We start from the raw sequence: 71086 nt of genomic DNA, 5'->3' as shown, positions 1-71086 counted from the left end.
ACATAGATGTTATACAGTGCAGTGCATCATTTCCCTATTTGTGCTGAATGTGAATTACTGTGCCAGGAGAATAATGTCCCAGATCCCTCATACCTTCAAGTGCAGATGTGCATCAGTTTGAGTTGAAATATAATGCGTTAAATCATCTGTATGTGTTATCTCAGGGATTAATTTGACCCATTCACCCTTCACCAGCTCCAAAGACAGAAAAGCCAGATGGGCCAGGGGTGCTGGATGGGACTTGTCTGGGCAAGGAGGCACGGATGGATTGATCCTCACCACCCCGAGCCCCCTCCTGGCAGGTCCCTGGAGAAGCGCTCGTACTCATGGCACAGCCTTAACAGGGCTGAGATTTTCCAACTCCCATCTGACTTCAGATGTCTTCACTTTGGGGTCCTTATCTAAACCTCGGCATCCAGATCCCAGAGACGGTTTAGGCAAGTTGTAGGCAGCAGAGGCCAAAACTTGGCTCAAAAAAAAATCACGCAGCTGCTGCTGAGCTGTGGGGATGCCTGACTTGCCTGTGTCCACCTCCGGCAGTGCATGTGGTCCTGCTTCCAGAGGTGCCTGGGCAGTGGGGGCTGCAGCTCCTGCCCTGCCCCAGCTCGCAGGCTCACAGGCAGCCAAAATCTCCCAAGCCCGACCCACCTCATCTGTGTATGCAGACACGTAGCAACAAGGCTGAGCTAGAGCAGGAACTGTCACCCCTCTTTTGCATGACCTGAAGGTTTCCCTTCTTGGCCCCAAAGGGTTCAAATTCTCATCTTTTAGAGCCAGAAGGGTACCAGGCTGGGTGGTTTGTCCAGCCTTCCCCTGGGTGAAGCTGTGCCGCCAGGCAGCACAACAGGCGCAGCTCCCACGCCAGCCGTGGATTTTGCATTGAATGAAAATATGAATAGCACCGGCACTCACGTCCTGAATGCAAAAATCCTTCTTCCCCGTTGCGTGCCCCTACCAGCAGGTGACAGCATCTGGGTCCCCCGTACACTTGCCATTTCTTTCTGCCCACGTGGTGATCATGAAGGTGCTCTCCGAGAGACAGGAGATGAAATCTCTTTCTTATGTGGAAAAAGGTCCGAAATTTATGACTGCTCAGGGTGAATGTTTGAACCAAGCAGACCATTAAATGAAAGGTAAACACCAGCACTCTGCTTTTACTAAAATAGAAAGAGGGGAAAAAAGAAAAGAAAAAAGAAAAGAAAAAAAGAAAAGAAAAAAAAGAAAAAAAAAGAAGGAAAAAAAGGTAGTCCTTACAGTTCCCTGGAAAAAAATTAATTATGAGCATGTACTCTACGGAGAAGATTTTAGGCTCAGGGTGCTGAGTGGCTGGCAGTGCATGACATGACTGAGACAGGCGCTGCAGACGTGACATCCCCGTACCCAGCAGGACTGCTTGGAGGAGGGGAGGAAAGGCAAGATCCCTAATTTAGAGTGGACCCTGCTAGTAAGATTATGGGTGAAGTGAGTAAGAAAGGAAAGGAGAGCATGGGGCCTGGGGCCGGGAGCAGCTCTAGGTTTTGCAACCTGCAGGAGATGGAGAAGAGAGGAGGCTTCTCAGGATTTTGGGACAGGAGTTAGCACTTCAGACTTCCTCAAATGCTTCTGCGTGCAGAGAAAGCTCTGTATAAACACTGTGCCCTTTCCAGTAGGGATTTTTGCCAGAATCCTCTGCTAAAGGCTGGCTTAATCTAGGACTGCAACTCCCAGCAGTCTCTGAATTTTATTTTTTTTTTCTCTCTGGCAGCTAGAAGACAAGGAGACATTAACCCACTCTGCTCGTGGAGCGCCCACCGCTGATCCTTACCAGCACACCTAGATGCAAAAAGGGATTTTTTCTCCCCCATCGGCTTGTTCTCCTATGCCTGTCCCCCCCAAACCACCACTTCTTCTCCGACTGCATCGTTAAAAAGAAGTTATAGATGAAACCGAGGGTACTTGTCCATAAAAGTTCCCTCCATTCTTAAAGGGCCAGACGAGCTCAGAATAGGGGCAATGTGACGCATTTGTTTTAAAGCTTGCCAGCAGAGAGAAAACAGGATCTGACATCCTCAGAGTAACATCTTTGGATGTCTAAGTATTGAATGTACTAGAAGAATAGGCAGGTGACATAGGGGAATCATGAAGACCTCTGTTAGTTAATTGCTTGGAGATCTCGTGCAATTAAAGGCAGCAACTCAAACGTGCCTTGTTTATTTTTGACAGCTATTAGCATTTGCAAAGTCACAGAAAATATTAAGGTCATAGGAGAGATAATGAAAGCACAGAGGCCTAATATGATTTTCTTCGAGGTTGTCATGAATTGCTTATGAAGCTGCACCGGCCCATCCGATAGAGAACAGCAGATGTTTACTGTATCTCAGTACACACAGATGTGGTTCTGCTCATCAGGTACATTTAAAATCTAGAAGGACCTGGCACTCTCCACAGGGATTCAGTATGAAGTATCTGCAGGTTCTTAATTTCTAATTTGTAGAAATATTTTTAAAATGTAAGAGAATATAGTTATAATGATACAGCTAAAATGAACAAAATTATGGCAACTATTTAATGCTGAATTAAGGTAGAGGCTTATCAAATATCTTAATTTGCCTAATGGAAAAGCTGCTGTTTTCTGCCTGCTGGAGGATGTCATGCCTTTGCTAGACACAAGGTCTCACCAACCCATGCTCCAATAATTGCAACTTCAGTCACCGTCACTGAAAGGTGGCAGATGGCCCATCTCCCAGTAAAGATACGACATTGGGTAACAGCGGAAATGCCCATATAGCTAAAAACTAATTATTTTACAAAATATCTTACAAGGTATCACATCCTGCAGCGGTCAGCACTGAAGTGTTAACATTTATGGTTTGAACCTGGATTGGATTCTGCTGTATTTCAGGAGTCCCCTGCACTGCTGTGCCCGTGCTGAACTCTGTCATGGCCCTGGGGTCCCTCAGCTGTCCCCAGGCAGGTGGCCATGCCCAGGGCTGTCCTGCTCCCTGGCTGGGGTGGTGGGACAGGTCCTGCCTGCCAGCTCCTGCTCTGCTGCCCCTGGGGAGATCCTGTGGTCCTGGCCCCCAGGGAGCACCCAGCCTCCATGGTACCCTGGAAATGACTGCATATTGACTGTGAAATTTTATTGTAGTATTTAGTCTTCTAAAGAATAAAAAAGAATTACAGGTGGCAAAATAAATGAGCTGGGAGTGTTTTCCAATGCGGTATCCTGATCTTATTTATGCGTGTGTTTGCTGGCTGAATTTTTGAATTACAGTGAAAAAAATAAACCCCACAATTTGCAGCGGTTCTTGGTTACTTGTGCAAATTAGCCTGTTTCTAGAAAAGTCGTTACTATGACAAAAGAATGCATAAAGGCAAACTGAGCTGACTTTGTCCTAACAAACTGCGCAGAACTGAGAAATCTACGGAAGTAATGGCTGGCTGAGGATGCTTGGGCTTGACCTCTGCTCTGGCAGCACTTAACGTGGCTGGTGCCGAGAGAGGCTGGGGAGCTGGGGCTTGGCTTCTCCCCTCCCTGCCCTGGGCTCTGCTAAGCCCAGGGACCTTCTAACCATCCCACCAGCAGTCATCCCGTGTGTCTGGCTCTCAGACCGCTGAGAAATGTAGCAGTGGCACAGATATTCCCAAACCAGCAGTGTGGCAGATGCTTGCAAGCAAGGTTTGTTATAGCCGGGTGCGCTTCCTAGCCATTTCTCAGAAAACAGCAAGTACCTTACAAATTCAAACAAGGTGCTCACAGGGTGATGCAGTTCGAGAGCGACGCGTACGCAGTTCATTAGATGTTAAGTTCAGGGACTCTTTTGCACTGAGTTAGAGAAAAGCGTGATTCTCTTGCCCTCCATTTTCCTCAGCCTGTCCTCTATACTTTTGCTTATACTGAAACTGTAAAGCAGTCACATAAAAATCCTCCCAGTCCCTTCTTGGTAGTCACCTCTTCCATTACCAATGAAGTATAACCTGACCAAGAAAGTCACATAAAAAGCAGCAATGCCTCCTACCAAATAGTTCAGATTTGTGTATGTCCCAAGACACTTATTTCTGTCGCTCCTGCAGCACTTGATTACAGCTTGCAACGTGCTGGGTTCTCTCTCTCAAAACCTCCTGTGCCTTATATTCTATACCGGGACCTCCATGGGGCACAGTCTGTCATGTATGTTATTTATGACATTTGTACAGAGCCCAGTACAGTGGAGCATGTGCGTTGCCAGTTGTTCCTGAAAAAAATGGTAAATAAAATGTTACGCTCTCTTAGAAATCAAATGGGAAACAAAGCATCACTATGCCACTGCGTAGATCGCTGGTACTGTGTGCAGAAAGGTGTGGAAACAGGCAAAAGGGTGGATCTGAAGTCTGGACTAGCTCTTATGAGGGTTTGGACTGAGCGAGGTCTGTAGGAGTTATGGCCAGCATGGCAAAAGCAAACAAGGAACGTTTTTTTTTTTACTGTTTCTCATAACACAGATCATATGATAGAAGGGACAATTAATACCATGATCAGATAGCAGATTGCCCCAAGCAGCATATGAGAACATTGTGGAGATCTAAAGGGCAAAGGGATTCAAAAGGGAATTTGATGAATTCATAGGAAATAGACCCAGGGACAGCTGATAAACGTGATGGCCCAGATGCGACCTCTGGTACCCTGTGCTGGGCATTGCCAGAAGCGGGAAAGGCTCAGCAGAGGCGGGATCCTGCCCTGCTCCTTACGCTTTTTCCATCAGTGCTGGAAATCAGCAGATGTAATGGATGTTGTAGCTCCTGTGTATAGGCTGCAGTGAATAACAATTGCCGAAAGTCCACTTATAATTAAAAATAGCAGTGAGAATGTGAAGTAGATTTTTCTTCTCGCCAAGCTCTGGAGGGATGCTTCTTTGCAGAATCTGCCACGGGAAGCTTCATGTAGCGGCAAGTGCTGTGACACCTAGGCGATTGCTATAAGCAAAGCCTCTGAAATCTGTCGCCACTTGGGAGTAACGCTGAACATTTTGAAATCCTCCTCTGTGACACATAACTGTTGCCTACACCACCAAAGAAATTTTTCGCTTTCTTTTGTGTGTGAATTTTCATAGAAATTGTAAGTTGTTTCTTAGACAGATGGAGTGCTTGAGTCAGTCTTTCTATCTTTTTTTTTTTTTTTAAATAGCAAAAAGGGATTTGTTGGGGTTTTCAGGAAGAAGGAGGAATAATTTTTGTAGCTCTTCCATGAAATCTCCTATATTGCTGATTAAACGGATCAGATTCACGCCCGATATAAGACCAGCAGAACTGCCCATTCTAGATCAAGAAGTGTATTTCTGACTCTAGCTGTGAGGACAGTTGTTTAGAATTTAGCTATTGCATTTAAAAAAATCTGTATAATACCATACACAAATGCGGTTTATAAATAGACACATTTGGGGAAGTGTCTTTATTCCTCATTTATCCAGGGCATATGGAATCGTGTGATGATAAACTCAGCACATGCACATTCAGGATCTCTGCTTCGGCTGAATGTTTGCCTGATTCAGCATAGCATGCTTTAATAATGTAATTCAATTCTTCCTCATTTTTAATGTTATTTCAGCCCGTTAATATAATTTGGTGAGCTATTATAGTTGTTACAGCTGCTAGTTTTGCCCTTAATACTGATTTCACTTATGACCTCAGTCAGAACTAGATTTAAAGTTTGAGATGATGTAAGTGAATAAGGATTATTAGATTTATTCATATGGCAGTTTAAATAAGAAACTGCCTGGCTTAGAATAAACGGTAAATGAAAAATGCATGTGATTTATAGACCTGTCCATTTTAAAGATTTATACATAGAGTAGGATGATTAAGTAAGAGACAGACCTGATTATATGAAATATGTAATTTTTGTAATGCAATATTGGAAGCAAGCTGCTAAACAGCACCAGCATAACAATGATTGCCCAAACAGCTTTTATTACAATATTACTGTACAGCTGGTATGCAGTCATGTAAACACAAGCAGCAGGCCTCCGACCATTTCTTTTGCTTGACAACTGGTAGATGGTGTTATGTTCCCAGGAAAAGCATCTTCCACCTCTCAATCACTGCGCTACCACCTCCCCGCCAAAAGCAGGCTGTGGGACTGGAGTGGCCTCCAAGGCTTTGTCCCTCCCATTTCAGAGCACAGTCTTCTATGTGTGTCTGCTTTCCTGGGAATGTGAATTCAAGCTCTCCCAAGGCTGCAGGCCAGGGTTACTGACCTACTTCCATTAAACTCTCCTGTATCAGAAATACATAGAGATTTCTGACACCTGGCAGAAGCAATCGTGCCTCTCCCTCAGGACCTAAGAATGTCCGGATGCATCATCACAGAAACAATGGGATCAGCAAAAAGCCTTCCACTCTTCTGCTACATACCAAAAAGAACAAGCTCTTCCTTTGCTCTCCATCAAGCTTGAAGATAAAAAAAAAAAAAAAAAGTATTTCCTCTCATGGGTTTTAGCGCTGGAAGAAGCTGTTGTAATTATTCTCCCTACCTGTGTAACGCAAGCCGCAGACCTTCAATCAGCAGTTCCAGCTGATTGATTAGTTCAGGACTGGATGAAGTCCTAATGCTCATCATTAATACAGTAAAAAGCCTTTGTGAATAACACAGGTGCTTTAACACCCCTCGCGTCAGAGCGATACGACACCCAGTTGTGTCTCCTTGGGCACTGTCTGATTGCATAAGAATAAATAAAGTAATACTACTTGTGGTTATTGTGGCATTTTTGTGCATACAGATGTGGAGATTTGAGGACCACATGGGAAACATACATACACTGCGTGTAGGGATACTAGGCTATGCCATTCTACATGAATTAATACACTTTTTATGAGAAAGCTTAATAAATGTGTTCCAAACCAGGGGGTCTTCCATAACATAATTTGCATGAAATAGAATTGACCCAGAAAATTTTAATCTAAATCCCAATCTGATTTGTATAAAGTAATTTAATTTCCTCCCTAGTAGTTATATGGATTTTATCAATTATACCAATTAAATTGTCAAGCAGATTTATTGACCAGTCATCTACAAGACACTTTCTTTGATGTACTATTCTGGTATCATCAACTGGTCGTGCATGTCTAGCCTTAGTTTTTGGTGTCATTATGTGCAGCTGAATACTCAAAAGAGAGGGTTCTAATAAATGAGTAGTGTGATCCAAATTTTGAAATGAGGATGGAAAGCTCCTTTTTTTGAATTGCAGACACAAAATTACAGGTAATGGCAGATGCAATCAATTTAGATGCTTAACCAGCCTATGTGAAAAACACACATTTGATTTCTGACCTCAGAGCTGGACCTCAGTTAGACATCTCCATGCTAATGTCTATTATCTAAACGTAATCATTCTTGCAAAAATGCACATCCAGTTAATTTTAAATATAAAAACTGAGGCATAAAATTAAAGGTTGGTTTTGAACTTGGCAACCTATGTTTTTCAGTATGTTGGACTTTCTCTATTTCCTGGGTTCTAGACAAGTGGCAAATCTTCCTGAAATAAACTTATTATCCTTCTTTAATAATTTCATTATTAAAATAAATTTTAATTTGTCAGAACAGATTACTAGAATCAGACATCTTGCTTCAATTAAGTGAGTCACAGTGCAACTTCTGATTTCTTCATTATCTTTTCCTAATTTCCTTCTACAAGTTTGCCAAGAAAATGGGAATCATACTAGAAAAAGAGTCAAGAATTTACAGATCTTTGCAGTCAAGGAAAAGCCAGAAGTATGTAGTTGCTAAATAAGGGGATTGCTGTGGAGCAGATTCAAAAGTCTAAAGAAAAAAAGAAAACGCAAATCATGAACTTGATGCCCACAGGAGTGTTTTGGTCCCCATTTGGTTACTGCAGCTAGACAAGGCACCATTAGAGCTTCAGAGAATATGCACCATAGCCCATAGCATGTAGAATATTCTTCTAAAACTAAGGGTTTTAAAAAAATATTAGGCACCCAGCATGAATAAGAGAAGACAGAGTTGTCTAGCATCAATAAAACTAAGCCCTGCGGTGTTGGTTGCAGGGAAACACGAATCTGGTAATTGGTATTATCTCCTATTACAACTAAACCTAAGGGTTTGCTTTTCACCGTTGACATAGGAAGTCTGAATTTTTGGTTCATGTCACTGTAATGCTTAAACTCTAGTCTTAAAATATTTTGAGAAGTTTGTAAAAAGCAATAAATGGCATGAGATGGTAAACAGAGCTGACATGTGAAAGACAAAGACCTTTTGGAAAGAAAATAACTTGTTGAAGCATTGTAGAGCCACTTGGACTATTTCAGAAATACTTGGCTACACGCATAATCTCAGTATTTTTGGTAAGCGTGACTGTGAATGTATGCTTTAGCCAACAGCTCGGTATCACTCTAGTAAATTATGTAATGAAAGATATTTCATGGTGAATATGAAAGATAAATACCAGCTAGCTATGTCAGCGCCAAGTACAGATCAAATACAGCTCCTTTGCTGACTGATGGCTCAGGACTCCTCTGTCACACTTACCCTTTCCCATTCCACATCCATGATCCCTCCTTTCCTTCTTCGAAATCTCCAACATTTCTTCAGCCTTTATGTACATTTGAAAAATAAAGAATAAGGGAACCAAAAGATTAACATACAAGCGAACAGTGTGGGAGAAATTTCTTCTGGTTGCTGACTGTTGTGAAAACAATCTGTTAGAGTCCAGAACAGAAAATACAGCTCCAGCCGGGACTGTGCTGAAGGCAATAGCCCAGATGTTGAGCTGCAGTAAAGCCACGCTAAGCGGGTTAGGAAATAGGAGGAAAGGTTGATCCCAGACACATGGTTTCCTTTCACAGCACTTCAGCCACCAGTCTGGGCTCCAATGTAGAGCAGCTGTTCTACTCATGAGGCACCTGAAGGTGATGCTGATGGGTGGAAGTCTGCAGGGCGGTGAGAAGTCACACTTGTGCCTGAACAGAAGAGAGCCATTGTAACACATACATTCCATATGATGCTCTCCACTTTGCCGTCTGCTTTGCGTAGCTGGAGCAGCACAAAGCTGCGGAAGGAGAAGGCACCTTTGGGCCTGCACTAGAGCACGATGCAGACATGATATTGTGGAATTATTGATTGTTTTAATCCCATCTAGGAGCCCTTTATATATTTCAGGCTGCAGAAACTTGAAGTAAGTTGCAGACAGGCAGTGACTACTACTCCCTTGTTCCTGAGTCAGACATCTCACCTGGAGCAAGGCAGCAATGTTTGTACTGGTTTGTTTTGTGATGCTTTCCCAATAAAGTTCAGGGGCAGAGAGCCAAAGCACACATGCCAAAACGCAGGGAGTAACCGAGCTCTGGTCGTGCAGAAATCCAGGTGCTGCAGCAGGGACAACATCATCAAAAGTGTCATTAACCTAGCTGGAGGGTGCCCTGCCAGAAAAATAATACTTTTCATTATGAAGATAACACTGTAACACCCTGAATCTTAGGGAATATTATTTTTTAGTTACAGCTGATAGATTTCTGGCCTTCGGTGCCTAATCTAGCTGTAATTATCCAAGGCTGTGATTTAAGGAGACAGTATCTCATTCCTTTCTTCTCATCTACAAGTAGCTTTAAAAAATATGTATTTTTAAAAATGGAGTCAAGAACATCCTGGTATCATCTGAATGACCCGAGGAGCAGATGTGGCAGAGAAGAACGAACTATTATTAAATGAACTCTTTCATCAGGTGGGTCAGCGTCTGACACCGTGGGAGGAGGGAAGTGAGGTCAGGAGGAATGTCCGTATCTTGGCCATCAGACCCTACTCCAGAAAAAGACTGACAGATCTCATTTGGTCCCAAACAAAGCGGCGTGAGGGATACGAGTTGGCAGCAGTTCACGTCTCCTGCTCTGCCGGCTCATTTTGTCCACAAACTGGTGATGCTGCCTTGTGGTCTGCGGAGCCAGCAGCACCCTGGGAGGGGTTACCCTCCAGGAAACCTCCAGGTTTGAAACGGTGTCAAGTTTTTGCTCACATTTCCATACTTTAAAGTCTTTAAAAAAGGGTTTTTAGAAGTGCTAAGAAAGTGGTGGTCCAATTTAATTGGGGGATTTAAAATCAGTTTTATACTCAGGAATAACTTTTACTCTATTAATTCTGTGCATTCAATACACACCGAGACAGAAGAGAGTGCTTCAGCCAGCATAGCATTTGCACATAAATGAGGGAGCAGCCTCTGTCACTAACAGACCCTGTGTGCTTTGTTGGCTCTTCAAATATTATTGTTATTGCTATTATTTTCATCCTTGTTGGCATTTTACCAACAGCAACCATATTAAGGGATTTAAAAGAAATATGAAATAAGGGGGTTTAGCTTTTTATTTAAGCATGCATAGCTGCTGCCTTGCTCATCACTTGGAGGAATTAGTGCAGAAGATATTTTGTAAAAGGTTTTCAATCTGGCAATGGTGAACTGTTTTGTCTAAGTCATTCCAGCCATAAAGGATGCCACAGGAGAAGACCGATACTGATGCTAAAAACATCAACAAACCAGAAAAAAGAGATGCTACCCTAATGGTGTCCAGGTAAACATAGCATTAGCAACGCCTCTCTTTGCAAACAGCTTCCAAGAGAAAAGGCAGTATGATGCAAACACAGCTTCAACATATATTTGGTCTAATCACGGTGAAGATCCAGCCATTGCAAAGGCGGCAGCTGTTGTACTAATTTACATCAATACGACATTTTCCACCATTTCCACCCTTTCCCTGGAAGCATCCCAAAGCCAAACAAGTTGGGTACAGTGCATTGCTGGCACATAACGATCTGGTATTAGGGATCCCTGAGTCATATAGATTTAAGATATCAAACAGGAAAAAGACACAGAAAGAGATTTAGGAACCTTTAAAATGTTTTAAAGATACAGTTATGAAAAATTGTAAGCACCAATAGGCACTGAAGTAAGTTTCAAAAATTGCTCAAGCAACTAGCAATAATATAAATGCACTTTGAATAAGAAACCTCAGAGCTGAAATCTTTTTTCCATAAAAAACAGCTTCTGACAGGTGCGGATTCCTAAATGCCTAAGAATCAATCTTTTGACCTGGCACAGGCCTAAGATAAACTCCCACGTTCCAGCTGAAATCTCCAACCTAACCTAAATTCCTAAAATTGCTAAATCATTTAAGACTGAAGTAAGTTTCAGAGCTACGTAACTCGTCTTGTTCCAGCAAATCTACCTGAGTCAAAACATATTTGTCATTTAGCCGTGAACTCCATTGCTGGCTGGATACTGTCTTTCTAAATGCCGTGGCTGCAAAATACATTGCAATCTCCCCTTTCACCTTGCACTATCTTGCCTTTCTATCCTGAGTTACTACAGTCTCAGTGACAAATTGTTCCTGGCATACTGCTGCATCAATAAGGAGAAAGAAACCAAATATAAGAAGAGATTTGTTTCTTCCAAGGGCTTTCAATATGCAGCAAATACATCTTGAAAGTACCAAGTGCTCTGTCTTTCCTATTTTCCTCTACTTTGGCAGTTAGTGGCCAACAGCAGCACAGCACTTCAGGGTTTCTAGATTATCAAGACATTGACTGCCTCCAAAAAGACAAGACCTCTTTATCACATTATATTTCCTTGGATCCCACAGATGCCACTACCATGGAAATTACTACTTTGACTGAAAAAGAAATGGAAATGTAGTAATTTCTACTGATAAGTGCTAACCAGGTGTAGCAAGCAACGGCTTTTTTCCTCTTCCCTTCCCAGCTCCCAAACAAAGCCAACTCATTCTTCCTACCTCTATCAAGTAATTTTATTTTCTGCATTTCAGTATATTTTGTTCTGGTTGAGATTGTTTAAAGGGCTTGCTTATTGGATTTTTTTTTTTATCTTCTTTTCTTTGGATTTCAGCTGGTGTCCCTGCTGGGGGTTGTTTTGTTGTTGTTGCCTTTTGGCTTTGAATGTTGGGATTTTTTTTTTTTTTTTTTACTATGGAAGGATCAATCACTTCTCATTTATCACCCTCTCCAGGAAGAAGGCAAGTGTTCCTCAGGTCACAACTGTTATTTCCACTAGCCCTGCGCTCCAAGTGTGTCTCTGTACATGCGTGCTGTCTCCTGCTCTGGCACATGCTGCCGTGACTGTGTCGGCAGGAGGAATTCCTGCTGAGCCGCGGCCTCAGCTGGTCCCCAGCTACCGTCTGAAGATGGAAGAAAGCATTAAGGCACAGATTCAAATTAAGCACGTAGGTGCCTAACACCCATCTGCATGGGGCTGCCACCAGCTGTCCTTGCACTGAGATCCATCAACGTAACGAAAAGATGCTCACAGAAGAACAAAGGGTGGATTTTCCTGAGCTAAGGCTGCTGGGCCAAATGGCCTCCCTCGTGGAGGATGGAGAGAGAGCTGGATCCTATCCAGGCACATCTCAAAGACGACAATGCTGGACCTTGAAGGTCTGCTGTTTTTCTGAACTGTATGTCAAGGAGGGAAAATGATACCTTCCTGGTTTTAAAAGGAATTGGCATTTATTTTATTTTCTCCAGATGGTAGAGAGACATACACTAAGTAGGTGGGCAAGGGTATCGGTCAACAGAGAAAACCTGGGCCCACCACTTTCCTGTGGGAGCCTGCTGTGCATACGCAGAGTGCCAGCAAGAGGGAGGCAGTTCGGGTATGGGTTTGGAGAAGGAGAGTCGGCACCTTGTTTAAGTTGTCAGGATGAATCCAGGGGGTGAGTTGCAGAAAGCAAGTGAGTTGCAGCTTCACATCACTTCTCCTTGCACGCTTAGCTAGCTGAATCTGTGGATGGGTGGCTTGATGTCCAGAGGACGAATATTTTTACTTTTACAGTATCTCGAACGTATGGTCTTTCTGTGGTGAGAAACAGTTGACTTCCCATCCCTGAGTGTATATACATCTGTATATATCCCTTGCAAGGGGATGTACTGGGAGACGAGGCATGAAAGCATGTACGCGTTACAGACCTGTTTAGGAGGATTTAATGAGCCACTCTCCCATGATCTGCGTCCAGCTCTATAAACTGCAGCCTCAGCAGCGCTCGGGCAGCTATTTCAGAGCCCTGCCAAAGGATTTGCAGTAAGAGCTTAATAGGATACATAATCCATCCAGGTATTTATATGGTGATTTCACGGGTATAGTATCTGTGTATCTGACATAAAGGAGAGCTGGTTCGAGCCATGTGATAAAAGTGTGACATGTAGAAAAGTGGGTCCCGGGTGTGTGCTCAGCTTGTGCCATTTGATTCAGAATATGCCAGATCTGGCCACTGCAGATTCATTCTCTTTTTCTCCTTTCTGCCCACACAAACCTTTAAGGAATTATTTATTTTTCAAAGCACTGAGCAAAAATTTGACCAAAATTAACAGACGAATTTTTTTTTCTGTTTGTTTTATAGCTAACACTGCTAGGACTGATAACTGAAGCTCCTCATGCACAGAAGGATTCACAAGAGAGTGGTTAAAACCAGTACCAGCTGCAGGATCCCTTATGCCACAAGAAGGATGCAAGTAAAATTAGAACAGGGGCACCCATTAGGAAAGTAATAAAAATGTTGCTACTTGGTCACAGTCAGGGTGACAAACTAATGGGATGGTGAGAAACCAGGCAGATAATAAAGTAGGAAAATCATTATGGTCTAAAACGAGGTGACAAATTCTTGACATTTGTATATTTGTGACTGACAGTACCTGTCTGCTCCGAATAACAGTCTGAACTTAAACACTCGCATCATTGTAGATAGCTGCTGCAAGCATTTCTAGTCCATCTCTTAGCCTCCACCATAAATGCTAGAGGGCCTGTCCCTCTTTTCCAATGCTGGCACGAAGCACAAAGGCGTGCTGGGGAGCAATGCACTCATCTAACACAGCAGAATCAATACCAAGTAATTGAGTAACCTGTTTATTAAAGCTGATGTTAATGCTTCTCTGAGAGAAGATTATCTATGAATTGCTTACCTTGATTGAAAGTATGTTTCACAAGAAGTAGGTTTATAAATTGAAATAATCAGAAAGGATGCATAAAATGTCACCTGCAAGAAACTTTGCAGATGTGTTATTAAACAAAATAAATTATTATCAGAATTTAGCAATAAGGAAAAAACCCCAAACAGCTATTTCCTAGATTCACTGGATGTAAGACTAGCAGAGTACTTGAAACTATCAAGAGACTTCTCTGGAATAAATTACTACAGATGCACTTAGGAGCTGTAAACAGCCGAGATGTAATCTAAGCTCACCTGCAGCTTCATACACGTACGCGCGTGCACTCTGTTCCCTAGGAATTCAGACCAGGGGTCTGGTAAAAACACTGTGGCACTTACCCAGGCTGCACGCCCAGCTTTCCCTTCTGTGCAGACGAGGCTGGGGGACCATGTGCCATGGGGACCAACTCTCCTTTCCATTTGAGTAACTCAGGAGAAACTCTGAGAAGTCACCCTATTGCAAATTGAGGTAAGAAAGGAGGAGGAGGCCTCCATTTTTCCATCATAACATTTTTCACAGACTCAGATCAAGCCTTTAGTTACGATTAGGGCAGTTGGTTGTCTCTTCGCCCTGATCAATGAGCTGCCAGAGCAGAGTGAGCTGATATAAACTGTCAAATTTGCTGTTGTGCTGAACTTGATTAAGAGGTTTGGGGAGATCTCTTGTTTAAGGGGTTCATGCTAAAAGAATTGTTCGTGCCACAACATCATCTACGTAGTGGTCTTTGCATTGATTTATTAGTAAACGTGCACAGAAATAATTCTGACTTTGCAGATCAGGATGAGGGGCCAACGGCCTTTGTAGGCAGACAGAGCATCTGACATGCAAAGCAGACACAGCGTTGACTGGGAGAGGGCACACGAGCTCTCTGACACCAACGCCTTCTCTGTGGGACACTGCTAACTGAGCACACCCTTATTCGTACGTGTTTGAGGGCAGGATTTTAAATTCCTGAATACTGGGAGCCAGAGACCTGAACAGCATTCCTAAATCTACCACCATAAAAAATCTCATCTGAGTGAAGGTTACCTCCAATTTAAGGTGACTGGTCCAGCCTGACAGAGATTTCAGTCCCTCTCTAGCGGCCCGTGTGCGCTGCTGAGGGTCTTAAGGACCACGACTCAAAACTCTGTTCAGATGAAATCTGACAGCCAAAGGCAACTGCAACAGCACGGAGCTTCTGTACCCGGCTAACCATTTAAAACCCACCATCTCGTTAAAGGAAAAGGCAAAGTGATTAAATGGACCTGTTAGTTTAATGTACATCCTTGCAGTGGCCTAAAGTGGCCACAAAGAGGCTCTTGTCTCCCTTGAGGAGTGGGATGTGCTGGGCCAGGCAGGAGAGCGCCCTGTGCTGTCACACAACCGCTGTGCTTCAGGGAGCACTGGAGATGCGCTGGGCATCGTCACTGCAGAGTTAAAGGAAACATAACACTGGGCTCCAGCCCTGAGATCTGTCCAAACATCCCCCAGGGTCTTCTCCCAGGGCATATCCACCAACGCCTTCAAAACACATGCTCCTTGTCTTCTCCATCTCTTGCAGGAAATTCTATAGGCTATATTAAATTGTCATATATTTCCTAATCATTAGAAGAGTTGATTTAAAAGCTTAAAAATTATTTGCAAATTTTTTGACCATGCTGGAAAAAAAAAAAGAAAGTTAACATCAGTGAATAATATGGAATATAAGGACTTCTTGTGGTGGATGTCTGTCCTGCCATTTGTGCCATGAATCATAATGTGAAGTCTCCTACACTTAGCTTAGGACACTTCCCCCCCCCAACAGCAAAATAAACATTGTTACCTTCAGTTATGCTTCCAGTTAAAAAGCTAGAGATCTCTGGCACGGAAAAAAAAAGCTGACAATGGAAGACCCTAGCAGATTCCGGTTCATTTGGATTTTTGAAAGAAAGCTGTTATTTTATGGTAATTCGAGAAACATGATGCAAGAAAACACTAGTAACACACCCGTTGCATAGTATCACGCTGTACACAATGAAAAAAGGGAAATGTTATCCGTGATAACAGAAAAAATGAGAAACTGCACCCATTACACACAGAGTTATCACTGAAGAAGTGACACTTTCAGGGTCTGCCCAAACAGCCTTACGCCTTGAAAATGCCACAACAAGTCTGAAACACTCAGATAAGTTGAAGTGATGAGAAATGATAAAAGGCCTTTTCCGAGGACAGAGAGAACAAAACAGCTGGAAAAGGTATCTCTAGGATGTGGGAGAGTAAGTTCGGGTAGCGCTAAGTAGATGTGTTGTGGAAAATGCAGTTCCATAGGTGGGAAAGCAAAGGCATTGGATAGGTATTAAGACATCCGGTTGATTGTAATTAAAACCTGTACCTGTATATATATTTTTTTATTATTTGGGGATTCTAAAAAACGGGGGGTGGGGTGGTGTATTTACTATCAGAGGCAGGTGGCAATGTCTTTGCATTTTTATATTCTTCTATTTTTATCCACACACACACACACACACCCGCCCGCCCGCTACCGCACTTTCGAACTCGTCTCCTTTATTTCCAGCTCGCTCGAGCAACCGAGGGCTGTTTCTCCCCCCGGGCACGCAGGAAGCCCCCAGGACACAGGTAGGGCGCCCGGCCCCGCGGAGCAGCGCTTGGCTGGGCGGCGGCGGGGTGCGGGGGTGCGGGGATGCCGGGGTGCGGGGGTGCCGGGGTGCGGGGGTGCCCGCGTCCCGCGTCCCCGTCCCGCCCCCGCGCCGGGGGAAGGTCCGGTGCGGCGGCAGGGGGGTGTGTGCGGAGCCGGGGCGGAGGGCCGGGTTTGCGCCCGGCTGCGGGAGCCGGGGCGGCGGTCCGTTTCCCCCCACGCACAGGCACCCCACGAGGAGCGTCGGCTGTGGGGACGGTGGGCCTGCCGCCGGGCAGCCACGGGTCACCGACCCCATGAGCCTCCTCGGGCTCCGCTGGCAGCCAGACCTGCCCTGCCGGGTGCCCGCCTCGGCCCCGGGGAGAGCGGCGTGGCCCGGCGCTGCCCTCCCCGCCCGGCGGAGCCGCCCCCCGCCCCGCCGCGGGAGGAGGATGGGGCGCCGGCGGCCCCGCGCGGAGGCGGCTGCCCCATGGCGGAGGTAAGGGCGCCGGCGGCAGCGGGACGGCCCCGGGGGCGGGGGGAGGCCCGGGACGTCCCGGCCGGGCACCGGCAGCGGCGCGGTGGGCTGCGGATCTGCTCCGCCGCGTCGGCCGGGCGAGGAGCGGGTGCGCCCCCGGGGGGACGACCTGGGGGTGTAGGAGGGGGGCGAGCCGTGGGGACGCGAAGGGGAACGTTTTTCTGAGCCAGACCCCCCCCTCAAAAGATTGAGGGGAGACACCTCCATGAGCCTGCGGGTGGTGGCAGGGCTGGCCCGTGCGCTCCCTCCCCTCCCGCCGCGGGTTCCCGTCCCCCCGGGGAGTCACGGGCAGCGGGGCGCGAAAGCAAAGCAAGCGGCACATCCGTGCTGTCCAGTAACGCCGGGCAGCCTTTTGCTGACGGAGCAACCGGTGGTGGCTCTCCAGGCGTCCGAGCGGAGTGAACCCTTCAGAGCTGCCTTGGCCAGGGCACACGCGTGACCCCAGCGCCGCTCGTCACCTGCGAGGCAGGGTTGCGAGGCCAGGACTGTCACTTCTGCGTGGCATTTCCTCCGGAATCGCCTCAGTTTTCTTGGTGCGGGCACGCAGGCAGCTCAAGAATGTCATGTGGCTGCAGAAATGCAGCTTCTCCGCGGTGCATCGCGATGAGGAGCAGAGCTGCACCCCTCACCTTGGGGAAGGGCACGCATATGTCGTAGTCTGGAACACTTGTCAGGAACATTTCTTACATCGTGGGAGTTTTGCTGTGCCAGGGCTATCCTCCAACCTCCTTGGATCCGCCTATATTATCAGTGTGGCGTCTTGAACAATACACTCGGGCAATAAGTGCCCAGCAGCGATGGCCGAGTTCCCTATTTCGGTCGTGGAAAATGCAGTCCTTACTGCACTTCTGTCTGCGTGCACCCGCTCAGACCCTCATCCTGCGGAAGAGCTGTGCGCGTCTGTAAGTTGAAGATTAGCTGAGCCATTCAGCTGCAGGGACTGCTTTTCTGAGTTAGGTCGCTAGTGGGCATAGAGTTTCATTTTTCCTGACTGGTTTATGATCTGAGACTTGTGTGACACAGTGTGCGCATACAAAAGATGCAGTAGTGCCAAGATGGTGGGTTTGTGGCTCAGATGTTCAGTACGTTTTGAAATATCAACTTGAACCACCAACATTTTTCAAGTTGGTTTTGAACCATTATGAATAGCCGGTTCTTATTACAAATTAACAGACCAGCATCAACCGACAATTATTAAATTTGTCTTGTGCAATAGGTTTTCTTTTTCACTTCTTTCTTTTCTTCTTAATTTTTTGTTTGTTTGTTTTCTATTTCTCCATGTATTAGCTTGCTTATTTTTGTAAAGTAGTTGCAAAACTAGTTTCAACGCGCTAACTGTAAGGGATCACTCCTTTCTCTGGAGAGAAAATGATTCATTTCTTTGCTAAATGTAAGTCTGGGCCTGTCTCTTAAGCACATTTGATTTAAGTAAAAGAATGATTGGAGCAAGATAAGGCAGTGTTCTTGACCTAAAATGAGAAAACCCCCATGTCCCTTCCACCAGACTTCTTCTGAAGAACATGAAACACAGAGGAAAAAGTTGATCTTTGTTTTAAAGGTGACCTCTGTAGGTTTGAATAAGTCTACTTGTGCTGTCAAAATGTTATTGTAACAGTATAATGGATGTCAGAGCTGTTTAGCTGATTTATAACCTTCATTTTTCCTTTTGTAAAAATAGACCTGAGTTATTTTTAGCATTTCTCTTATCCACGCTAGATCAGGACGAGGAGTCTGTGTAAACAGATGAAAGTGATTGTTTTGTTCTGCTCGGTATTGTGCAATTGTGTGGCATTCTGAAAAGTTAGCAGCTGGATTCATCCACCCCTGGATTAATTTCATTCATTGGGCTTCAGTCCCTGCTGAGAGCATTGCTGGCAACATGTTGTTGATCCTCGTCCTTAGGGAACGGGTATTTAAAACCACTCTGGAAGACAACTGCTGATGAAAAAGAAAATTAATTCAGTGGCAGAAGCATGCCATTGGAGCATACTAAACTGTGTGCGGTTGCTTGGCCTATTTTTCTGTTCTGTGCTGAGATGAGATGTCGTGCCATGTTAGCACAGCCCGAGCACTTCGTCTTTGACGATGAGTAAAGCAAACAGGTGGGTTCCTGCATTCAGTTTGCTGCCCGACAGAGTGGGATCAGCCCTAACCTTTGTATTCACTATGTTCCCAGCAAGCTATTTCATTCAGTCCGTTCCTGTAATCAAACGTAAGTTTGATGATGAAATGTAAACCCCGCAATATTTTGTTGCTCTTCTGAAATACACCTTTTATTGGAGAAAATAATCATATGATCTCAGAGTCTTGCTACCTGTTTTCTTAGATGGATGTGTGTAACAGGAACAGGGATAAAGAGTGTTTGTACAACAGCAGAGACTACATTTGGAAAAAGTTTTGTTCGGAACCCTATCCGTAAGTCACTGTCCTGCGTTACCTACAGCAGGTCATAGCGGGTGGTTGGTAGATGATGTGCTGCTATGGATTAGGACATTAGTTCAATGCCTCTGCACTGGTCAGCTATAGAATCAAAGCTTGTAGGTGTGGTTCTCATGGATGTTTAAGATTTAGATTAAGGTACCGGGGTTCCTGGCCAAGAACCATGAGTTACATCTTCAGAGGAAAAGAAAAGAAAAAAGCATTAAACTTTTGCTTTGAATAGCCAGGAAAACATGCATCAGTTCATGCAAGGAAATGGAATAATTTCTGAGTAATGAATGCTGATTCAGGTCCTGTAATTTGTAGAATACCCCAGACCAAGATTTTAGACTCCAGTGGGCATGTTTGCTAAGGAAATAGATAAAAAGCATGAGTGAACCTTGTCTTTTTTTGGGGGTGATTATTTCTCATGCTACTTTTTTTCCAGATGCAACAGTGTTTGTGCACCACGTAGTCTTCCTCTTCACAGTTTGCCTAAGAAACCAGATTGCAGTCTGTTTTTTGTAAGAAAGAATTTATAATGGGAACACCACTTGCTCCTTAAATGCTGACAATATATTCAGCACCTATTTGAATGCCGACATCCGCTATTGAAAACATGGGTGCCAAACCTTTTTTTGTCCTACTCAAACCTACTCATACAGGTTGGTCCCACTGAGTAGACCATAAGTGAGTAGGTCATGTTGATTTACTCACACAGGTAAAGTTAGACGTCTGCTTATTTTTTCCCAACGTGCTTGTAAATTATTGTTGGATTGCTCTAGGAACGTGTTTTATGGAAAATGCTAAATTGAGATGCTGTGTAGCCGTGTAAATTTTGAAGTTTTAGGCATAGAAAAAGCACTCACTGTAAACCTGCCCTGACAACACTTCTGTTGAACCACAAGTCCATATGCAAAACGAATGAGACCTGTTTTCCAGAGCACCCTAAAAACTGTGTGTGGGGAAACGTGAGGCCTCAGTGCTGCAAGATGTGGCATCAGTCCTGTGCGTATGGCAGTAGTATTCACAAATACACAGAAAGTCTCAAGAAGCTTGTAATACAATAGTGTCTTAGCTGATGATCTTGCAAGAGTTAAGAGCTGCCCTGCTTGATTCAGTGGTTTTCTTTTCCGTTTCTCTCTGTGTATCGCTATTTCTATGTGTGTATGTATGTGTGTGTATATATATGTATACATTTGAAGAAAGGGAGTATAAAAATTGGATGGGTTCTTTGTCATGAAATATACATGGAGAATTATTTAGATCAGCAGGAATGGACTACATACCTCTTCAGTTTTTTACCTGTGGCCTGAATCTTACAGTAAAAATGTTCTCACCTTCCAAATCGCCCAAACCCCCAAGCACTGATGCTGCCCACGCCAGCAGAAGAGGCAGTACCTGAACGAGGGCAGCAGTTGCCGCACTGGGTCATCGCGCCGTACCTGGGACACACTCCAGCTCAGGGTGGGGTAGAGGAGGAAGGCTCTGCTCCCACCCAAAACAAGTAGGTTCGTTATATCTGGATGTATTACATTCTCCACAACAGATTTTGAAGCCTTTCCCAAGAGCTGAGTTCCTGTGCTCGATTGAAGCACACCTGCTCTAGTTAATAATTAACAGCATAGCATTGCTGTTGTTTATGAATTACAAAAGTTAACGAAGAAGATGCACAGTGGATAATTTGTATTGTTTGTACTTTAGTCTCTATGTTCATGTTTAGAGGGGCCAGTTTGGGTCAGGTTATATGAAACCTCATACAAGCACAGTTCTTTGAATGCTGTCAGAGTTTCACAGTATTAAAGCACAGGATGGGGTGAATCCACCCCAGACTTTGGGCACCATTTGAAGTATTTACACTGAGTGAGGATAGTTTGAGTTATGGATTTTTTTTTTCTTGGTAAGTGTCAAAAGTTTGGTAAAGTGAAGGTAAATAGAAACCAGGTAAGCTTTTTTTTCTGAAGGCTTTTCTCCAGTCTGTTTGAGAGCAGTCTCACTGAAGCTGTCTGCTTACCTTACAGAATATTTTTCAAATTTTTTTTTTTTTTTTTTTTGTTTTGAACTCTCTGGTCACTAGGACATCGCAGTATTGCTGTGGAGAGACATCTGCAAATAGATAAACAGGCTAGGTCCCTGCTCGTGGATTACTCTTACCTGCTAGCCAGAGCTTACCTAGGTTTAATATGAGGGTGTGTGAAGGACTGTGTGGTGTTTCAGAGAGAGGTGGGCTCAGAGAACAACCACAAACATTTGAGGTACGTGTTGTCTTGAAAGACCGTGATTTTGATTTTTGTTACAGTGTGCTGTGGGAGGCACAAGGGTTTTGAACAAGCCAAGTGAAATGAAAGGAGTCAGTGGTGTGGGGCTGACTGACCTGCACCAGCGTTTTCCTGCATTTTCCCAGGTGTAGGGTGTGCAGGAGAAGTGTTCGCCGGAGGAGATGAGAGGAATATCAGGCATAAGGGACAAAGAGTGAGAGTACGGTAAATGTGGAAAATAGAAGAGGAATTACATACAGGGAAGGTGAAGATACTCAAATCCCAGAGGAGCTAAAATATCAGGCTGGATTTTAATAGCGCTCCCTGTTCCAAGCTGTGACTTGGCAGGCGTTCGGTATTGCCATGAGGCCGGTGGCTTGAGAAAGTTGGGAGCTGGATGCCTGAGGAAGTGTCTTGGCCTGGGAGGGCTTAAAGGGAAGACATCAGAAAAATGGAACTGAGTTGTGGACAAAGGTTTACCAGAAAGGGTGGTCCCTGGATTCTTGTATGTTTATTCAGTGAATCATTTAGTGACTACATCATACCAACGAGGATATACGAGCAATCTAGCCTGGGTAAAGGAAGGGAGAGAGAGAAAGAAGTTGCTTAGGGACAGCAGAGCCTTAGAAAGAGCTCTTTCTTTTTTATATGCTCACTCTGAAAGAGTGACTGAATAAATTTAATAACCTACGTCAGATTTATTGTGAGAGATGTTGCATCCTGTAGGATGAAATTAGTTTCTGGTGCAAAACACCAGCACAGGACCAAATGGCTAGAGTGTAAAACTGTTTGGTTTATGTTTTAGAAGCAGTTTAAAAGCTTAATTTTGAAGGGCATATCAAGCCATCTTTGGCATGAAAACGGATGTCTTAATTGAAATTAGTGACAAGTACTATTTGTGTCTGCGTCTTCAACTCGTACCCGTCTCTGCCTCCATTTGGCGTTAATTCTGTATATGTGCTGAACATGTAGAGTGCACACAGTACGTGCATTTTGTGATAGCCGACATAGCAGAGCCATGCTATGTAGAGCTCTAGCGCTTTTGTTTCTGAAATGCGTGTGGTTAGAGAGGTGCTAACAACTCGCTGGAACAAGCAGTAGTGCCTTGAACGGTGTGCATTTGGTTGCAGCCCAGACAGTATTAGTAGGATTTGGTGGAGATGTGTCGTTTGGTATCTGACAGGTGCCACGCTTGGAGTCACAGTTATGCACCATTTGATTTACTCAATTGCGTTGCTTGCTTAGCATGGTTTAGTGTGATTTTTAAGCCCAGCCATGCGTGACACAAGTTATTTTGATATTTGGTGTTTCTAATCTCCATTCCACCCTCCATGCTTTCTAAACCCTGACTGTATTTCAAACGATAAAGTGTTCTTCCGTTCCTGTGTTTTCCAGGATATTTTAGGGATGATTATGAATATAGAGAAACAGCAAGAAACATTTTGCTTTTTAGCTGAGATTAAGCAGATATAAATTGGTAAGATTAATCATCATAGCATATTTAAAGTACACAGGCAAAGAGCAACATCAGTAACCTTAGAGCTATATGAAACCAGTTATGCATCATTATATTTCATTATTAACCGTATGTAATCCTACATAGTACAGAGAAACTATTGGTTATATTACTAGAAGCTGTATTTCTGTTGCCTAACTTGTACTGGTGTGGGACAATTTTCTGGAAGTGTTACTTAATTATTTAAAATGTGGCAAAGATCACCAGGCATGTGCCACGTCTTTTCGGCTGGTAGCAAGGAGAGGGCCAGTTCTGCAGAGAAGTGCAGTTAATAAAGGAGAAGGGACCCAAGTTCACAGAAAAGCATCTCAAAGGTTAATGACAGTAATGGAGCAATTTATAGCTTGACAACTGAAATAAAGAAAATGTGATGTGGAGGAATTAGCAGACAGCACATGAACGGGATACATGAGTAATCAGCGCAAAAGATTATGTCCTTTTGCAAATAATGGTGGTCATATACCTTTATTCCGGCTGGGATATTTGTAGAGGTAACTGAGAGTCTGAGTGCAGTGAAACAGAGCTTTGCAGGGGCAGGTACCCCCTGCCTCTTGGTGCTGCCCGTACCCCCCCGCAAACTGCCCTGTCTGCTCTGCTCTGCTCTGCTGCGGCTCCGGAGGTAGCTCAGGTATTTCCGGGCGCTTGTAGCCCTGAGCTGTGTAGTTTTAGCCCTGTTTGCCAACTGCGTGCTGATCGATGGCTGAAAACAGTTTGCTCATGCTTTCTACTGCTCCTAGAGAGGGGTCTTGTTCACCCATCCGGTGCATTCGTATTTTGATATCTTCACAGGTTCTGCTCCCTACACCTTGTTTTATAGACAGCTAATAATACATTGGTGTGGGAAACAATGGGAGGAGATACGTGGAGGGATAGTTTGATGTACTGTGCACCCGATTTATGCTCAGATCAATACTCCGATGTACTTAATTGGAAACGGAAGGCTTTATTTTTAATGTAGTAAGAAAACCTGCCAGAGCAGGCAGCATCCTTCCAATTAAACACAGGCCAGGCCAACTGCAAAATCGTACTTTCTCTCACGTCCACAGTGATTCTTGGACCACCTTACATAGCATATTTGACATGAATTACTATTTTTCATATTCCAGAGACTGACAAACTGAAGCTGATAGTTGACCTGTGGTAAGCTGTACCTTAGGGAAAGGGCAGATGCACAGTTAGAGCCCAGCCCTTCAGCGTACAAGGCTGATGGATGATTTAGTAAATCAGACGTAGTCTTAGATGATGTTCTCTAGCCCAACCAAAACTAGTAAATGGCAGAAGCAAGATTAGAATTTGAGATACTTGGATATTATTTTTTTTGGTGGGTTTTTTAGTGTAAATCTTCTGCCTTCTGCTTGCACAGAAGTTCTTCCAAATGCAATTCAAAGGTTGTCGTCAGGTAGGGTTGCAGTTTACAGTTTATAAACACCCTGCTGTGGGAGGTGTGAACTTCCACACCCTCCAGTGGTAGAAGTGGAAAGCCTGCCACAATAAATGGGTTTAGTGGTAATAGCAGGTCTTCTACAATCAGCAAGAATCAGCCTTTCTCTCTGTACGGAGACCACCCACCTGTGATCCTGATCTAGCTCTTGGGCTCGTGGCGGTATTACTATAACTCAAGCAGTGATTCTTCTGCTACCGTTAATGCAAAATAAGGAACAGGACAGAAACACTAAGTGTGGCAGTGCAGTAGTAAGTAGTATTTACACCTAATCCCTTTTGTCATTAGATGTATATTCAGACTGCAAAATTAAGCTGTCTTTACAGAAATGCCTTATTCAAAACCGTGATACGGCTGTTTCTGGGGGAGGCACCCCTCCTATTCTCCCCATAGCAATAGTCCAGCAATCAATCCCACGTGATGCACGGGCATGCAAAGAAGAGTTCAGTTGTGGAGCAGTATTTTCTGGCTGTCCTTCATCATTGGGAAAGACTAACAAGCTGGAGGGAAGTGTAATGTCAGAGAGTAAATCTTTAACAGCATAATCCAGGGGATTTTTGTTAAAAGCCAAAACTGAGAAATTAAAGGGAAAAGGTTCTGGTTGTTTTACATGATTTTCACATAGAGTGTTTCACTGAAATCATCCCGTACGTAGAAACTGGTGCTGTGAACAATCTTACATGCGCTGTATCTGTACCACCGCTGTTGCGAAAAGCTGGTCACAGGGCCGTGCTTCTTCAGAAACTGCCCTGGTAGTGGTGAAAAGAGGTTTTTTAAAAGAATGGATAACTTATTCCAGTTATTATCAGTGTGAGCAGGCAAGAGAATATTTTAATATCATCTGCTGGAGGAAGAAATGGTGGTAGTTAGACTAACCTTCAAAGCCACATGGTGCAGCATTATTAAGCTCATTGAGATGATACCTTCCCTTTGGCAAACTACAGTGAACGGTCATGATTGCAAGTGTGAGACCCTGCCTCCCTCCCATCCCCACCGGCACCTCCGTTCACATCAGCAGGAGCTTTGTGCGAAGATCTGAGGGAGACTCTGACCTCCGTGCTGTTCTTAAGCCAAAGGGTGGTTAGGACAAAATAGCATGTAATCCTGCTGTGCAGTTGGTGGCTCTCAGCCTGGAAACTAAGGGTACCAAGACGCTGACTATGCGTTAGCGGAGAAAGTGGTCGAAGACATTATTATTTTTTAAGAGGTCCATAAAAATCAATGCAGACTTCAGATAAATCCTAAAATTAATGGTCAGAAGTATTCCCCATCTCCTTAGTAGTCAACAGCTCTATATTGATAGGAAGAGACCTAAAAATTCAGTTGTCTTTGATGTCCTGGGGAAACCGAAGCCACGACAGTCTTCACAAATTTCTATGAGCTTCAGGAGCATTGAGTTTCCCTTCAGGAAGGAGCCATCCCACCAGGCACTCCAGAAATTCAGTTCTGCTCACGATCGTGCCGGGAAGGACCATCTCCATCGTAGACTTCAGCAGGCTGGCATCGCCTGCAGGCAGACTTCCACCATAAGCAAGCTGAACTGGGAGGGTTTGGAATGATCTGCAGGGCACACCGTGGGCTCTTCACAAAGTCATCGCAGGCTTTTCTTTTCCCTGGCAGCAGAATAGCTTTGAACCCGTGGTAATTCTAATAGGAACCATTGAGTTGTCACCCGTATACTTTCTGTATCCAAAACCTGTGCTCACAGGTGGTTTTTTGAGGCATCACACTATAGGTATTACATTTCTAACTGTTTCCTGCATTTGCCTCTTCGTCAGCCGGTAGAGTAATGAATTTGCTGTGTTATTCAGGAGCCGAATACTCTGCCTCAGCAGCAGCAGCTTCCCAGGCCACTCAGCTCAAGAGGAGCTGCTCAAGGTCTTTAACAGCGATTGTCCTTGACTTCTTACCTGCTTTTGATGATGATGAATTTTATTAATTAGGATGATAATAGATCATATTCATCAGACAAGTTGGTTGTTTGTAAAATTAAAGACTAGCCCTGGTCTTGCAAACATGTAATTATGGGACTATCTCATACCGTGAGTAGCTCCATTGAACTCATTTAAGTGTTTCAAGTAGTTACTCAGTGTCCCGTACACCAAATTCCCTCTCCTGCTGTGTTACTACATAGAGGAAGACTGTATTTTTGTGTGTTTAGAAAATAAATTTGTTTTCTCATATTTGGCAATAATAAGTCATCTGGTCATTTCCAACTGGAGCTGACATACTATATTGGAATAGAATTTTTAATAGCTAGAAATTGTGTTGGGCATCATTGAAGAAAAGTACCTCTCACATCAGAGTGACAGATGATTGCCCTGTATATCTATTTGTTGTTAGAAATGGCTGTTTATAAAATGAAAGCTTCCTTCCAATCCTTGAAAAGAAAATATAGAAAAATGGAAAGCCAACAAACAAAATAAGTTAAAAATAAAATTAATTTTAATAATTTAAAAAGAAATTTTAATAGATTAATACAAATGAAATTAATATTACTTTATTTTCAAAATATATTTAATTTTACTCTGGAGTCCTATTTTTAAACCTTCTTACATTTAATTTTTAATGGTTTTTTTGTATGAAGCAATAATACAAAAAATCTCTTAACACATTTTGATGACTATTACAACTGAAGTTTTTATATAGTTTATGCTGTCATATAAAACCTGTAAAGTAGATTTGTTGTGATTTTTAGAACAGAACACTAATTTGTTAGGTTTGCTGCTGTTGAGAGCTTGTCTTTTCTGCTCCTGCCATAGCATTTGGCTGGGGATATATGGAACTAATGCAGTGTGGCCACTTGGTTTTCTGGCTGCCATTCCACCGAGTTTCACATTTTAGTAACTCAGACTTGCCCTATAAAAACTGAAATATCAAAGTTTTTAAAAATATAAATATGCAAAGTCCTTAGTAGTGATTCCTTCTTACCCTAGCAATACACCAGCCTTGTAATAAAAATTTAAAAAGTCTGCTGATATGACTGTAGATAAAAGGTAACTTGAAAAATACTTCTGGGACCACTAAATCAGAACAATTTAATTTCTGGAGATTAAAAAAAAAAACATCGTTTGGATAAATGGGAACTGAGTAATAACTAAATGGAAGTGATGGGGAAACAGAGCTGTTATTACAATACATGTTAATGTGATTGTTTTCCTGAAAGAAAAAGCGAGGGATTTTGCTCACTGGTCAGGTATAATTGCCCATTTTAAGATTCCATCACTGAGTATATATCTGACTTGGATACATTGTTGTAAAATGACATCCAAAAGACACTGAAATCCCAAACTTTCAAAAAAAAAAAATAAAAATCACAACATCTTGTGTGTGTTGTAGAAGATTTTGTTTCCTGTATTTATGAATGCCCATTTCTACCACAGATGGGTTCAGTGCCCGGGCACCGAAAGAGGAGGCGATGTCCGCGCTCCTGAACTGACGTTGGTCTCGCTCTGCTCCCAAAGTCTACACAGAGTCAGTTCATCCACATGAACAAAGTGTTCAGTGTATATTTTATTTGAAATGCTATAGCTGTAGGGGAAAAAAAGGTGCATTTTAAAGCATATTGCTTAATAGAACTGTTTTATTTGTGTCTTCAGGATGTTGACCTGAAAGCATGTCAGGAAGCTTTGGATGACTGCTCTCCACACCAAGGAGGTGATCAGCTGGAACTGCAAGAGGAGGAGGAAGACGTAAATCAAGTAAATGAAGAAAAAAATGGAAGAAGGGAAAACTGAATAGGAAGTGAGGGAGGGTATAGGTCTTATCACTGAGATGGAGAGTAGTGAAAGAAACGGAGTGAATGGTTTTAAAGGGAATATTTGATTTCCCCTTTTCAGTTGGGAGCGTCCTTTGCAAGGGCAGGAAAGGAACAGTGACTTCAGGTGATACATTGTGAATGATGCCCTTGTACACCTTCTCAGAAATTGCCCGCCCCCCCAGTATATTTTATGTAGTTGAAATGTTCTAAAATTTACAGAAATCACTTGCAACTAAACATTTTTCAATTTGGTTTTATTTTCTCCATCGTGAAGCTGTTGTGTTTGTGGGCAAGGATATTTTTGATCTGCAAACACTTGAGATGTGGATACTAAATTATACTGCTTTCACCATTCATGTAAAGGTTGATACTCAGATGTAGAATTACATTTGGGAAACTGGATTGTTCAGACCTTAACATGCATATTGTAACTAGAAGGCAGAGAAATAATCTTATTGATGTTAAACTGAAAGGGGTGCACTTTGGCTTTTGTTCTCTCTGAGAGCTCTCTACGAGAGCTATGATGAAAAGAGCATTCAATCTTCTTGAGAGCTGAGAACATCAGATCTGGGTTTCTTGCCAGATCTGGGTTTCTTGTTCGCCGCTGTCCTGGCAGCTAGGCTTTGAAAAAATTCTTGATTTTTCCACAACGGTGGGTAGGTGCAGCCTCAGAGAGGAGGAGAGCGTAGTTCTGCTGTTGTGGGGCAAAGCGGGGATGCTCCTGCCACGGAGTTATTCTGCTCGTTCTAGCAACGTGACATCTCCCATCAGGATGAAGACTTGATGGCAGGGTCAGCAGCAGTATTTCACAGAGCTGTGCTCTATTTCCTCTCGGATTTTGATGTAAAATATCTGTGCTTTTATGAAGTCTTTTTGTTTCTTCTGTCACAGAGCAACCACAACCATGTAGATTCCCTTCTCTCCTTAGAGGGCTATTTACAGCTTTTGTCATCGCAGATGGAAAACATGCTAGAGGTAAATGAGAAAACACATGTATTGCTAATAGATTGGAAAACAGTGATTACTGGATAATGACTTACTCTTTTATCTGAAAAAAACCCCCCAACCCAAACCAGGGAATATATCAGCAAATCAATGTAGTAAAACTTACCTGAAGATGTTAAAGATGCTAGTATCCACCTTTCAGAGCAGCTGTCGTTGGCTCTACTTGAAAAACTTTCCCCAGTAACTTGTCTGGGATATGAAAACTACAAAGTCCTGTCTTTCCTGTGACCTAGTGTTCAAAGTTGGATGGAGCCACTGGACAACTTAATTAGTTCAACTAATAAACCCCTTTCTGAAACCTAATGCCAGTTGGTCTTTATATAGCAGTTCTTGGTGTGTTTTGCTAGAGCAACACTGAGTTATTAAGCACTAGCAGCTCTTAAGCATTTGCAGCCAAAGATGAAAGTTGCCATAAATATTGGGCCAAGGATACTGCTCTCAGGAACGGACCCATCTTTGCTGCAAATCAGTCAGTCAGCATAAGTGGCAAAACCATTTTGTTTTCTTTTTTTATCTTCTGGACTTCTGATATTATTGGTTACTTTCTGGGTTACTTTCTGCCCGTCTTCACAAATAAAATAAGTTGTTATCTTAATTGGAGTCTCCCTCGTCTCCCACAGAGCATGGCTGCAATCATTAACCATGAAGCTGCTCCCTACATTCCTTTTTTGCAATACTCCAAGGACATCTTACCTACGCTTCCCATTGTAGGAGCCTTACAGGGTCATTAGAGTTTTCCATATAACTTCATGTTTATGTCTGGAGCACCTAGTTTTGGGACTCTCTAGGTTGGATAGTGCCTCCCCCCCCCAGCACATTAATTAGCCTCCTCCTCTGTTCAGCTTTGGTAACAGATTGCACATTGACAAGGTTCAGAAGTTCATCAGTTTAGTTTTCTCTGTTCTTTTCATAATTTGAAAGGAACTTGGCTGTAGCCTTTATGTAGCTATAACAATACACAGTTGCATATTTTATTTAAGACTATTAATGCACTGCCATCTTGTGACAATCTATCTGTTGAAAATGGATTGCTTGTTTTTTTTCCAGGTACCAAGTCTTTACAGTGTGGGAGATTTTTTTAATAGTTAACTTGCTAAGAATATTTCAAGGGCTTAATTGAAAATACCAGCTCTACCTCTCAGACTACAGATAGTCTAGTACAAGGTAACTTCCTAGGATAAATAAGGCAAGACTCTCTTCTGTTACCTGAGCTCCCAGTAAGCGTAGCAGAGAATTTAAGACATTCTAGTCTTTATGGTTCATCATTCCTTCCCTGTGGAAAGTGCTTTTACAGTGTTTGTTTAATGAACTGCAGTCAGGAAAGTCCTTTCCTGCATCACAGTAGGGATGCTCAGCCATGGAGGAATCATATCAGATATGCTTCCTACTTGATGTATTTACATTCTCAAGTTTTTTTGTATCCATGTATTTCATGACTACTCGTCAGCAAGTGCCCTGCCATAATCTTGCGCAGTGGCTTTGTATTTTTAGGACAGAGCAACTATAAGCCAGTCCCACAAAAGGTGGGCCTTAATGCTACTGAGGTAGTCGTTTATCATCTGGACTTCGGGGCTGAGGGATCATACAGCAGCTTTATTTTTGTAAAGAAAAATTGGCTAGTAATTTAAAGCCAAAGGACATTCACAGGAGGTGTGATTTGCAGGGGGATGTTTCCTCCAACGTGATTAGTTAAGGAGTCAAGTTGAAATTTGAACACAATAGACCTCAGTTAAGAAGGAGCTACGTCAAACATGGCAGCTCACAGCCCCAAAAGCTTTATGAACTGTGAAGGAAAAGCAGTGAGAATGTGCCAGCATGACCTTACCCTTCCTGTCCTCTTCCTCTCTTTTCTTACACCTCTGTTCTCAGTGGTCCAGTCCTGCTAGTGAGCTATTTATCTTCTTTACAAGGTTAATTTTCTAACAGATCAGCACCTTGAACCAGCTCACCCTGGAATCAGATGACCATCAAAACCAGTACCAGCACCGCCCCTCCTAGAAGGACCTTTTCTTAGACCAGATCAGATGAACACGTAGTTTGATGTACACTTAGCAGCAGTGCCATCTCCACCTCTGAACACTCATCACTCCCACACTGTCCTTTGCGAATCCTCCTCCTCCCATCCCTTCAGTCGCTTTTCTTCTGCACCCTTCCTGCTCCCTCTTGCCATATGCCGATGCAGGTTGTGCTGCGTACAAATGGGAAACAGTAGTCGGAAGAGCTACAAGAAGAGTTTAATGTATAAAATTTTTACTTTAATAGATTCAAACAGTGGAATATTAAAAAAATAAATGGATCAAGACTGCGTAGGTGAGGAATGTGGAGGCATTCATTTTATAAAAGATCCCATTTTTCCCCCCATCATCTTTTAGGTGAGTTTACTGGAAGATATACAAGTTGCTACTTCTAGTAGAGGCCAAGACTCATCATCCTCACACCATAACGTAAGTTTGACCCAGACACTTTCCCACTGTTTCAGCCCTTGTGATGCCACACTACTAAGAACAGACTACCCCACTCAAGCAAATTCAGAAATGAGACATTTACAAAGGCAAGAGTCTTTTCCTCAGTCAAGCTCTAATATCGCAAATCCAGAATCACTGCTTCCTGGGTCAAATTTGACAGGGCTGTTTTCAGCTGCTGACATTAGAAACCTAACAGCCCATGATGATAATTTTGATGAAATTAAACTCATGTCTTTTGCTTCGGAGGAAGGCTTTGATCCTATAGAAGTTTCTGAGCTCTTTGAAGAACCTGGCTCAGATTTGGGTCTGTTTTTGAATTCAAGTCACAGCACCACCTCTTATTCAGTCTGCAGTGAAGGTGCTGTTGGGTACAGCAATGATGTTAAATCTTTTTCTTCTCATGGCTTACGAGCTGTTGGTGGCCATAGCCAAGAACACAGTAAATATGGCCATGTAGAATATCCAGGTGATTCACAGTGTTCTAGAGAAGCCACACTTCAGCAGTTTCTTCATAACCACGCTTATAATCAGCTGCCAAGTCAAGCAGCATCCACTCCAGAGCATCAGCAGCAGATGTGGATGGAGAAACCCAATGAAGTAAAGGATAGGTGCCATAATTCTACTGATACAAACATTAGCACTGATGAACACTGTGCAAAAGCTCTGAGAATACCATTTTCGGTAGATGAAATTGTGAGCATGCCTGTCGACTCTTTCAACACTATGCTAGCAAAGAACCATCTGACGGATACTCAGGTATCACGTCTACGTGTCATCAGACGAAGAGGAAAAAACAAAGTTGCTGCCCAAAATTGTCGTAAACGTAAATTAAATGCACTTCTTAACTTGGAAGAAGACATATGTAATCTTCAAACGCAAAAGGAGAGCCTTAAAAAGGAGCACTCTCAGTGTAGCAGATCAATCAGCAGGATGAAGCAAAAGTTAAACAACTTGTACTGTGACATCTTCAGTAGATTGAGGGATGACCAGGGTAGACCTGTTAACCCATGCCAATACGTCATTCATTGCAGTAGCGATGGCAGTGTTTTCATAATTCCCAAACACTTGGTCAAATCAGAACAGAAACAAGATAGCGAAAAAGAGCAGAAACAGAAATAAGATGGCCGAAGATCACTTCAGTTTTATTTTTCCTGAAAGAATGAAGTATTCCTTAGGATATTTGCATGAAGACCGGAGGTCAGTGATTACAGCAGTACAAACAGAAAAGACTACATGTGAGGAGGAAGACTGCATGTTCAAGGGTCTGGCAAACCCAGCTGACTGTGACCTGTTAGAAGGTCTACCAGCTGAGGCTTCCGAATGAGGAAATCTATTTAGTTTTAATTAGAATAAAGGAGCTAGGCCATCAGTGTAAGTGTAGTTATATATGCCTGTGTAAAACTAGGAATTTAGTTTCTGGTAATGGGGAAGGGAGGAGAACATCAGCAGGGAAAAAAGCAAGCTTCAGCTTAAAGTTACACATGGAAGAAAAATGTGGTTTAGTCTTGAATACTTGCTTCTTCATACAGAAAGTGACCTTATTTTATTATTCTTTTTTTAGCACTGAAAGAAAAATTGTAGCTCAAGTTCATCCTGACCTTAAATTCACTGTGGATTTAGGTATTGCTAAGAGATACTCTGTGCTTTGCATTTGTTCAGAACTGTTCTGCTTTTCCTACTTGTCCTTTGAGGAGAGGGGCTCAGGAGGCCGTTGCATTTTTCCTCACTACTGTCACCATCATAGCTCCAAGCAAACATAATGTACCAAGTAATTTTACAACTCACGGTCAATCTGCAAATAGACTCTGAAAAATAATTAGTATCTGATTCAATATTGCCTTACCTTCATCCTCTGCAACCGAATCATTCTCAGCTTTCTTCCATGAAACTGAGTGAGGGTGAACAAGTTCCTGTTCTCTTTCCTAGTCTGTGATATGTTTACTTCTGTACCTTGCCTTTCCCCCTCATTTGGATACCTTCCTCAAGGAGAAGTACTAAAGCGTGGGTTTTTTAGCTTTTAAAAACTGGTATTTTTTAAGTATCTTCAATGTTATGGATTTAAAGTTGGTTTGGGGGTTTTTTGGTTGGTTTTGGTTTTTTTTTTAGATTTTCCCAAACTCCTTAAAGTAAATTAAATTGAAGCAAATTACTATTTATCTGTACTTGTAATAACGAGGTTACACTCCCATAGTGGCTTTGAATGAAGAGCTTTTGGTTTTGATATTTATTTATTTGTGCTATGAGAAAGACAACATTTATTCACAACAGCTTATCCTTTTCTATTTTACAATCTGAAAAGGGTCTGCAATAAAGATGGCCTAAAAAGGCAGGTAATGAATGATAAAGAAGGAATGTTAAGAGGCATACTAGTTTGTAAATGTTAAAATAATTACTAATATTAACAACAAGATATAAAAAGTATTTGTTGCTGTCTTTTATAAACAAACCTCATAAACCTTATATTAAAAAAAAAAAAGAGCTTGCTGGTCACAGTATGACAACAGTGTAGCAACTTTATGGTTAGGTATGTTAAAAAAAGCACTTGCACCAAACACGTAAAAAACTACACATACACGCAATACAAGTTTAAATGCCAAATGAAACCTTTTAAAGAAATAAACTATGCCACTAGCATGTAGATCATGCTGTTTATTTGCACTTGTATTTACAGTAACTGGTAGCATCAAGTGGTATTTTCTAAAAAGAAAGCACTGCCTCAGAGTGCAAAATGCACTGAAGTACTGATACTGAAATCAGCTATTTCAAACAATTTATTCTGCATTTTATATTAAAAGATTTCTTTGAATATACGTGTGCATCTGTTCCTTTTATCAGTTTTGCCACAGCCTCAAATTGATAGGGTACATTCATCGTGGAAACATTCGTTAGTGAGGCCCTGAAATTTCTTGCTGGTAGTTAAGTATCAGTGTGAAGCACATCTATCTGAATCGGCATTCACAAGGAATTTATTTAATTGCTACTTCATGAACTTCAACCAAAACATGCAACAGGTAACAGATACATATGATGAATTGTGAACTTTAGTTAAATCTACTTCATGGCCCATGTGAAGACATCAGCCCCAACCCCATTCCCTTCACTGTAACTTGCAGATTGGAAATTATCATGAACTGCCCTCGGCTAATTGCACTCTCGGTATTGTTCCACAGCTGTATTTCTTCAAGTTTATGTAGGAATCTCAGTTTCTGAGAAGTCAGCTAGCAACTATACCCCTACAAAACATCTCAGGTGAATTATTAATTTTGGGTGGACTGCAAGTTCTAACAGTGCTGATGACGCAGATACTGAGCGTTCAGTCTGGATGCACCACGTAACTTTCCAAACCTCCCGCTGCCTACCCACAGAACAGAGAACACTGTAGGCTGAATTCGGGGTTTTCAGTTTAGGTAGACTGCCATTAAGTTTCACCTAAAACCTGTTGATGCTTTTTGAAGTGTCTTCCCCTTCTGTGACTAGCCTGTTTATAGAAAACAAAAACCCGAACACTTCTTAGTATTGGCTACACCTTACATTTTCATGTCCTTAAATTATTTGTGAAAGTTAGGCTAGACAGGTAAGGAAAGAGCAGGCTTTATAGCAAGCTCTCCTCCCAAGGCAAAGGGTTCCTTAATCTGCTTTTAACGTGCTTCATACAATGGCCTTAGCCCGTATTTTCAACCTGAACACAAAAAGGAGACTGTACAGGAGTCAAGGTGCTATTCAGGAAAACAGCATCGTTAAAGAAAACTTGTTACCAAAATGGTTGTAAAAGGTGAAGTCTACCTTGACTTTCTTATTGATAGATTGTAACTTGCAAGAAACCAAAATCCCAAGTGTACAAACCAGGAACTATGCTGTGTAAAAAGACATGACGCGGTATTAAACTTACTCTGGAGCCAGGTATCTAGCGAAAAAGCTGTTAGTGCTGCGTTCTACCTTACTGACACAGAGAAAAGCATCTGAGGTAGGCACAATGAAAACACTTTAAGAGTTGTTATACTGCTAGAAAATTGCAAAGCTGAGGATCATAGATTCAGCTGTTGATACAGCAACAAAAAATGCAAATACAAACGTGGGAGTTGTCATTTAAATACTGTTCCCATGGTAAAGCTATTAAGTAGTGCATAACATTTGAGTGGTGAACTGTGTTTTTGTTACATTAATAATGGAAAGAAAGAGGTTATCTCCAAAAAGGTTAGAAAAGGTCAGATTAAGCATAGAGAAAAACACTGGGTGGTGGGGAAATCACAAAGCACACAGATTACCTTCCCCGTTATTACTGGAACGGCATTAGCCGTTAGCTGCTGTCAGATCCATACCTCTTCTACAGAAGCATCCATCAGAAACAAACATGAGGTTACTACTTCATTAGAATGCAACACGCTAAAGCATCATTTACCACACATGAGGCTGAACACTCACGCAGAGGCACGCTGCAAACAAGCCCTTGTGGAAGGGACACAGCATCCTGCTGTAACCCCACACATGGAACGACAACAGTGCTGCACTAAACACAGCATTAGTTTCGTGGTTTGGTTTTTATTCAACACTTTGCTTTTTACAGAAGCTAAATTTTACAAACTAGGACTGTTCCTGCTCAAGAGCTCACAATCTAGTTTTAGATGGCGTAGCGTGGAATAACAAACTTTGAACAGAGGAAACAAAGAACAAAGCAACTTCATCAAAATCAGTTTGAACAGCTCAGTATTTGTCCCAAAATACACACGGTACATTTGTATAAGATAGGAGTCAGAAGTATGGTTCCAACGAGAAGCTTGAGGACAGAGTAGGTAGCAGCCTATAAATGAGGCAACAGGACACACAGCACCAGGTTCTAGTGAAAAACTCTTTATTAAATAAACCACATAGAGATGACACATGTAACCATGTGAAGTCTCATGACCGTAGTGTACTTTGTAAAAGCACTGCAACTTCATACCTGCTACACAGCTACTAAAACTCCATCAAACGCATTGATTTCCTTACAAGAATGCTAAGGAAGGGACCAAGAAAGAGCAGACCAAGGAGGAGGAAGCGAAGGGATGGGGGGGAAAATGACGTATTGGTGAGAGCTTGGGGGGAACAGTAATTTTCTGGGACTTGCCCACAGTCACTTTGTTCATACAGTGAAGCAGCGTGGGAGGTCACAGAGCCTAGTTTGTAAACTACACGGTCCCCAAACGCTGTTGACCTAGTACATTCACAGCCATCTGTCAGGCAAGTCACACAGCCGTTTAACACCGTTTACTTTTACTGTTGGTAAATAAACCAAGTTCTTTCTTACAATAACTGCAGTAACTCCTGTGGCAATGCAAATCAACACTTGTTGCAAAGCAAGAACACAACTGTTAAAGGGAGGGTACAGCTTCTGGCAAAAGGGGTCATCATCACCCAGGAACACCCTCCCACGTTACTTTCCCATGCAATTCCTACCAGGATCACCCTATCCGTGAGAACAGAACCTAACCTCTCTCTCAGGAATAAAAAAGTAACAGCAGCACTACGGGATTCCACCTGCCTCACACCCTGCGTTGATACCAAACTGAAGCACTAAAGCTATGGGGAATGTGCTGTTTCAGCATGTTCTCAGTAAATCGTCCTCTTTCACAAACATGGTCAAGTTGCCAAAACACTCAGCTGACAACTCCTTCAAAACTCAGATCTATGTTTTTGGGGGTTTTTCTTCCCCAGTAGTATGATCTCATCCCCAAGATAGTATGTACATTCATCATAACAGAACACAATCGTCTTTTCCAGACATGACAAAGTTCAACTCCTGCTAATTTTACAGTATTAAGAGCAATTTCTCACATTTTCCTAAACACACTTCAGCACCTGAAGCACGAGTAATACAAGTGAATAAAATACCACTTTCATTGTAAATACTACAGAGAACACAAAAGTCTGAGTGGCCAGAACCCTGATATTTGACTTCTTCACCACCATGGCATAAATGGAAGTCACACACTGTAGGTTTTGTGGTTTTGTTTTTTTTTTGCTCCCATACTGATTACCAACAAGTTATGTTCTCTTTCACATTCTTCCCTTAGTTTACTGCAGAGTGTTTGCTAAGGACAAGCTGGGCCTAGCACTGACAACCCAATCCTCAGTTCTTAGTACACCGAAACATGCTGACCAGCAGTGTTACTCCTACTTTAAAAACAAAAAGTCTGTCGAGTGACATAAAACCAACTTCTTAGAAATCAAGAGGAAAAGTATATATTGCCTACAAACGGAAGACCAGCAGTTGACCACACGCTGTTGTTTTTATTCAAAGTTGCTAGCTTTCATTATCGGGTTGACTCAAAACAGTGACTTCTCTTAGTGAATTCATCAGTAATCATTGTGACTGTCACTTGCTTTAAGTCTTACCAACATACCAAGAAAGGAAAGTCATGAAAGTTCAACAGTAAGACAACAGGAAACTTACTCAAATACTCCAAGCTTTCAAGGCTTTGAATATCCAAATGTATTTTTTGCATACTGCTGTCCCCTATACACTCCCCCTTTCCCCCATGGCCCATAGATCAAAATTAAAAACATCCTCATTATGGAAAATATGATGTAGTTAATTCTAAACCTTGTTGCAAAACAACTAAGAGTGTACATGTTTTAAAGAGAGAGAATTACTCCCCTCTGAAGTGGTGTGGGGTTTTTTTAATGTCATATGAATGTGGACTTGCCAACTGTAAAGAAAAAACTTCCATTAACTAAATCTAAGCTCCAGGAAAGAAGGCAAATTCCTTAACTGGTCAACTCATTCTGTTGGAAAGAAGAAAGTAAAGCAGACTTTGCGCGTCTTCATTTTCTGCTTCCGTTGCAGCCCACCTATGCAAGTATTTCAAAGTTCAACTTAAGAAACACAGGAAAAAATCATATGTGAATCCTTAAATAATATTTTTGAATTATGTAAAGAAGGTTAAAGACTTGATGATTCTGCCAAAGCAAAACATATAAATTTCAAGTTTAGAATAAACATTCTACCTAACAGGTTAAAACAGTACAGACCGAAGACGCATTCCCTCAAATCCACTCCCAAGTTTCCCAAGCTCACACTTGGGAGTTTGGTTTGGGGTTTTTTTGTTGTTGTTGCTGGTTTCCCCCCCAGAAGATGCAGCTATCAGTAATGCAGTTCTGGCACAGCAGGAACTCTACATCCCATTCAGTCTTTCCCTCTCGATGCTAAAAGCTCTTTACAGGTGAAAACGATAAAGCTATTGTTCTATCACATTTTGATGAACTGTCTGAAGTGGTTAGTTTCATTAACAGGAAAGGAGGAGATATTTTTTATAAAATGATATAAAAACACAGCCAAAAAGCTATTTTAAAGCAATTGTGTCCAACAGCAAAAAGATCAGCATTTTTAATTTGTAGCACTGTTTCTCCCAACAGAGAACAGGCACCTAGGGTCAGAGGTACAAGTTCTGTGAATACACTTGCCAAGTTGACTTTTGTTTTAAATCCACCTCAAAATGGAATGTTTCAAATCATGAAAGGGTCTAAAAGCTGCACATCAACATTATTTAATGTTAGACACACACTAAGTTTTATTAAGCATTACACTAGAACTACTTTGGTATAAAAAATACTTTATTTTAAAGCTATGAAAGTTATAAAAATATGTAGTTAAACTTTCTACTCACAGAATGTTTGCTATTTTAACATTAGTGATTTGTTTCTCCTAACGAATCTGAATTTTATTTGAAAGGTTTACAAGACATTAATACTATAATTTAAAAAACCCAGCATTACAGGGAGCTGTACTAATTGTGATGTTTTATCAGTATTCATTTAACCTCTAGATTTTTAATGAAGGCAGCAAAAACAACTATTTTCTGATGATACAGAATTTCTTATTTCTTGAAGCGTTTCTGTGGTTGACCACTTCTTCATTAGTTACCTGCAGCATGGCACCTTCCTGCCAAAGAAAAAAAAAGTGTATCTGAAGATGTTTATCACATATGTCTAAACCAAATCACCAATAGGGGAACTTCAGCCATTTTTTTTTAAAAAAAAAGTATAAGCAGTTCACTGGTGTGTCTAACACAAAAAGGAACAGGACTTTTGTTAGCTGAGTCCACATTCTTCAGTGGGTAGCCTTTAAAGGCAATGGAACTTTGAAATCAGGGCATTTTTGGTTGCCTTTTTTGGTGGGTTTTGTCAATTTTTATTTAAAAACCAAATCTAGTAGACTATGCCACCCTTACTCTGAATAACTCATTACTTGAGGAATTTTCATTAATTTGAGGTGCAAACATTCAATGCAGTGAGAGTAAGGCTGACTGAATTTGGCACTAAGGTTTATTAGCTGCAAGAACTATAAAAAATGGTAGAAACCTCAACATTCTAGCCAAATTCCAATTTACGTAATTACATTATACACTTATGAAATACCACCTGCAGTTTCATTTGAAGTTTTCATTTCCCCTCCTAAAGAACTGCTTATGCAGTTGTTAAAAGAATGGACGACACATTTCTTCACAGAGGCAGATGTATTCTGTGGTGCAATTTTTTTCCTTACACGTAAACAGTCTACAGTTACTTGGGAACCTTCAGGATGAAATGCGTTATACCAAAAAGATTACAGTAGACAAGACACACAACAACAGAGTTCATTTTCAACAGCACAGAACTACCTTCATTGCATTACCTTGCAACCACCATAATGCACAGACTCCCAAGAAAAAAATAAAATGTTGCAGGATGCAAAAATAAAGTTGTATGATTTAATTAACTTGTGACCTACCATTTTAACTACCAACACCAGGGATGGAACCCTTGCAAAGCTTTACTAATGGACACTTGCAGGTCTCATTTGTTCAACTGTAGCAGTGTACAGTGGCAGCAGTCTATGCTTGTCCAGGGTTCATATCATAGCTAGATTCCAGTAGGAAAAAAATATGTTAAGTAGCTGAAATTAACAAAAAATTTGTTTGTAAAAAATTTAATAATACAAGAAAACAGGATTCACAAATTTCTTTTCAATTGGTAATCGTTAACTCAATTCATTGCTATGTTAAACTACATAACGATAATCACTATACTGAAAGAATACTGTCAAACAATATTAGATTCTTGTTTTGGAACATTAAGAAAGGAAAAGTAAATAAGATCTTACCTAAAGAAGTTTAACTGAAGCTTAGAACTATTTTGCTCTACACCCTCAGCCTTCGTTGGCATCCTTATAAACTACTGTAGTTAAAGCTTTGCAGAAATACAGCGCAGCTTTTTAAGACTGGCTGAACTTAGTGACGTTTTCAAGAGTTCTCTTGTACTAGACCTGTGTCCCTGGAAGAGTACCTCGCTGGGGATATTTCCTTTCCTTGCCATTGAAGAAGCAGCATCTAAAAGATCTAAAAAGGTGTTTCTCCTTGCAGAGATATCCCTTAAGTTATCTAGATATTTTAAACCTGATCATTTACAGACAACATTCTTTTTTCTGACCAGCATTTAATTTTACATGTACAACAATAGCTTTATATTATTTGTGGGACCTTATACTACCCACTCCTTGCCTTATTTTACAATATTAAAAAAAAAAATCTAAAATTACACAATATTTCCTTTAGAATTATTTTATTAAATCATAAATGTACAACAGCTTCTTAACTCTACACACGCACTTAAATTTTTAAAAGGAAAACGTTATGTCTTATTACACCATGATCCTGGCTAATAGCTTTTCAAAACTTTGAGAAAAATCTTAAAAAAGGTTTCACATGTCACCTGAAACTTACAAATTTAACATTATCAAAGGAATGCTTCTACACTTACAAAGACCACTAGAAAGAAACAACAATTAAAAAGCTAAGAAACTGTCTCAAAGGCATTTTTACAATCCTTCCTCCACAGTAAGGTAATGTTATTAAATAATCCAAATCCATTCACAAAATGGCTCTCTGCATCTGCTCTGGTGTCTTCTGCCATATCACTGCATATTTATGCATGACTGAGATAAGTGTTTCCTTAACATTGTTATTTCGATAACCTGAAGCTGTTCTGTTACCTCTGGGCTCTCATCCTCTCCTATTTATACAGTGAAGCCTGTTTCAACAGAAGTAAAGAGTAAAAAAATAGGTTATGAAATTATTCATCTAACCATTTTTTAAAGGAAAGATAATATCATCCTAAAAAAGCTTTTAACTCCTGCAGCTACTCTCAAGAATCACTGCAATTTTAACACTTATAAACATACTTACCCATGGCATGCTTGCAGAAACTCAGTAACGGCTCCTCCCTCCATATCCACCACTTCCTCCACTGCCCCCTGGACCATAGTTTCCTGCAATTGCAGAAAAAGAAGAAACAGAGCAGTTACATCTGTATGCTTTTTAAATCTAGGAGTGCTCTTGATTCTGTATGAAGATTAACATCCTCTTTACTTCCAGAGATGGCAATACACAACAAAGATTTTAACATTTCACTGTCTTCCTCTAAATAACCTCCAACAACTGCCACAAGAACTACATGCTGAAATCTTAGAAGATTCAACAGTGTCACATCTAATTTGATGCACTGTACTGTCTTCCACCTCTGAGGGTTGACTTTATTTGCACGCTAAACCTTACAAGAACGGGCTTCGTCTTTCACTTTCCATTTCACAAGCTTTACATGTGCGTATTAAATAATATTTAGACAACAAAAAGCAGAAAGTGTCAGAAAAAAGTGACACTACAACAAGAGGGGGAAAAGAAGAAATCCTAGCAAGTTTAGTGGACATTAACTAGACTCTACGAATAGTGTGAACTGATAGCAGAGAACATGAAACTTGGCTAAAAATCTTTACAGACTTGAAACTGCAAAACATTTCATAACATTCTGGAAAAAGTTAGTACCTTTTCATTTATCTTTTAAATAACAGTAATAATTTTTCCCAAGACAAGCTTCAATCTCAAGATAAGAAATTGTAGCCAACTTGCAGAAAGAACATGAGCACTACAGTCCATCTACTGCAGAAGTTATACAACATCTACATATCAATCTTAGAACCATAGAATGGTTTGGGTTGGAAGGAACCTTTAAAGGCCATCTAGTACAACCCCCCACCATGGGTGGGGACACCTTTCACTAGATCAGGTTGCTCAAAGCTCCATCCAACCTGTCCTTGAACCCTTCTTCCAGGGATGAGGCATCCACAACTTCTCTGGGCAACCTGTTCCTCTGCCTCACCACCCTCAGTAAAGAATTTATTCCTTTTATCTACTCTCTTTTAGTTCAAAACAGTTACCCCTTGTCCTATCTTCCCTTCCACTCTCCCAAAAGACTAAAGCCCACCCACTCCATTTGACTCCAAGGCAGGTCAGGACATATACAATACCTCCACCATATGGTCCCCCCATGTTCCTGCTGCCACCAAAATTTCCACTCTTCATTGGACCGTAATTTGAAGGTTGTTGGTTGTAGTTTCCAAAATCATTATAGTTTCCACTTCCATAATTGCCTGATCAATACAAAAGGGGAGAAATACCTAGATGAGCTACAACTCACACGGCCCTCACAAAGTTATCTCATTATTAGAATTTTAAAATAAAGTACAAAATCACACAGGTATTCCGGTAGTGTATGCAACAAACTGCTTTTTCATACTATTTGGAAAACAAACATTTAGACAACATTTACAATTCCCCCCACCCCCCGCCTCAAATCTCAAATGACATTCACTAATTCACAACTGAAATGCCATTTCAAGCCAGTAGGTTACCTCCTCCATAGTTGTCATAACCACCTCCATAGCCCCCACCCTGGTTGCCATATCCAGGTCCTCCTCCACCATATCCTCCTCTTCCTCCTCCATAACCAGGACTGCCACCAAAGTTGCCACCTATGACAATATAATCCTTTAAAATAAACTTTTCAGTATAGAAGGCAACTAAATTCTACAGAATTAGAGGATATTCTTCCATTTAGAAATCTACAGGGGAAGAGAAGGGTAGGAGTTTTGTAAAGAAATTTTTATGAACACTGTTTTTAAAGGCACATACCAACTCCCACTCTAACTGAATTGTGACCAAAACCCACCAGACTGCCTAAAAGACTCAATTAAAGGGCTTAATTAAATTCTTGTTTTTTCAGGAAATTTAAGAAACACTGCCATTCTAAAGAAAAGAAAGGGGTATGGTTGTCCCAGAAATAACCATACAAATTACCATATAAAGGTTTACCATGAGCCAACAGCCATGTGTGTTTCCTTAAGCCAAGAAAATGGCTTTGGTAATTAATATAAATTTTACACAACCGTAAGTGAATGTAAAAATGTTTCTGAATGAGAGAAAAACAACAACCACCACCAAAAAGTAAACTAACCTCCAGGTCCTCCACCATATCCGTTATACCCATCACCAAATCCACGGCCACTTCCATACCCATCTGTTGGAGAAAAACCCCAAAGTATTTCAATGCATCTGAGCAAACTAACTGAATTCTCAAACCCCTATGACCGTAAGAACCAAATTTCAGACATTATTGATTAAGCACACATACACTTGAATTTAGAATAATATATGGGAAATAATACATCCAATCATCGCTTTACATCTTCTATCTTCTTGCATTTGTAAGGCAACCAGTTTTCATTTTGAACATAGCCCTTACACTGTACAAGTCAGGCAAGTGCTGCGTAGATTTACAGAGGAAAACCCCCGGAATTTCTTAACAAAATTATTAAGGTTCACTTTAGCTTTTAATGAAATCCTTAAAAAAACTCAAAAAACAACCAAACAGCAAAAGCTTCATTTTACTGAATATGCACATAATCAATTTGTGTACTACAGAAAAGGTTTGCAAGTTATTTTTCCCAAAAATTCTGTAACTGCCACAGCTGCATTTAAATTAAACAGCAGTAGCTTCCAAAGTTACCCAGAACTAGAAAGACAGTATAAATAAGAAAAAATAAAATGCTACAAACATGCCTGTCTTACCGGCTCCCCCTCTGAAATTGCTGCCAGGTCCAGGACCAAAGTTGCCACCCCCTCCACGTGCATCACCAAAACCAAAGTTCCCTGTCATAGTTTAACAATTACAAGCAGTGAGATAATGGAAAGTGAACACAAAACCCAACCACAAACCATTAACCGTTACTTGTACATACCTCCTCTCCCACTCCTAGAATTTTGAACTTCCTGCATTTCCTGTCTAGAGAGAGCTTTCCTTACTTCTGCATTATGGCCATTGATGGTGTGATACTTCTGCACTGTAACCACATCAAATAAGATATCATCAGCACGTAAATGCTGATCTGGCAACAAATCAGGCTTCCAAAAATGAAGTAATTTCCAAAATAATCCATACATATTCCCTATCATCTAAAAAACCCAAAATACCGTATGATTCTTATGCAAAGAAGGCAGTACTTAATGCAAAATATATGTTCCCACACAATTCGCCAAATTACGATGTAGCAAATATACATGCACATAACTAATGCCATTATTTCTAAAGTTTAGCTTTACACAATTACTATGACTGCAAGGATTAATACTATCAAATGAGTGAAATGAAGCTTACTTACATACAATTTTATCCACAGGATCATGGTCATCAAATGTAACAAATCCAAACCCTCTCTTTTTACCAGACTGTCTGTCAGTAATAATTTCAATAGTGTCGATCTTTCCGTATTCCTCAAAGTAGTCACGAAGGTGGTGCTCTTCAGTGTCCTCTTTAATACCGCCAACAAATAGTTTTTTCACAGTAACATGAGCACCAGGTTTTCCAGATTCCTGTTAAAAGAATCCTTTAAATTACCACAAAGAAAAACAATTTCACAAATCACTATTTTGCCAGGATGTCAGGAATGGAATACAATGCATGTCCCTGCAACCTTGCTAGGGGGTGGGGTGTGCTTCTGGGAGGGAAGTTACATGGGGTAATTTAGAGGTTTTTTTCCTCCCCCATTTATGTCAAAGCCTTAAAAGCACTGAAAAAGGTACAGATGAAAGTGCTATGAAATGCATAAAAGGAAATAAAAAGCCTTTAAATATATTTACAGAAAATGTAAGATCAACTCTGAAAGAACTGTTAAGTATTTAATAACTTAAACTGGAGCACGATTTTTATAACTGAAACAAAGATGTCAGCTTCCTCTGCCCATTTCCCCAACAACAGCAAAACCTGTATTCCACTCGTAAAGTGGAAAGCAAACAGCAAAGGTCCTTCAACCTCAGTGAACCACAGCTACGAATTTTAACCTCTATTCAAAAAATGAAGACAACTCCTCACATGCATAGGTTATTTTTACACTTTGAGCATGATATCCAAGCTGCTGCACTAGGTAGGGATGACTTATTCTAGAATCTGCACTTGCTCCTCAAGTAACCTCTGTGCCACAGTAATCTGGCTGAAAAGTTTACAGGTGTATTCCATTCCTGTGCACACAGCTAATTTGTACCCTAGAGTTTAAAACCAAACATGCCTGGGGCTAAAACCAGAGTAGTCCTAAGATGATTTTGTACACCACCACTGGGAAAAAAGTTTCCCTACTACATTCTCTATTTTCAGTCGCTTCAGTTATATACCTTTTAGAAATACCCAAAAAGATCTTGGAATAGAGTTGGGAGAAATCAAAAGGAGTTTATTAATTTGAGATTTAGTAACAGTAATCATTCCAGAAAAGAGTTAATTTGGAATTTGCATAATTACAGGCATGCAACATGTTGTCACTAACAATACTTTCAGACCCCAGTTGTGTCCCTTGCAGACATGATTCTACAACCAGAATAACTTAATAATTCACTGTAGTAATAGGCATTTATGTAATAGTGTCATTTAACAGACAAAAGTGTGTGGAAATGGTACCCCAACTATGGCCTTTTAATTAGAGATTTTAAACCCAGGCAATTTCAAACAAGAACAAAGCATAACTGTCTAATCAAAACAGAGGTTCCTTTTTCAAAGCATGAAAACAATTTGCTTTTAGAGCCATACTTACCTCTCTAGCCACAGCTCTCTTAGGTTCAACCACCCTTCCATCAATCGTGTGAGGTCTTGCAGCCATGGCTGCATCAACTTCAGCCATGGAGGAGAATGTTACAAAACCAAACCCCCTTGATCTTTTGCTTGCAGGATCCCTCATTACCTAAAAATAATAAACACATTTAAACCATTTCTACCTGTCTCATGTTAAGCTGAATACTAACAACATCTGGAGAAAACATGTAAACTTTATTTACATTTTCCTTGATTTGATTTCAAAAAAGTAGCAGGCTATGCTGATTAAGTACATGAACAGTACTGCTTAGCATCACAGAAATTCTAACCATCGTCCTCCAAGACGCTATCCGTAACTCAGAAATGCTGCTATTATCAGTGATGTACAGTTATATTTATGGTTGTTTTATCAAAAAATCAAACATTTAAGCTCTCTGAAGACCACAGACTTTAAATCTGTGTTACAAAATATGTATTTACTGCTCCCAAAACAAATTCAGTGGAGGAACTTCTGCAAAAGTCCCTGGAGATACTTAAAAAGATGTATAGACATGGCACTTAGGGACATGGTTTAGTAGCAGGCTTGGCAGCATTAGGTTTATGGTTGGACTTGATGATCCAAAGGGTCACTTCCAACTAGATGATTCTATGAAAACATGACACAGAAGGCTGCTTACCATGATACCAGCTTTCTGCCAAGGGTTACCAATCACACAGATGTAACAGTGCTCTGTGTAAGCACTCCCTAATGCACTTCAGCCAATGACACCCAAGTTAATTTTAAACCATTGAAATCAGTGGTTAGAGATACTCTGGCAGATTTTACAGGAAACAGATGGTGAGTGCTCCCTAACTCTATTAACAGAGTTTGCAAGGAAAAGTCTATGCATAGCTTCAATGGGCCAAATTACGTATAAACTAACCAACTGTACACTTAAGAACATTTAGTATTTCATCTCTTCACTAAGCTATCCAGGAAACAAACTCTCCAGGTTTACAATTTCTATGCCATCATTGTGCATTAGTGTGCCAAACTTACCACGCAGTCTGTAAGCTTTCCCCATTGCTCATAGTAACTCCTCAAGCTTTCCTCTGTTGTTTCAAAGCTTAAGCCGCCAATGAACAGTTTGCGGAACTGCTCCTTTTCCCTCTATCACAGAAAAGAAGATAACATTAATTTAATTAACAATACCCCCTCTGCATCAGCATAATTAGACACTAAGTAAGATTTTTAAGCGTCAAAAACTTTCAGCAAGACGTATTTTTCAAAATCAGGCTTGGCTTTTCTAAATGTTCCACCACTATCCAAGAAATGAAGCAATTTACGCAATTCCACTTAAAAAAAAAAGTCCACTTCTACAATACACATTTTAATAACGTGCTTCTTCCCAATACTAAGAACAAGGGACCACACTCAAAGACTTCCAGAATAGTCCTTTCAAAGATCTTTAGAGGATGCTTTTTAAAGAAAAGGAAAATAAAAACAAACCCAGAAGTTCTTATTACAGATAACACGAATTCATTCATACTGATTCTATTCCAGATGGCAATTATTTAAAAAAAAAAAAACCATTCTGGCTCAAATTGTTGTACATGAATACTACCATGCTATTTACCCAAGGCATTAAAAGTAAAATAAATGAAGATACAGCTAAAGATGTTCTAAAACAGGTCGCTGATTCTTATTTTTTCCATCAATTATTACAACGAATGAAAGCTGGATCATCTGTAAAATTAATCTGGGATACTGCACCATTGGAATTTGTCGCTAGACTAATCACCCTCAACAGCAGTGGTATCAAAACTAAGTGGATTCCCTTTAAAACAGAAACGTGAATAATACATATTTGCATGTGTCCACTACTATAAACTGTACTTTCAGCAAGACTTTGTCCTATTACTTCTCAGAGAAATTATCACTGTGCTTGTTCAGCAGAAATTTCTGCTGTGATGACAAGTACATGATTAAAAAAAACTCGGGACCAATAGTAAGGTATTAAATTTACTATTTTGTAGGTAGTATTATACCAAAGTGGGAAGGACAACCTTCCAACCTCTACCAGTTGAAAGTACTTTTATACTAACTTCTTACACAAAGCAGATATCGTTGTCATTTTCTACACACAATAGCATCACTACATCATACATTTTGCAATTTTGTATGTCCAACAGCAACAATTACAAAAAGGCACTAAAAAGTAGTCCCCTTCCACAAAATTTAAGATTTCAGAATGTTGTTTGAAAGAGAACTGTCCTGCTAGGGACACGAGAACTCAAATGCAATGATTACTTCAGCTTTCTACTGTTACCTAGTTTTAAAAATCAAGAAAATCTGCTTGGGTGTTTGGTTTTGCGTTTTCTTTAGGTTGGCGGTTGTTTTTGGAACAGCCCAAACCCTGCATAGTTAGCTATAGCTGACAAACACAACACGACCAACTATGCACTTAACACTAGGATAAATTTTAAGAGGAAGTTAGACAATCAATGACAAACAAGGAGATTTGGAAAATAAGCAAAATAGTTCAGTGAACAAAGGCTTTTAAAAGTATTAAGCCGACATGTTTTCTGAGGTTGTCCAAGGCAGGCCTGGATCTAGATGCATGTAACAGGTAGACAATTACTGTAGGTAGTACTGAATCACTTTTTTGTTCAAAATGCATCACCCTATTACCAGCTTGAGATACTGCACTCTGACACGGAAGTCAACTATTAGAAAAATGAACTTTTTCTCTGCCAAAAAAAATACTGTATTTGAGAACAAGCAATTTAAATGTCTCTTAAAACACCTGGAATCTGCTGTTAGATCTAGCGTTTTTTCTCCTAAGGAACACAGAGGAAGCTAATACTGTCTCCTTGTACAGACAAGCGAAATGAGACACAAGAGTTTAAAAGCAGCAAGCCCACGTCAAGTTTCCTTTCACCTCATCTCTTAAAAGGAATACAGGAAAGGATGCTGCATATCAGACTTGAACTAAAAAGTCATATGCTGCAAGTCATACTGTCATTTATAATTTGAGTAGGCTAGCAGAGAAATATTTTTAAACAACGATACTGCCACAAAAATCCTCCCTTTGAAATACTTAATTTCTGCTGCTTGAAAATTAGGGACTACTTGCTACAGTCTCACAGGCCCACAAAAGACACTTTTTCATACAGAATCGATTGTCATGTGCCTAATAACACATTTATATTCTTATAAAAATATGAGAATCAAGCAAATTTAGTAGACGGGTAGACTTTTTCCAGTTTGAAAACAGTTATAAACATGTAAATGAAACTCAATGAAAGAATGGAATATATCAGTTGTAACAACTACATTTGTTTTTCAAAGGACAAACACATACCACACATTACTAATAAACATTAAACAGAATAACAACACACTTTACAGATGTATAAATTTTTAGTAACTGTAATCTACTGCATATCAAGTGTCATGCAGGACATGCCCTGCCCAGAACACCACCTAGGGACCCACACACTTCAGGACACTGCAGTAACAAAATTCACTACCAGTTCTTCACTTAAAACCACTGTGTGAAAATATCATAAACACGTTATTCCACTAATACATGCAAAGCCTCTGGATGTAGAGAAACTACTTGTCTTAAATGTGCCAGTTTTAAGAAGCTCTGGTTAGTCTAGCATTAACCTCCCACCAGGGTCCAGTGAGTTCTGACCATCTGAAGTTTATGCTGAAGCTGTAAAATCCATGACAAAATTATTACCACTTCAGTCCCTCTCAGAATCTTGATGAAAATTCTTATTTGGTAAAAACAATCCCCCCATACATACAACCCACCCCACCAAGGCCCACAATATAAAAGCTGCAAGAAAAACCTCTTTCAAGATTGCCATAGTACACTCTGTGGAAGGAACAGAGTTTGAGAGGAAATCTTTATGAACTCTGTAGAATCTTCATCAGTGCTTATTTTAAGCCTTCCTTCATAGGTTTAAACCAACACTTCAAAGGACTGGAAAACGCATAGCCTTTGCTGGAAAATTCATCATAGGAGCAAGAAAATGCGTTTCATATAGCAATAATGTGTGCACAAATACTCCAAGCTGACTGCAGACTTCTGCAGAGCTAAGAACTCGAGTAACAAAAATGGTTAACAGAGACAAGCAAGTGTGATCTATAAACTACTGTGGCTAGGCCTGCCACAAGCAAAGCTGGGTTTACTGGTCCCAGACTAAAGTGACACTGCTCTCTCTCCTCCTCCGCCTCAAGCGCCCCCTCAGCCCCTGTCCTCCAGGGCTTTGCAGTGCAACAGCCCGGTTATCCCCCTTCCCCCACCCCCTGATGTTATCAGGGGCGAAGCGGTTACCGCGCCGGCTCCGCCATGTGGCGGATATCAGGAAAACAGGGGCCCCCGCAGCTAGAAGGGGAAAATGGCGCCCAGAAGCAGCCGTCGCCTCCAGGGACAGTGATGCGGCGGGAAGAACTTCTGGAAGCACCGACCCCAGATGAAAAAGAACAAAACCAAACCAAAACACCCGGGTCCTCGGGATAAACAGAAACCAAGTGCTGCAAACCGCTTCTAGCGTGCGCCTACACACACGGTACGAAGAAGAGCTCGCCAAGCTCTTTTTACCGCCCCCGCATATCCTAGGCGACTACAGCTGCCTGCCCGCCTCGCAGGCCCTGCTGCCCTCCCAGCTTACCCGCTTTCTCATCCTCGGAGCGAGTCCTCACAGCCTCACGCACAAGCGATTCTCGGCGCCGCCATTTTACCCCTCCCCCTTGCCACCGCCATTACTAGCAGCACCACCCCAGCCATCAGCACCTCTCCGGGCAACTCCCCGGACCTCCATAGCCCCGTATCCCCCTCCTCCAGCGCCACCTTAACGGCAGCTCGGCTAACGGGTACGCCAAGCGCTTTAAGAACTCGCCACCCGCCATGCACGGCCACCGCAGTTTCCGCCTCCTCTCTCGGCTGCGCAGCAGCGCCAACAGCCGCTTCCAGAACCTTCCCGCTAACGCTTCCTCTGCGGAAAGACATCCAGCCCCCTACCCGCGGCGCACCGACCGGGAGCCAGCAGCGGCACCCGGACGTGCTCTGACAAGGGCTCAAGCCCACTCGTAACGCCCAGACACAGAAAAATTCACTCCGTACGCATAAACAGACGTGCCACCCTCCTCAAAAGGAAACTCTGCGTTTTCCCTTTTCACGTACCATATTCTTCATGGTTTACGTATTCCTGCTTGAGAGTACCGTACAACTGGTCAGTAATGGCTGCCTTAACTGTTACGTAATTTGAAATTCAGCTCCACGTAGTGCTAGCGCCCTCCTTCTCCGGCCCAGGCTCGCTTCCGAGGTTTTAGGTTTTTTTTTAAAAAAAAAAAAAAAGCTTGAATCTGGAGCTTAAATATCTCCAAAGGGGCAGCAGTTCTGTATAAAGCCCCTACGTGTTTTTATCACGTAATAAAAAGTCATCAACTCCGTTAGTAATGGCTGTCTCCGAAATGAGCCGAAGGACCCGTGGTCGTCGAGCTTATCCGCTTCGACAGTCGCCGGAAAAAGCCGAAACGGCAATGGAAGCCCATTCGACTCGCTTCGGCAATTTCCGGAATTTGCCGAAGCAGACAAGAATGGCGCTCGGAACCTGCTCGGCAATTTCCGGAGAAAAAGACGCAGCAGTCATCGACTATTCAAGCCGTTCGGCAATTTCCGACAACGGAAGAGACTCGGAGCCGAAACGGCCCCGATCACGACTAGCACCGCGTCGTTTTTCCGGAAATTGCCGAACCACTCCGAAGACTCAAACCTCAAAGCGGGGGGTTATAATTAGCCGAAGGCGGCTGGTATCGCCCCCACACATGCACTCGTTGCCCTCCCCGCGGCCACCCGTGGTACTGGCAGAGAGCGGGCGGGAGCAAAGCGCACCCCCGAAATCTCTCCCTGTTGTTGGCGGCCTGGCCCCTTCCGCCTCCGCCCGGGCAGGAGGAAGCGTAACTACCCAGATTTTGGCGCCAGCGCCGACACATCGCGGGGGCCCGGGAAGCAGCGGAGGGAGGGGGACTTCGCCGCAGCCTGCTCCGCTAACATCGGGCGCGCCGCCCGCTCCGGCGCCCTGTTCTTCCTTCTTTCCTTCCCTCCCTCCCTTTTTCGCTCTTCAGCGGCTTCGCGCGCACCGCGACAAAGGGTGAGTGCTGCCGCCCGGCGCACCAGGGAAATGGCGCTGGAGCTGCTCCTTTCTTCCCGCCCCCTTTTCTCCCCCCCTCCCCCCCCCCAGCTCCCGGGGATAGCCAGCGCAGATCCACCCGCGGCTCCTCAGCCGGAGCGAAGCCTCCCCAGCCGACTCCGACCCCTGTCCCCACTAATAAAAGAGTTTTCGAGCCCCCCCCTCATCCAATACTTTCCGAAGGCCCTTCGCTCCTCCTCGCGCCCTCGCTAACGACTAGGCCTCCCCGCCGCAACACGGGAAATGGCCGCGCTCCAAATGGCCCCCTCAGCCACGCCACAACGAGCTCCAAACCTACCCCGACGCTCCCTGCCCGCCCTCCCCACTCCTGGGGCTCGCCAAGGCCACCCTCTCGCACCGACTGAGGGCCTTGCTCTTGGGCGGGCGGCAGCCGCTCCGACCTAACGCGCCCTCATGGCGGCGGCCATCATGGCGGCTGCAGTTACCGGGCGCCACGGGCCCGTTCCCCCGCCTTGCAGCCCCCGGCTCACCCAGTCGCTTTCTCTGTCGCCGCGAGGCATCTTCCTTCTTTTGGACGCCTGACGCGGTCCTGCGCTAGCCCCCCGTGGGAGAGACGTCTTGGCCCCCCTCCTGTGCTGGCGGCGACGACGGTAGGAGGTTGCAGCTCGCGCGTAGGCGGTGTCGTGCGCTCTGCCCCGTCAGCCGCCGGCGCGCAGTGCTCGGTCAGCCCAGCCCCGCCAGCCGCCGCGCCCGCCCTGCGCCGCGCCGCCGCCCAGCCGCTCCCCACCCCCTCCCTCCCTCCCTGCCTCCCTCCCTCCCTCCCTTCCCCCACCCCCCGCCTCAACCCCCCTCAGATGTCGCTGTTGCCGCCGCTGCTCAGTGCGCGCAGGGCGAGAGCGAGGAGGAGACGGGAGACCCGAGCGGCTGGGCACCATTGAAGTCTGTATCCTTCTCTCTCTCCCTCTTTCTCTCGCTCCAGCCGCCTACTTGCCCCCTCCCCCCCCGGCTCCCCTTCCCTCTGCGCCCCGCGGCGCGGGCCTTGCCTGCGGGCCGCCGCCAGGAGATGCGGGGCGCAGCCCGCCCGCCCTCCTCACCTCCCTCCCCCCCCCCCCCCCCCCCGTCAGTACGCCGCCGCTTCCTTGGCGGCGGGGGGTAACGGGCGGACCAGGGCTGCCGGGGGGCTGCGGCCCCAGCGCTTCCACGGCGTCTCCTGGCCCGCGCGGGAGGGAGGGACGGCCCCGGAGCGAGCGGGCTTTGCCGCGGGGAAGGAGAGGGCTGCGCCGGGGGGCGGGGGCAACGGCACCCGCGCGGCGGCAGGCGAGCTCGGGAGACAAAGCCGGCCCGCCACCGTTGAGGGGTGGCCTCCGCGACCGGGCGTCCCCGCTCCGGGAGGCGGTGGCGTGTGTGTGCCGGGCCCGGGGGAAACGTGGCGGGGTGGGGGAGGCGGCGTGGAAGGGGCCCTGGCGGCGGGGGCGCGGCGCACAGGGCCCGCCGGGCGGCGGCGGCGGTTGCCCGGAGCGGGAGCGGCGGGCCCCCTCCCCCGGCCCTCGCTGTGGGGCGGTGGGCCGGCCCCGCGCCGCCCGGGGCAGTCCCGTTAGCTCGCCCGGGTCGTCCCCGCCGGCCTCACGTGCGCCCACCACAGGCCCGAGGCGCAGCCTCCGCCAGCAGGCCTCCGCAGGGCTCTGCCTTTATTTTCTGCTGGGGGTGGCACGGGGTTTTTATTATTGTTATTGTTGCTTCTTTTCCCCTTCTTCCTACCTTTCAAACGGGGACAAGACAAGCTGCTCTCCCGCCGGGGCACTAGCCCCTGCCCTTCTCCCACTGCACCTACCCCACTGCCTATGGGACTTGCCAAAATCTACCTCCCGTGTCAGGGGAGAATTGGGCGGGATTGCTGAGTCCGAGAGGTTTTCTGGCCTTGAAGGACTTTCTCTTTTGCCTTGCCCAGGCATATGGGGAATTCTAACAGTTCTATAGTTTGCAGTGGGGCGGGGACAATACATGCCTAAGGAGGTGGCCAGTGTGAAAAATGACATGGAAAAGGGGATGGATTGTGTTCAACATCATTTGCGTAGGTTAAATATGTAGCGCGTATAGCTTAGCTTAGTTAATATTGCTGTAGGACCTTAACTCTTGTGAACTTGAGAATCGGAAGGCAACGTTATAGTTGCATTAAGATAAATATTTGCTGTTTATAAGCATTTACTACAATGTAAGAGTAATGGGTGACTCGTTATTACACCGCAGATATGTAACTGCTCCCCACCAGATTTGCAGTTAATATACCTAGGTATATCTCGATTAACTGCTAGAGTCTGAACTCCTGTTCTATTGGGTTTAAGGAAATAAGCATCCCTGATGGTCCTCCCCCTTTTCCCTAGAAATATCTCTATGCCTTAGAAGGCCTTGGGAAAAACCTTTTTTCAACCCTATATACTACATTTATCTTGGCTAGTATAATGGTGCGTTACTGGGTTATGCCGGACAAAGTAGTAACCTACTTCTTGTTCTGGATTTAATCCATATTAGAAATGGTATATGCAGTGAATACATGGGGGTTGGAACAAGGACCATGCTTGTATTGGGATGCCTTTCTTTGAGTAATGTAAACTTCCTTTTAATTGTCATGCATTTTTCTAGTAAAAGCTCTGCAAGTCTGCAATAAAAATGGCCTCCAATAAAACTACATTGGTAAGTTCATGCACACCTAAAGTATATAAGGATTTAATCAACATTTTTTTCTTCAAACTTATAACTTGGCATCTCCATTTAAAAGATACATCCACATCTCCCCTCCCCAGCATTATTCTGACCAAAATTTCAGATCCAGAAAGTAAGGCTACTAGAAAGGACATTGTCTTTGGCTTTAATAAATATGCCATTTCTAAAGAGACTTCTTGGGAAAAAAAAATAAAGGACTCTGCACTATTTCATCTGTCCTACAGTAGAAAACACTAAGGATTTTTTTAGCCTCCTTTCAGCATACCATGTAATTCATCATATATGTAAAAAATAAAATCCAAATCATGTATTCATTTAATTTCTCCCAGTGTATTTGGGGAAAACTAATTGCCTGAGAAAAGGCAGTCTTTATGGATGAAAAATAACATTATTGGGAAATGATGTGGCATAGCTAAGATGCCTTTTGAAATGATTTTTAACAAATAACAGTTTCTTTAATTTCATAGGAGCAGAGATTATCAACCCCTCCTGGACTGTTTTAATGATGCATTCATGGATCTCAATTCCTGTAAAGCTTTGCTTGTCATTAAAATATGGACTTCTAAGGGCAGTTGGTTGCTGGTTACCATTCAGCTAATAATGATACGTAGTTTTGTACATGATACATAGCATGAGATGCATCTGATGTTGAGGCGGGGAAGTAAGCAAAAATACACGTGTACAATTCAAAATTTGGATAGCGGAACAACTGATTTATAATGCACTCAAAAGTCCTGTTCTTAAATTTACTGAAATGGTTACTGCTTGACCCAGATTGAGATATATTAAAAACTTGTATTAACTCCTGGCTTAGAAGTGCAATGGACTGCTTCCTTTATATTGTACGATAACTCTTTTAAAAGATTTCACCAAGGTGAATGTCTGAACTTTCTGTTAGTAATTGATTGCCCACTTTTCCCTAATTTGAGGAAGAAATGGAGTTAGCCAGCCTGGGGAGGGGGTGCCTCAGGGTGAGGAAAGAATCTGTGAATGCAGTATTTTTTTTTAATCTTCTGATGTTGAGAATTTTGCAGCACAGGTCAGGAAAATCAGTTATGGTTCCCATGGGAACCATAACTAATTCTGCTTCATTATGTATTTGCATGCAAAATCTAAATGTATTAAGGGATAGCGTAGCTCTGGAACTGTAATTCCGATTTTGTTACCTCTTGTATGTTAAAACCCTTCACCACAGTGTCACATCAGTGTTTTAGTCTTGCCCCTCAAAGAAAGAGTGATTATCCACTGGAGAGCATCTGCATCTGTCATATGTGACTTCTGAATGCAGAAAGGGAAACAAGCCATAGATGAGCATTCAGTGGTCAAACACCCAAGTTACAGCTTACAACATGCAATCCTAGAGAAGGGAGTCTTCAGGGATCTAGTGGACATTGAGTACCCTTTAACTTCCATCAGGTACCACGTTCACTTGTGGGCCGAGATTTACATTGGCTTGTGTAATCTCAGAGTGTACAGGTTTTTAACAAATGTTCAGTATTTCTGCAGGCTCTGCAATCAAGTGTTATTTTAATAGGTGGGAAAGGCTCAAGAGTTTGGAGACCGAACTAAATCTCTAATATTTAAAACATTTTGTTATTCCTTACTGCGCTTCAAGGAAAAAAAATACAGCCCCCCCATGACATTAATTTTCTTCTGTGGAAGATTGTATAGATACTTAAGTCTTAAAAAGTAAAAAATTGTTGCTTTGATACAGAAATCCAAAACATTTATATTTAAGTGACAAGAAATAGAGAAGCCAAAAAGAGTACCAGAAAACAATCTTCCATTGAATCAAAGAATTTTAGTCCAACAGAGAACACAGATGGAGATGTTCCCCACTTGTAGTCTGCTTGCCTTATCACCAGTAATTATAATGTTATTATTATGGTATGGTGAGTCTGTGTCTTTTTTTTTTTTTCTTCTTCCCTCAGCTTCTTTTTTTGTTTATTTGTTTTCCTCATCTCTACCTGTTCCTCTGTTTCACACTTCCATTTCTTGAAAGAAGCTGCCTTCATAGCAGAGTTGGACATGTTTTTATTTTCCTTCAATTTCAGTCTTACCTTCTTTTTCCTGTGGAGGCAAAAAAAGCCAGTGTGCTTAAGTTGACACTTTTCAGACATGAATGCTGTGGTCACAATACACCTGGGATATGCAGGCAGTTAAAATCCAATTGGAAATATGTGCTCTGTTTTAGATAATCTCTCTTCTATGCTTCCAAATCAAACCAAATGTCACATGAGATATAATCATGTACAGAAACTTGCTGTTTGAAAGAGAAACTTTAAACTTTTCCTGATCTTCATTGTTCAATTTATGGGTTGCTTACCACAGTAAAGCTATTTTGGGTAGGGAGGGAAAAATTAATTATGAAAAATAAGGGCCACAAAGCGCTTTTGGAAAGAAAGAATCGGCTTCAAATCTTCAGTTTACAAAAAGACTACAGTTTTCTTGTGTCTAACAGACATAATTTTTTACCTTTCACCACATCAAGACAAAATTCTACAAAGTCTGAAAATTTGACAGTTTCAAAATTGCTTCGCAGTATTCTCAAACTAACATTAATTCTAGAGAGAGGCCATCAAGAAAATAGAGGTGCTCTGTGATTTTTGCTTGTCTGTTTTCTGTTCTATAGGAAGTGCATTAGTGAGGAATTAGTTCTGTCCACTTTGATTTAGGGTACTGCATGACTATATGTTTTAGGAGCTTAATACTGCTCCCATTAGTTTATGGCTGCCACTTTAACAATTTCCTTATAAAGTGCAGTCCAAAACGGCAAGCAAACAGCTTTTGGTCTGCTAGTGCTCCAGAAATGTGATATGACAACATGATAGGCTTGTTCCAACCTTTTTAAGATTACGAACATGGAAATTCTGAAATGTGTCCTTCTATTACTATTTAATTGTGCCTTATTAAACTGGGAATGCCTTGAGGATGATGTGGATGTAATATTTATTTTAAGAACTTAAAGAATATTATTTGAAGTATCAAATGTAAACTTAAAACACTTATAAAGTTTTTTAAGCTAGCAAAATTTCATTTACTTGTTAAGTGCTGTACTTAAGTAGCTGTCTTAAATTTTTGCACCTTTGTGACATCTGTTTGAATGTAAGTTACATTGGTGCGTGGCTAAGAATGAGAAGGGACTGCAGTAATGGAATGCTCCTAGCATGCATCCTGTTCAATAGTTACGAGTTATTGTTGAGTGTTTTGCTTACTGTAGCAATATATTGTAAACTTTGCTCCCATCAGCTTCTCCTTTTTTTTTTTTTTTTTGGAGAAGGTAGTAACCACCTTTTCTGAGTAGCATTCCTTTCCTATTTTATGCATTTTCACAGTTCCCTTAGTACTTTACTTCTGCCTTATGCTGTTTCTTGTCCTCTGCCTTTTCACAGGCATAGAGTTAACTTCTAGAAGCTTCATAAGTTTTTGAGCATATAGCACTGCGAATTAAATTTATAAGGGGAGTGGAGACACTGAGTGTATGGACAAAAATATTTCACGTTTTTAAAAACTGGTGTTGGGTATCTCATTAAGCAACTGAAAAAAACCCAAAACGTTAACATGTCTTGCTCAGGTTACCTGACCACATGCCCTAACATAAAAGGAGTCTGAGCTTCTGGCTTTAGTGTGAATAAGTACATAATTCTTTGCTGTTTACTGAGCAAAGTTGGATTTGGCCAGTGAAATAACTGTGTAAAGCAAAAGAATGAATAATGTCATTCTGAATTTCTTTTGTAGCACAAAATGGGAAAGAAACAGAATGGCAAAGGTAAAAAAGTCGAAGAGGCAGAGCCTGAAGAATTTGTTGTGGAGAAAGTCCTGGACAGACGTGTTGTAAATGGAAAGGTGGAATACTACTTGAAGTGGAAAGGATTTACAGAGTAAGGCATTACCTTTTATTTTTTTTCTGATAGAATGCTAAATACTAACCATTTCTTTGAAATAACTGTGCAGAGAGGGAGTTGGATGATCGGGATACATTTTAAAGAACCTCAAGGGAAGGACATCCATAAATGCATATTCAAGTGGGGCAGTCAAGTATGAAAATAAAATAGAAGACATGTAGCTTAGTGTTTGTGCTACATAAAAAGTTCCAAGACTTAAAGTCCTTGCCACTGTTCTTTGATTTAGCTTTAGTGTCAGCATCTCTCAAGATAAGCTAGACTGACAGTTGTTGTGTATGTGTTGGAATGAATTGCAGGGATTTAAACTGCAGGCAGCTCTGAAGCAACGAATTTGAAGCAGATAGTTTGCTTATTATTCACTTTTCTGAACTACTCTCAAATTAGATGAATTTACATAAGGAATTCTGTGGCATGATTGCCTTCATTAGGCATACCTGAGAGGTATCTTTTGAGTCTCTTTCCCAGGACTTAGGGAAGCACGAGAAAAACTTACAGTGTACTTAAAAAGTTGATTGTTAACGGGTGCCTCGTCCCTCCTTTCCATGACGTTTTCTGGCAGACCACTGGCTGAAAAAAGGTGATGCATCTAGCATTTGAACATAAGTAGTTACATATGCAGTGATATTATTGTTGCATACCTCCCAAAGTGATTGCATTGCAACATTCTGCATTCTAGCACCTGAAATTTGTGTAGTGATAAGTGCATAAATCCAAAACACAATGTGTTTAGTATTCAGGGTTCTGATTTGAAGTTGTAAAAATATGTGTAAGTGAAAATAATTTGTAGGCATCCTGCTTGTGCAGTAGCGCTGCAGCGGTATTTGCGCATGAGGACTTCTCATGAGGTGCTTAGTTTTTGTAGGCAACATCTGTGGACTTCTTAGACTTTCAGTTAACAAAATGCATGCTCACTGGAACATTTGCAGTGCCCAGCTCTGGTCATGGAACCTTTGTTCCCTCCTCTAGTCACCTGAAGGAGGGAGATAGTTCTAGCTATAGTTGATCTCGGTGCTCGGAGACAACTTTTGAGAGCAGTCCTCATATATAGAAGCTTAGGCATACATACTTAACACTGCTTGTAGTGAGCGTTGTGTGTATTCTGTTCTCTGTAAGTCTTAGTGCTCATATCATATGATTTGTTTGCATGGACAGTCTTTAGAGGAACCAGGGAAGGGAGTTAGTTTAAATGGACGGGTAGGTTTTGGTAGGGTGGGGATTGCTTGTTTTAACTCCTGTGATCCCACCCGGATTGTAGGAGTTAATAGAGCTGCTTATTCTGTATTTCCAGTTTAAGAACTTTGCTTTTCAAAAACAGCAGAGCGTACTTCCTTCAGTCATCAAACGCAGTACATGAAGGTTACTAAAGCTAGCAACATAAGCATCCTTAGGTTTAAGAAACCTGCCTTACGTAATGAGAAAAAAATTAACTTGCTTAAGGTGAGCATATGTGGCTAGTTTTATGTTTTTCTTCTTTTCCTAGCTTTACATAAATGTTTATATGTTTCAGCGCTGACAACACATGGGAACCTGAAGAAAACTTAGATTGTCCAGAGCTAATCGAAGCTTTTCTGAACTCTCAGAAAGCTGGTAAAGAAAAAACAGATGGTGCCAAAAGAAAATCTTTGTCAGATAGCGAATCTGATGATAGTAAATCAAAGAAAAAGCGTGATTCTGTAAGTATATGTTCGTGTGCTAAGCTTTGTTTTTCCTGTGTCTCTTCCCTACCTCTCCAACCCCACCCCTGCCAAAATCCTGTTGTGACTTTGAGAATGAGACCAAACAGTGGTTTAAAAGTGTAAAAACCGCACGGCATCTGGAGCTGTGGTTTGAAAAGGGTAATCATTGATGGTTGTTAGTGAGACTATCCAAATGGTGAGTAAAAGATGATTGATTGACACGATGACTGAAAGTTCTAGCATTGTTCCGTGATGCTTACTGAATAATTGAAAGTAAGACTGTTTAAGAGTTATTTATGAATGGTATTAAGCGGTCAGTTTGTATTAAAGGAAAAGGTTCATGAAAGGAACAAAGATGAAGTTCTGTTCTGGCTTTTGTATTTAGTATATGATTTTAAATAGGTGAGCAGCAAGGTGGCAAAATGTGAAAACCAGGCATGATAGTGGAGAGGGAGTAGAAAGGGTGACTGAAGAAAGCCTGCCTTTTCTTAAAGGTATGGGTTTCTCCTACAATTTAAATAAATGAACAACATGACAAATGTAGTGCTGATGAGTACAAAATAATGCACATATAATAATGTGCTCGATAGTTCACATTTTACTCTGTAAACTTTCAAACTAACAATTTGAAATTAAACTGCTTGGCAATGTCAGTGGTTTACTGAAGACAGCTGTTGGATGTGTGGTTACTGTCAAAAAATTTGGAAGGCATCAGAAAGATTAGGTGATGAATACTACACAGAATATTTTAGTTTCTGTATAAAGTCAATTGTATGTCTTCATCTGGTACAGATGCCACTGTCTCAAAAAGGATATTGTGAACCTAGAGGAATTGATACAGAAATAGTGGTGATTTTCCTTACTACCAGTGCAATCTCAGTGAACCAAAAAGAGTTGAGGTATTCTCTAAGGATGCGGTTTCACTGTTGGCTTAAGCCAACCAAACTCTGTTGTTTTGCTGAAAAGGGTATGTTTTTCCCGCTTCCAGGAGTGCATTGGTGCTTTGCCTCTCTTGTTGCTTTTACTGGCCATGCTTGCTTATCTACAGTAAGGATTTTTAGATCACTTGTTTCATCTATTGAGCTTTCAGAAATAAATGCTAGAAACATTGATGTAAAATTCCTTCATTGTTACTTTACATGTAAATGACTTGCCCTGACAATCAGTCATGAAAAACAAAATTGTCATCTTCAGATGATTGCATGTAGTTACAGCTTTTACAATTATGTAAGGCTATATTTTTTGTTCTGATATACACATATATATACACACACAAGAATGCATATATCTAGCTCTAATGCCAAAACAAAATTTTATCTTAAACTAGATAACGATCTTCTAACTTACTCAATAGGTTGATAAACCAAGAGGGTTTGCAAGGGGTCTTGATCCTGAGCGGATAATTGGGGCTACAGATAGCAGTGGAGAGCTTATGTTCCTCATGAAATGGTAAGTCTTACATCCACCATTCTTGTCCATGTTAAGGGAGGGCAGGCAGTTGCGCTTAGGCTCATGAGATAACTTCATTTCAGCAGTAAAACAGAGAAGCTGGTAGTCTGCTTATTAACCTTGTATTCTTATAAAAACAAGGCTTCTGTAATCAGTCACTACTTAATCCTTCCTTCAAACCCCAAAATAACTTTAGTTCCTGTTGGTTCAGTTTTACAGAAGTAGAAATTTGAAAGGTAAATTCTGATAAGATATGGGAAAATTGGCATTTGTGTGGAAAAGCTGGATCTCAGTAGTGTTCTTGCTGAGGGAATGGCAGGCAGAAATCCAGCTTTACAGTTTCAATAAGCAGAAGCCAGCTGTTGGATAGCCAACCATTTAACCAACCGGTGTGCCAGCCGTTCTGCGTGCAACCAAGTGGAATTGGCAGCATTTTCTGGAGAAAGCTGAGGTTGAGATGAAGAATAAACAATATGAAGGAGAGGCTTATCATTACGGGCTAGTAAGAGGGGAAAGTCACGGAGGGAGTTTGTGTTGTTGGGAAGGTAGGTGGAGACCAGCCTCATTAGCTACAGTGTTGACAGAAGGACTTCTTGCCTTGTGAACAAGTAGGGTAAAATTAGTATTTTTTTCCAGTGTTGAGAATAAAAGAGATTGAATTAACATTGCTGGGGGTCAGATTTCTCAGGGTGGTGGGATGAGAAGAATGATAGCTTTCCACAGCCTTTGAGAAGGGCATAACTTTCTGAGTGGAGTCAGTCTGAGTGGTCTCTGGAGAAATTGTCATGTAATGTGGCCAGACTGCTGAAGATTAGTGCTTTGGAAGATTCTCTCTCCCTTCTGCTTTTTCAAATTCTCTATAAATTTTATGTGAAACTTAGAAGAGCTGCAAAATATTGATCATGACTATTTGAATTTCTGTAGTGATAATTGGCAAAATCAAACACAAATGAAACATAGGAAAATAAGCTTTTTTTTGTTCAGTTGCAGTTGATTAGTTTTTCATAATTAATTGTAGGCAACATACATAGGAATGTGTGTGCACAAAACTGACTTGTAAAAGTAGTGTACACTTTGACTTGCTTCAGATTCCATTTTAGACTGCAAAGTTTGTTTTCTTACCCAAGACAGCATCAAGAATAGCAGTATGAAATACAGCAAGTTACTTGTGTAAACGGTAAATATAATTTGGATCTAAGTATCACCTCTTAAGACTGATGGTATTGATTTTTAAAATCTCACTGAAGTTTTGATGATGCTTTAAAAGACAAAATTAGCAAAGTTTTACTTCTTTCATTACATGCTGCAATAGGTAACTGTATAAATGGTTCCTTTTGAATAGCATTTTCCTTTCAAACAGAAAAAAATATGGGAAGGGAAGGAGGATGCAGCTGTGAAACCTTGCCATTAGCATGGAAATTCTTGGTAGCTATAGTGAAAGGAATACTGAAAACTGATTTCTAGCTGACATTCTATTCAGAGTTTATGACCTATCAAGAGCTGCTAAATTTACTGAATTAATGATTATGCATTTTCTTAAATCCTACTTTCTTCTACATCAGGAAAGACTCTGATGAGGCAGATCTGGTCCTGGCCAAAGAAGCTAACGTGAAGTGTCCTCAGATCGTAATCGCTTTTTATGAAGAGCGACTAACTTGGCATTCATGCCCAGAAGATGAAGCACAATAATTGTTTGCATTGCTTTTTTATATATATGAATATTAAAACCTGAAATTTTGATTTATTAGCAATGTGAGAAGCATACATTCTAACAAGAATCAAATTTGATATTTTTTTGAAGTAGTATGTTTTGCATCAACAGCAAGTAAATAAAAGCTTTCTGCAACTTATTTCATTTATCACAAGAGAGCATTTGATACTACTACTTCCTCCATATTAGGTAAAAGCTTTTATAAAACATTCATAAACTTCCATAGTTATTACAGAGTCATAATGAATGTCTAAACCAACTCAGATGTTTTGTAGTCTTCTATACTATTGATGTGCATGTATCTTCTTTACCCAAACCTAGCCCTCTAAACCTGTAGAATCATTCTTTTTAGTATTTGGGATCACTTGGTCTCAAGAAGACCAGGTGAAAACTAACTTTGTAGTAATTTGAATGTTATCAGACTGTATATTGTTTACTTTATTGTAAATACTGGTGAACAGTGGTCAATAAAATAGTTTTATATTCTTCCTTTATACTGATAGGCTGTGACTCTTTTGAAGCGGTATGATATTTCTGAACTTTTGATATGTTAAATTCTCAATTCGTAATATATTTAATTGTCAGTTGTTTTTTGGGGGTAGATTGATTAATTACTATTGCCCCCATTGCTACTCTGTACTCACAATACCAGACAAATACCAGGCTTTGATTCTTTGTATTTTTTTCGGTGCACAATGCCTGAGGCATAGGTTTTTTTTCAGTCAGGTAGGGCCTGTGAAATGAAGGTGCTTTGGGTTAAGTCACAGATACCGTATTGCCAAGGTGTGGCTGCTGGTCACAAGGCCACGTGGCCTCTGCAGGTATACTAGGAAATCTTTGACCTGTGTTGACAGTATCAGCCTTTGCTTTAATTTCAGGTCTTAATACATGGGTATAGTGTAACTAACGGTGGTTCGGATGGAATTATTCTCGAGGCCATCACCTGAAGAATACTTACATAGCTCTGCCTCTGAAGGAGTATTTTAATGAAGATACTTAAGTCATGTACTTTAAACAAAAGCCTTTGTTTCTATTTCAGATTGAATTTTAAAATTAGTCCTGTAATCAGCTGCTTGGAGAATGCCTTCAGAAGGGCAGAAGTAAGGGGTGGGGAACTCACCTCAGGAGGAGGAAAGTTGCCTTTTCCCATTCTTTCTTCAGCTGCCATTCCTCTTTTTCACTTGCTTTCATCTACACACCTCCTTTTATTTGTGTTTTTACTACTGTGGTATAGTTTACCTTGAGCTGTGCCTCTCCATATGTCAATGGCCAAGTTTGTTTCAGAATTCCCCTTAATTTAGTTTTGACTAAAAAAAAAAAAAAATCCTGTAATACGCTACTGTCAGAGTCCTAGGTGAGACAGTTAAGAGCACCCAGCTATGTTTTCTTAGAAAGTTAAAAAAAAAAAAAGGATATTCCTGGAAACTCATATGGTGTGCTGAGGAGTGAACGAAGGAATTTAGCCTGTGCTTGATGTTCCCTCGATACTGTTTCATAAATCATTACTATAACTATTTGTCCTGACATAGTTTCAAAAGCCGTTTACATTGTGAATCAGAACTTGTCATTGTAAAACACATAATTACAGTTAAACACTGGGGTGGCTAAATTGATGCTAAATTACCTTTTTGTGTGCTTCATCTTGTCAAGTTTTTTTATTACTGGATTTGGGCAGAATTCAGTCGCCATCTATTTGTGGCTCTAGGAAAAATCTGATACCCTTGTTAGTGTGCAGATTCCCTTGCACCAGTTAATGATAAATTCAGAGCTTAGCTAGCTTCTCTTGCATGTTCTTAGACAAATTACCCTGAATTTGTCAGATATGTAAGTCTTCTACAGAGTTCATGGCTTATTTCTTTGGGGCCTATGATAAGTATATTTATACACCTATAGGATTCTGAAATCCTTGTGCTTTTTTACCCAATAGCTTGACAAATGCACGGGCTAAACAAGAATTCCAAAGCAGCATGCGTTCTCCTACCTGCTTCTTCAGTACAGAGTGCTTTTTAAAGGCTCTTAAAACTGTTATTCTACAGTTTGTGTTTTATTGTCTGAGACTTTGCAGTTTCTATACTTTGTTTTGAGTGTTGATATCAAGGTTATATGAAGTTGCTGATTTGAAGTGATACAGGTTAAACCATTGATTCAAATTATTGGTTATTTTAAGTGGTAGAGATTTTTGTTGAAAGGTTGATTCTCCTCAATTTGTAACCCTTAAAATAGAGATTTGCAACTAGATACAACTTTTACATTTTATTTGGTTCTTCTTTCCGACTATTCGTAGAAGTGCACTGTATTCACATTTAAACAGCTTTACAGCTTGTTAGACAATTATTTAGATTTCTGATTTTTTACATTACAATGATAGAAATGCTGACTGGTATTTGTTTCCTTTTTTTTTACTCCTCATTTTGTGTCAAACTGCATTTTGATAGTAATGAAATGCAACACTTTAAAATTACAAGTTATGTAAAATTATGCTGAATGTGCTGCATATATATGCAAAAAGTTAACAAATGTTATTAATTTAAAATTAACTGATTAAATAAATGAGATATCTTCTGTAGTTAGTGAGTTGTGCGGAGGTTTCTGGTCATTGTCCTTTCTTATACCAAAACATAGATTTCAGGCTGTCCTTTCATGATCACTCTGTGTTGATGCTGCTGTCCTGAAAAAAAACCCATCCAAACCAAACCAAAACCACAAAACACCAAAAACCAACACAACCCCCCCCCCCCCAAAAAAAAAAACCCAGCCAAATAAAAAAACCCCAACGGTTGTGTTTGCTCCAATACTACTCCTTACCCTGGCTGAAGAAAATACTCTCAATTTAAATGTAACCAGGTAGTGCTTGATTATGCAAGATTCAAAATACAATCAGTTATGGCATCATCCTCTCACAGCCTGGTTCTTAGTTCTTTGCCAGGAAAGAATAATACATTTTGCTTTTTTAAAAACTCCTAACTCGTTCATTACTATTGAATTAATTGCAAATTAATTAAAGACCAATTGCTGTTAAATGGAATGAAAGCAATAGTACCTGCAAAAAAAGCTATCAGCATTGCAAGTGAATTTTATCAGTTCAGCACAAATGGAGTCTATGTGCTTCGTGGTAATTCTTCTGTATTTATGGTCCAGTTCTCTTTAAAACTGCTTGACAGGTTCTTAACAATAGATTTTAATACATTTAGGACTCAACATATGTTGCTGTGATTTCAAATGTAACTAGAAGTATGTTTTTCCTTTATCTGCAATTTATTATTTATCTTATTTACTCACCTGAATTAGACTCTTGCACTGTAAAAGATCGTCCCCTTTCCCTGTTCTAATAGCTTTCTCCAACATTCTCAGTGTTTTTCTTACCTTTGGTATTTTCTGGTGTCCTCTTTCTGTTTGGAATTTCTTCTCAAAATACCACCTTTTTATTCAACTTTTTAAATTTAGCTGCTTATGTTAAGTCACATCTACTCTGCTGACAGAGACCTCTCAACTTGGACTAGCAGCCAAACTAGATGCCTCCAAATTTCTGAGGTGCCTCCCCCAAAATGAAAAGTCTTATTGCACAGACTTACTGCACCTTACAAGCTGAAGGGCAATACCATGGAAATATGACTGTATGGTTCCTGGTCCAAAACGTTGTGGGGTCAAACAGAGCCACATTTTATGAAGCTGTCTCTCTGCTAGCTCAAGGAGTTGTCCTTTGTTTTGCAGAGTGAATATACCAACCGACTGTTGTGGGGTTTATCTGTCTTGGATGTATACTGTTCACCAGCAGTTTCCTACCGGTAGTGTTTTGCTGTTCTCCCAGCCTTTAGTTGCTGGAGACAACACTTTGAGAGGGTGTGCAGCGGCTTAAGTAAAAGTGTTTGGTGGTATCTTCATCTCAGCAGGACCGGGAAAGAGCTGCAGAAGCTTTGAGTTTCACCTTGCTCCTTCCTGTTGGGACAATCCCAGCCATCTGCTTGGGTAACATCAGATCCTTTGGAAGTTCAAATGGAAAAGTTCCATCTCCCAAAATCCCTTTCAGGGGCTCCTATTGAAGCACTCTGGGCTCTCATTTCAAATAAATGATAGATGGTTCAAGCTAAAAAAAAAAAAAATAAAAAAAATTATGCCAAGCAAAATAAAAGCTTTTGTCCCAGAGAATGAGCCTGCAATTGATCCACCCCCATGCAAGCAGGAACGGTGTTTTTCTTCCTTGTAAAGTGCTGTGGGATTTATTAACATGGTGAGAGAATTGGATATGATTCCCAGGGCTCCAGATGGCACCTGCCAGATGGGAGCTCATATTCTTATGTCTAAAGATGCTGGTGTTGATGACAAGGTGTTTGAGAATGCAATAACTTTTTGTGATGGATTTTCTTGATAGATAACACTTCTAATAAGTGGTCAAGTATTTCCATTCATTGCAGCATCTATAAAATTATTTTAATCTGTCAAAAAGATAGCTCTTCTGGGTATGGTATTGGATGGCAGAGTTTGGTTCGTTTCCTTGGTTGAATGTACAAATCCCTCAGCTTTGCTAGACTAGTGGAGGCATCGTTGGCTTCTGTGTGATTCCTCCTTCCCAAAAATGGTTTTCTTATTCAGGTGCACTGCTCTGCACAGAGTTCCCATTTGAAATCTGTATGTATTTTTGCTTCTAAATATTTGTCAAAAAACACTGGACCTTGTTGCCTGACTATAAGCAGGATCAACATGCAGGAAGTTCTGTCTTAATAAAGAAAAGGCATGTTAAAGAAACCTAGAATCATAGAGTCATTTAGGTTGGAAAAGACTCTTAAGATCATCGGGTCCACCTGTTAACCTAACACTGCCAAGTCCACTACTGAACCATGTCCCTAAGCGCCACATCTACACGTCTTTTAAATACCTCCAGGGATGGTGACTCAACCACTTCCCTGGGCAGCCTGCTCCAGTGCTTGACAACACTTTCAAAGAAGAAATGTTTCCTAATATAATATCCAATCTAAACCTCCCCTGGTACAACTTGAGGCAATTTCCTCTTGTTCTATGGCTTGTTACTTGGGAGAAGAGACCAACACCCACCTGGCTACAACCTGCTTTCAGGTAGGTGTAGAGAGCGATAAGGTCTCCCCTCAGCCTCCTCTTCTCCAGGCTGAACAACCCCAGTTCCCTCAGCTGCTCCTCATTGTGCTCTAGACCCTTCACCACCTTTGTTGCCCTTCTCTGGACATGCTCCAGCACCTCAATGTCTTTGAGGTACGGCCTCACCAGTGCCGAGTACAGGGGGAGGATCACTTCCCTAGTCCTGCTGGCCACACTATTTCTGATACAAGCCAGGATGCTGTTGGCCTTCCTGGCCACCTTGGCCCACTGCTGGCTCATATTCAGCTGGCTGTCAACCAACACCCCCAGCCCTTTTTCCGCCAGGCAGCTTTCCAGCCACTCTTCCCCAAGCCTGTAGCGTTGTGTGGGGTGGTTGTGATCCAAGTGCAGGACCCAGCACTGAGCCTTATTGAACCTCATGCAGTTGGCCTTGGCCCATCAATCCAGCCTGTCCAGATCCCTCTGTAGAGCCTTCCTACCCTCAAACAGATCATCTCTCCTGTCCAACTTGGTGATGTTCACAAACTTACTGAGGGTGCACTTGATCCCCTTGTCTGGATCATTGATAAAGATATTAAAGAGACCTGGCCCCAGTACTGAGCCCTGGGGAACACCACTTGTGACTGACCACCAACTGGATTTAACTCCATTCACCACAACACTTTGGGCCCGGCCATCCAGCCAGTTTTTTACCCAGTCAAGCGTACACCTGTCCAAGCCATGAACAGCCAGTTTCTGCAGGACAATGCTATGGGAAATGGTGCCAAAGGCTTTACTAAAGTCTGAGTAGACAATATCCACAGCCTTTCCCTTATCCACTAAGCTGGTCACTGGGTCACCTTGTCATGGAAGGAGATCAGGTTAGCCAAGCAGGACCTGCCTTTCATAAACCCATGCTGACTGGGCCTGATCGTCTGGTTGTCCTGTATGTGCCTGTATGTCCTGTCCGTGTGATGGCACTCAGGATGACCTGCTCCATAACCTTCCCCAGCACTGAGGTCAGACTGACAGACCTGTAGTTGCTTGGATCTTCCTTCTGGCCCTTCTTGTAGATGGGCATCACATTGGGTAACCTCCAGTCAACTGGGACCTCCCTGGCTATCCAGGACTGCTGGCAAATGATGGCAAGTGGCTTGGTGAGCACTAAAGCCAGCTCCCTCAGTGCCCTTGGATGGATCCCATCTGGCCCCAGAGACTTGTGTGTGTCTAAGTGGTGTAGCAGGTCACTAACCATTTCCCCTTGGATTATGGGGGCTTCATTCTGCTCCCTGTCCCGGTCTTCCAGCTCAGGGGGCTGGGTACCCTGAAAACAACTGGTCTTACTACTAAAGACTGAGGCAAAGAAGGCATTAAGTACCTCAGCCTTTTCCTCAGCCTTTGTCACTGTGTTTCCACCCACACCCAATGAAGGATGGAGATTCTCCTTAGTCCTCCTTCTGTTGTTAATGTCTTTATAGAAATATTTTTATTGTCTTTTACAGCAGTAGCCAAATTAAGTTCTAGCTGGGCTTTGGCCTTTCTAATTTTCACC

The 71086-nt window shown here is 41.9% G+C and overlaps 3 protein-coding genes across 14 annotated transcripts; 2 read left to right on the top strand and 1 right to left on the bottom strand.

Moving 5' to 3' along the window:
- Nucleotides 1–16760: 16760 nt before the first annotated feature.
- Nucleotides 16761–35231, top strand: NFE2L3 (NFE2 like bZIP transcription factor 3). Its single transcript, XM_054815561.1, has 4 exons — nucleotides 16761–17049; nucleotides 28321–28422; nucleotides 29373–29456; nucleotides 31859–35231. Exons 1-4 carry the CDS (start codon nucleotides 17041–17043, stop codon nucleotides 33068–33070), a joined length of 1407 nt encoding a protein of 468 aa, XP_054671536.1. The 5' UTR covers nucleotides 16761–17040; the 3' UTR covers nucleotides 33071–35231.
- A 1239-nt stretch (nucleotides 35232–36470) lies between these two features.
- On the bottom strand, nucleotides 36471–53687 carry HNRNPA2B1 (heterogeneous nuclear ribonucleoprotein A2/B1). Of its 9 annotated transcripts, none has more exons than XR_008575742.1 (12): nucleotides 53554–53687; nucleotides 47916–48026; nucleotides 46878–47024; nucleotides 45459–45669; nucleotides 45039–45140; nucleotides 44869–44949; nucleotides 44255–44317; nucleotides 43653–43772; nucleotides 43269–43391; nucleotides 42151–42233; nucleotides 40698–40828; nucleotides 36471–39869 (listed from the first exon to the last, which is right to left on the bottom strand). XR_008575742.1 is itself a non-coding variant. In XM_054815580.1 (11 exons), the coding sequence occupies exons 1-10, from the start codon at nucleotides 53581–53583 to the stop codon at nucleotides 42172–42174; spliced, it is 1050 nt and encodes a 349-aa protein (XP_054671555.1). In that variant the 5' UTR covers nucleotides 53584–53687; the 3' UTR covers nucleotides 36471–39869; nucleotides 42151–42171. The 9 variants fall into 9 exon arrangements, 6 of the variants coding, with proteins under 6 accessions (XP_054671555.1, XP_054671557.1, XP_054671554.1 ...); XR_008575743.1 differs by lacking the exon at nucleotides 53554–53687 and adding an exon at nucleotides 52054–52506; XR_008575744.1 differs by lacking the exon at nucleotides 43653–43772.
- Nucleotides 52807–67056, top strand: CBX3 (chromobox 3). Of its 4 annotated transcripts, none has more exons than XM_054815608.1 (6): nucleotides 52807–53023; nucleotides 55664–55714; nucleotides 59483–59625; nucleotides 61157–61322; nucleotides 62680–62774; nucleotides 64337–67056. In XM_054815608.1, the coding sequence occupies exons 2-6, from the start codon at nucleotides 55691–55693 to the stop codon at nucleotides 64461–64463; spliced, it is 555 nt and encodes a 184-aa protein (XP_054671583.1). In that variant the 5' UTR covers nucleotides 52807–53023; nucleotides 55664–55690; the 3' UTR covers nucleotides 64464–67056. The 4 variants fall into 4 exon arrangements, with proteins under 4 accessions (XP_054671583.1, XP_054671584.1, XP_054671582.1 ...); XM_054815607.1 differs by lacking the exon at nucleotides 52807–53023 and adding an exon at nucleotides 53845–53962; XM_054815609.1 differs by lacking the exon at nucleotides 55664–55714 and having other exon boundaries at nucleotides 52808–53023.
- The last annotated feature ends 4030 nt before the right edge of the window (nucleotides 67057–71086 follow it).

This window comes from Grus americana, chromosome 2 (assembly GCF_028858705.1).
Source record: "Grus americana isolate bGruAme1 chromosome 2, bGruAme1.mat, whole genome shotgun sequence".
Classification (NCBI taxonomy): Eukaryota; Metazoa; Chordata; class Aves; order Gruiformes; family Gruidae; genus Grus; species Grus americana.
The sequence above is the reverse complement of the archived record's forward strand: the minus strand, read 5'-3'. Positions and strand labels throughout refer to the sequence as shown.

Excerpts from the sequence above, each read along its gene's own strand:
- CBX3 (XM_054815608.1), top strand. The coding sequence starts at position 55,691 with ATGGCCTCCAATAAAACTACATTG. Across the intron at positions 61,323-62,679 it reads CAAAGAAAAAGCGTGATTCT|GTTGATAAACCAAGAGGGTT; the intron begins GTAAGTATATGT and ends CTTACTCAATAG. Across the intron at positions 62,775-64,336 it reads CTTATGTTCCTCATGAAATG|GAAAGACTCTGATGAGGCAG; the intron begins GTAAGTCTTACA and ends CTTCTACATCAG.
- HNRNPA2B1 (XM_054815580.1), bottom strand. The coding sequence starts at position 53,583 with ATGCCTCGCGGCGACAGAGAAAGCGACTGG. Across the intron at positions 43,773-44,254 it reads ATATGGTGGAGGACCTGGAG|GTGGCAACTTTGGTGGCAGT; the intron begins GTTAGTTTACTT and ends ATATTGTCATAG. Across the intron at positions 42,234-43,268 it reads GGGGGGACCATATGGTGGAG|GAAACTATGGTCCAGGGGGC; the intron begins GTATTGTATATG and ends CTGCAATTGCAG.
- NFE2L3 (XM_054815561.1), top strand. Across the intron at positions 28,423-29,372 it reads AGGAGGAAGACGTAAATCAA|AGCAACCACAACCATGTAGA; the intron begins GTAAATGAAGAA and ends CTTCTGTCACAG. Across the intron at positions 29,457-31,858 it reads AGATGGAAAACATGCTAGAG|GTGAGTTTACTGGAAGATAT; the intron begins GTAAATGAGAAA and ends ATCATCTTTTAG.